Below are 72,089 nucleotides of genomic sequence, written 5' to 3' on the forward strand. Positions count from 1 at the left end.
TAAAACAAAGAATTACGGAAAATATATACCCGAAAGTTATTGAACCACGCCTCTTTTTGTGCATTAGAAGCTTGTGTCCACGATGTAGGAATTGGACCCACGAAATTACTCTTCGTGCGTTTCGTGACACCTCGTACCACGCAATCGTCCATAAACCTGCATTTATTTTGAACATGTAAAATTAGAAACAATTATTATTTTACAAAAAAAAAAAAAAAAAAAAAATAGTAGACTAATAAAGAATAAAACTTACCATAATCCCGTCGGCTCAAGAATCATCTGATGATCCGAAGTGTACCGTATCGGCACCCGTACTGGCTCGTCGGTAGCGTCAGTCTCCTCACCGTTATCGTCACCGTCTGTCTGCATCGGATCCTCCTGCACAAACTCCTCCTCCTCCGCACGCGTACTCTGTCTAGAACCTGAGCCGCCTCCACGCTTTCTACCTCGACCTGCTCCAGCCATCTGCAGTAATACAAATAAAAATTAACACAAATAATGATAAATGAAAATTATACAAACTTCTAAATTTTAATAATTTACTCTTGAGAAATACAAAATTATACCAATTTAATCATCTTCATCTCCAAACCCCTCGTCCTCATCCTCATCCTCATCCTCATCATCGTCATTATCATCATCATAATCATCTTCATCTCCAAACCCCTCGTCCTTCCTCCTTTTCTCCTCCTCCCTTCTCCTCCTCACCTCCTCTTCCCCCCTCCTCTCCTCCTCTTCTTCCCTTCTCTCCTCCTCCTCCGCCTCATCCTCCTCCCTAGTCTCTCTTCCACATCATAATATTTTTCCTCTTCCATGTCTTCACCATCTTTATTCTCATGCTCATAGTTGATTTCATCGGGTGGAGACAAAAGCATTTCATTTGAAACGTTTTCTTCTTGGAAAAAAGTTGTATCAACTTGTGACCGTGCCTTTGTCTTAAAGATTGCACACCACGCATTTTGATTTCTATCATTTGTCGTGCTTGGATAAGTAGCAAAATACACTTCATAAGCCTGATGTGCAAGTATAAATGGATCATACTTAGAGTATGTTCTAGTACGATTCACTTCTACAAGCTTGTATTGTTCATGTACTCTCATTCCAGCCACAGAATTATCCTTCCAGTCAACCTTGAATAAGACAGTTTTATAAGCTCGGTCACGTCCATTATAACTAATTTCAAAGATATCTTCAACTATACCATAGTATTCGTTGTCATCAAGAGAAGAAATAGTAACCCCCCAATTGCACCTAGCCTTACCTTTACCGTGGTTGAATGTTTGAAAATTAAATCCATTAACCGAGTATCGATTCCACGTTCTTACCATTTTTGAAGGACCAAAAGCCAAACTTCTTATCAAATCATCTTGAATATTCAACTCAATTACATGTTTCTGAAACCATGATGGAAATTGGTCCTCATGTTTGTCCCAAACATCATCCTTACTTATATTAGGATTCCTCTGAATGAAATCATTAACAAACTGTGTTTCGTATGACTCCAAGAGGTCACAATTAGATAGCACATAAAGGTGGGCACGATTATACTCCTTATCATCCATGTTTGCCCCTTTGATGAACACCCTTCATCATCTTGAGTTTGAAAAAATTCGGGTAAACTTCCGTCTATTTCATCCGGTTTCTCAACATTCAAGTTTTTTGCTTTGGTTTTTACATGTTTTTCAAAGTAAAGAGAACAAAAGTTTGCAATCTCTTCCGTTAAATAAGCATTGCATATAGAACCTTCCACCCTAGCTTTATTACCAATTTTTTTTCTTCAAATGATTAAGAAACCTATAAAAGTTAATGATGAGTTTTATTAATAATAAAGTTAACATATAATAAATAGATTAGTTATTATTATTAATTTTAATTTAAAAGTAGCTAGATTATCTTAATTACCTTTCAAATGGATACATCCACCTATATTGACGGATCCCCAACTTTGGCTTCATATGGCAAATGAACCGGTAGATGCTCCATGGAGTTAAAAATGCAGGAGGAAAGATCATTTCAAGCTTACACAATATCTGTGGTATTTGCTCTTCCAGATTTAATCATGTCATCAACACATATTGAAGAGGCACATAAATCTCGGAAGAATTGACTAATCTCAACAACTGCATTCCAAACGTTTGTCGGCACGAGGTGTTTCAAAGCAACGGGTAATAATCGCTCCATGAATACATGACAATCATGTCTTTTCAAGCCTTGCAACTTCAGCTTCTTAAGATCAACACATCGACTAAAATCTGATGCATACCCATCAGGAAACTTCAAATTTTGTAACCACTCACACAATACCTTTCTCTTAGCTTTGTCGAGAGTGAAAATGGATGTTTGCTTAGACCTGTCGCCGCGAATGTGTAATTTGGGACGATGACAAAATTTCTGCAAATCTTTTCTAGAAGCAATGCTTTCACATTTTTCACCTTCTACATCCATGATCATGTCAATTAGTTGCTCAAAGAAATTCTTTTCTATGTGCATTACATCCAAATTATGTCTTATCAACATTGTCTTCCAATAAGGAAGGTCCCAAAGAATGCTTCTTTTAAACCAACCGTTTTTCTGCTTTTTCAATTCTTTAAATTCTTCCTCGGTACCATCAATAGGGGATGGTAAATCACATACCGTCTTCCATATCTCATCCCCAGGCACTCGTTTCGGAGGGGCATCAAGCACCTCTTTCCCTTTTGTGAAAGCTTTCTTGTTCCTCCTATGTGGATTTCCCTCTCGTAAGAAGCATCTATGACAATCAAACCAGCTTATTTTCTTGCTATTGGGAAGCCAAAATACTTTACTTTCCTCCATGCAACAAGGACATGCTTTTTGTCCTTGTTTAGACCACCCAGATAGCATACCATAGGCGGGAAAATCATTTATTGTCCACAAAAGGGAAACTTTAAGTTGAAAATTTTGTTTTTTAGACACATCATAAGTTTCTACCCCAACTTCCCACAAATATTTCAACTCCCCCACCAATGGTTGTAAATAAACATCCAAATTACGTTTCGGGCTTTTTGGTCCGGTTACAATAAGTGACAAGAAGATAAATGGTCTTTTCATACATAACCAAGGTGGTAAATTGTATGGTGTGACCATAATGGGCCAACAAGAATACTTCCTCCCAAAATTACTGAAAGGATCAAATCCATCCGTACACAAGCCAAGTCGTACATTGCGGGGTTCCTTGGCAAAATCAGGATACATCTGATCAAATCGTTTCCATTCTTCCCCATCACTAGGATGACTCATCTTCCCCGGAGCACGTGGGTTTTCTTTGTGCCATCTCATTTGTTCGGCGATGTTTTTGGTGGCATAGATTCTTTGAAGTCTTGGTGCGAGAGGAAAGTAAAACAATTGGTTACATGCTATTGCTTTCTTACTCTTTTTGGCCCTCTTACTACCGTTGCCTTTTTTCAACACCAAAACTGTATCTCCTTCACTTGTCTCATATCTATCCGCCCCACAATCTTTACATTTGTCAAGCAAAGCATCATCTTTCCAAAATAGCATACATCCTTCAGGACATGCATCAATCTTTTCATGCGGTAACTGAAGACCTTTAACTACTTTTTTGATAGTATAGAAACTTCGGGTCATGATATTATCATCGGGGAAAGATTCCTCAAGGAACGAGGCAATGCCATCAACAGCAACAAATGGCATATTAAACTCATATTTCAAGGTAATTAGCCTAGAAGCGGCTTGTAACAATGTCATTCTGCTTCCTTCATACAAGGGTTTTTTTGAGGCTTTTAACATGTCAAGAAAGGCTTTTGCTTGTGGGTGTGGCGGTTGTTCTTCAGAAATGGTTATATGGTCATCACTATTAAAAATAGTGGAATCCATAGCATCAACAACCATCTCTCTATATGGGTTCTCATCATTTTGTATTTGTTGGGTGTGAGCTTGTTCATGAATTGGAGAATATGCTTCTCCATGTGAAATCCAATTGTAATAATTTGGCTTAAACCCGTTTATAATGAGATGTTCTTCTACTACAATGTCAAGCTGGTATTTCAGGTTTTTGCATTTGGCACAAGGACACCTAAGTTTTTTTTCTACCAAGTCATATTCATCTTGTTGTTTAGCAAATTCAATAAACTCGCTAACACCCTTTATAAATCTAGCGGTAGGACGTCTTTTCTTATTAGAATGGTCTAATATTCCTTCATACATCCATGAACGTTCCAATCTCTTCATTTTAATCTAAAGAAGACCCCACAATAATTTAAACATTTTTAAAAAATAACAATAATATTACATACAAAATTTAAACATTATACTCCACATTATACAATAAATATATGAAAACAATATATAAATATTGTCAATAAGTAATCCATCTTCGAATGGGGTCCTTATCACTCCAATCTAAACCCGTCAATGTACGTTTCAAGTCACTAGCAAACACACTTGTAATTTATTAATGAGGAAAAAATTCAGCAGCAATTCCCTTCAGTTCTCCAAATACAAATCTATGTAGAATAACTAATTAATCCACATATACATGTATTCGGAGAACATTAAAGGGATCGCCACTAAACTCATTCCTCATTAATAAATCACAAGTACGTGTTTACTACCTAAATGACTTGAAACGTACAAAGACAGTCCCAAAATGGGGACTATTCAAGAATTACTCCTAATGAGTACTTCTTGAACGGGTACTAAGTCAACATCAAATCAAACAACCACACAATCAAGTACTAAATTAATTAAGTCAATCAATAGCACAATTCAACCACATAATAAAGGTTTCTATCCTAAAGTCCGTAGCATAATTTGAACTAAAATTAGTAAATTTAAAAGGTAACTGGTAAGAGCAGGTTACCTAATCAAGTAAAAGCAAAAATGAAAAGAAAACAAGAAGCAACAGCTACCGCGTACGGTGGTGCCTAGCAACGCGGTGACAACCCTGAAAAGAGAAAAGAAAAACAAAAAAACAAGGTTATTCAACCTCAATTCATCAATAACATGAATTATCAAACTAAATTTATCAAAATCAAGTCCTAAAGAAGGTTCCACTTAGCTAATAGCTAATTTCTCTTAATCCAAAAGACGATTCCACTTAGCTAATTCCATTAATGCAAAAGACGGTTTCACTTAGCTTAATATTAATAATAATACGACGATTTCACTTAACTTAGTAATAATAATAATAATATTAATTAAGACGGTTCCACTTAGCTTAATACTAATGATAATGAGACGGTTTCACTTAGCTACCAACACCAAACACCACCCCACGACCCACCCCACCCACGCCCACCACGGCCCACCCACGGCCGAACCGCCACCCACCGGACCACCCCCACCCATAACCCTAAACCAAGACAAAAACCCCCTTAATCATTCCCTTTTAATTCAAACACAAATTAAACTAAATCTAACTACAAATTAAACTAAATCTAACTACAAATTAATCTAACATACTAACTACAAATAAATCTAACCAACTAACCACAAATTAATCAAACTAACTACAAATTAATCTAACATATTAAACTAATTAAACTGAAATTAAAAAAAAACTAACCTAATTAAAGAGGGTGGAAGTGGCGGTGGAAATGGCGGTGGAAGTGGCGGTGGAAGTGTAGTTGCGTCGTTCGTCGCTCGTCGTGGGTGTCGTCGCTGTTTCGCCTTTTTTTTTTTATTTCGAAAGAGTAAAGTAGGAGAGAGGGGGGTCTGATTTGTATAAAAAAATTTGGCGACTGAAATTCAGTCGCCAAATTGGCGACTACCCCTAAATCAGTCGCCAAATTTAAAATGTCGGTCGCCAAGTTTGATTCCCTTTTTAAAAAAGTCAGTCGCCAGATTGGCGACTGATTTCAGTCGCCAATCTGAAAATCAGTCCTCAATTTGGCGACTAATGCTATCAGTCGCCAAATTTCGGTAGCCTATTTTAGTTTTTATTGTAGTGCAAGTTGGAGTAGGGATCGTAGTATAGGGGTGCCAACTCGCTTTCTATGACACTTATGCTTTGAAAGCCCCCAAGTTCATGTACTGGATCCGCAAGGACTTGATTATTTGACTTCTTTTCGATTATTGCCTTAATGGGCGACGAAGTGATCGTCACCACTTTGCCATTTAGTGGGATTTTGATCTTTTGGTGAAGGGTGGATGTTACCGCTTTAGAAGCATGAATCCAAGGTCTTCCCAGAAGTATGTTGAAGGAGGCTTCAATGTCCACTATTTGGAAGTTAACCTTTCGCTCAATTGGCCCTGTGGCAATGGTTAGGTTAACGAGTCCTACTACCTTTCGTCGTGTACCATCATATGCGCGAACACCTTGATTGGTAGGGGTCCAATCCGACTCTTTCATGCCTAGTTTGTATGTCGTTTTCAGGGGTATGACGTTGACCGCGGAGCCATCATCTACTAAGGTCATTGGCACATTCTTCTTTAAGCAAATGACAATGATGTAAAGAGCCAAGTTATGACTAGCGCCAAAGGGCGGCAAATCTTCATCTGAGAAAGTAATAGGATTACTTAGCTTCGGTGATTCTTGGAAGACCAAGTTGACTACATCATCGGGTGTGGAGTTATGTGCTACATTTAGTTTGGCCAAAGCTTGCAGTAAAGCTTGGCGATGTGGGAATGAGCTTGCTACTAGTTGCCAGACTGAAAGATCAGCCTTTGTCTTCTGTAATTGCTTGAGCAAATGATCAGTAGAGTCATCTTTGTTATCATTTGGTGTGATAACGTTGGCTGGACCATTTTGAGTAGTACTTTGATATGAACGTCCCGAACTAGTTAGGTGGTACACATCTTGGTCTTCACCATTTTGGACTATTTCCTTGATTAGGGAGTGTTCAATGAGATACTCGTCCTCATCTTCATCGGCCCATACTCCATTGACTGTAGCTAGTTCCCTCATTCTCATGATCTCGTCCTCTAATTGTGTAATTTGGTCGACTAGTTTATCAACCACGACGACTATTTCTTGCATAGTAGCATTTTGGGAAAAGATTAGTGGCGCATGTTCTTTAGGTGTTGCATTGGGGTCATGTAATGTTGTCACCACATTTTCCAATTCTGAGACTAGCCTATCCACACTCCTTGCCCATGCGATGAAGTCGGCCATAGTAGGGGAAATGGTAGAGTAGAACCCTTCATTCTCGATCGCGTGGATCTCATCATCGACTGGAGAAATGAGGTGTGAATAATCTAAGGTAGATTCTTCACTTGTGATCACTAGAATTTCAAGAGGATTCTGAGTGTTGTTGGGCTTACCTCCCGGCGGTATTGGTAGTCGACCATCCTCAATCATGTCTTGAAGCACATTTTTCAATTTGTAGCATTTTTCTGTGTCATGTCCCTTACCCCTATGATATTAGCAGTATGAGTTCTCGTCCCAGAACTTGGATTTCTTTTCCGGTTCGGGTGTTGGGCCTATGGGTTGGAGTTTGCCTTGTTTCATTAACCTTTTTAGAGCATTGGAGTAAGTGTCCCCAAGATTTGTAAATTTCCTTGGTGGGGTACTCTTCTTAGATGGCTCGAGGAGGTTAACTTCATCGGTCTTGCTAGTGGAGCCGTAAGAATGACTTGTTGAGCCTTGATATCCTCGGCCTACCGTTTTGGACAAGAGCCCTTTACGGATGTCATCTTTGATCCTCCACGAGGGTAGCCTCATCCGGGCGTTCAACTAGTTGGGTACTACTCTTCCTCCACCTACTTAGGAAGTCGTTGAAACCTTCTTTGTCATTTTGGGTAAGAACCTCTAAAGTGCGCATGTTAACTTGGATCTCAGCATTATCTGCATATTACTTAGCAAACTCGATCGCGGCATCTTCCCAAGTAGCGATTTTCTTGTGTTCTAGAGAGTAGAACCATTGCTTTGGGATGGTGTCAAGAGATGAAGGAAAGATCCTTAAAAACATCTCGGGTTTGATGCCTTTGATATACATGTAGTCCTTGAAAGCACAGATGTGGTTCAAAGGGTTTCTGTGCCCCTTGAATTTAGGGATATCCGTCATGTTGAAGTTGGTTGGCAATTTGGAACTCACGGCCTCATACTTGCGATTATTCTCCCTATAAATGTCATCCCCTTTAAGATACATCAATTGCTCCTCTAAGTATTGGAGTCGTTTCTCAGCTGCAGTCATACCCATGGGAGGGTTTTCGTCCCTAAAGTCATTTACGAAGTCATCAACGACTTCGCTTTCCCGAGGAGGCAACCTCGTTTCTACGGTATAGATCCGGCCCTCGATGGTGTCAAGGCGATCATACACTTGGTCTTGAGTAACTTGGAGTTGAGCTAGCGCGGTTAGGATTCAGTCATTACTATCTTGGAGTTGATTGAAGCTCACGTCGCTTGTTTCAGGCATCTTGGAAACTGGATAAGAGATCGACGACGAATCAAAACACGATCGACCATTCTAACACACTTACTAAGAAATAAATGTCTTGACTCGTGAAGTGGGTGTGTGCCACTTGTGTCAGTGATCTTTTGAAGAAATGACAAGATTTGAAAAATGTTGGTCCTAGTCAACTTTAGTGTAGTTGTAGGAGTGGACTCGAAGTGAGGTTTTGAAATGGGCTTGGGCCCGAAATTTGACTCGACAAATGGGCAAGGTTTTGACTCGGTTTTGCGCTAATTATTGGCCCTTTTCGAAATTTACACTTTAAAAGGATTTTGATTTTACAAAAATCGTCATGGTTTCGTTTAGAAATGGTGATCACATAAGGTACAAACATTTATACAAGCATTATAACGGGATGCTGAGTGCATTTAAAAAGGTTTTGGTTTAAAGGGTGGGTTGCCATACCGAACGATCAAACCCGAAGTCTGTGGAGAGGCTCGTGCCAAACAAGAGTAAGGCCGATTCCTAGTCCATTTCCTCAAGTAGTGAAAGTCCTTGATACAAACAAGAGTAAGTACCATGGTATGGATGACGTCAATCGCTATCCATCCTTAGGCCCAACTAAGAATTAGGACCGTATAGACGGGACGATTGGTCGAATGGGTTGGGTTAGGTTGGGCCTAGGAAGGCCGAATGAAACGATCTAGGAAGACCGAGTTATGAAAAACCAACAATTGTCTTGTACAAACTATTCCCTAACCTTGTTCAAGTTTCACCCTTTTGGCTACACGTAAGTGTATTATCCCCAGCGGAGTCGCCAAACTGTGGACGCGGGCTCACGGGGGCGCTTGGGAGGAGAACAAGCGTTTGCATTTGTGGAGTCGCCACCAATTTATTGTGGAAAATTGGAAACCGTTCGAATACCTCGTGTCATGACAAGACACAAAGTAGTGACATGAACACCAAGAACTCGTTACCCTTAGCATTCTATGTCTAGAATGACTCTCAAGGATGCCAAGGAATACGGATGTTCACAGAGATCTAGAGTAAGGAGTGAGGGTACGTATTAGGAAGCTCTTTTGATCGAACACCTAATCCCGCCCGCCTCGATAGCGGCCTCTACTAATGATTAGGGAAATTATCTATACTCGATATATTGTCGATTATATGCATGCAATGCAACATCCAAGTTTTGATCCTAACAAGTGAAGAATTAACTAAGTCGGTGAACAATTAATTTAGCAAACAATTAGGTCGAAGTAGGAATTTAAGTTCAATTACATGTGAAGGAATACAAATGGGACAATAAAAGAAATACAATAAATACAATAATGAAAGTTACAATAATTACATCGGATTCAATGATTTATGTCGAAAATACTTTTAAAACGGACAATTTGAGAAAGAAAAGAATAAAGGAATAAACGAACAGGAATTAGGCGATAATAAGAATAATAGTTAATTACATACGTAAACTAATTAAACTAAGTCAAAGCAGAACGGAAGTTCAGAGACAGAAGTCAACCTGGAACAGGCGCAGCAGAGCTGCGTCCTCTGGAAGAGGCGCAGCAGAGCTGCGTCCTCTGGAAGAGGCGCAGCAATTGCTGCGTCTGTTCCAAGGCTGAGTTCTGGCTGTGAAGCCGGAACTGCAAATCGTTAATATTCTTGGGTGAATTTAATGATTGATTATGATATTCGACTCGGATGAAAGTGATTTAATACATTAATTACATGTGAATGAGTCATAAAAGCGATAAATCATGGATGAAACGAATGTGGATGAATTAATTACATGAATGAAAGATTGATTAGTGACATCGGAGAACTAAATAGGTTAAATATGACAAGTTAATGAAGAATTAATGACGGATACGACAATAGACAGATGGAAATATACCAAAGATCGAATTCCAGGGACGAGAATGGGGAGGTGATGTGGGGATACACGGAACAGGGGCTGGGCGAGATGGAGCCAAGTGAAGCAGAGGCGGAAGCTATCTTATCAGGGGTGAAGGAAGCACTGAAGAGGGGATGCAAGCGAGCCATTGTGGAGAGCGATTGTCAAACAATCATCGAGCTCTTGCGGAATAGAAAAAGAGGACGAAGTACTTTACATAGTATAGCCGCTGAGATTTTATCTTTATGTTGTCAGTTTGATTTCGTTTCATGGTCTTTTGTTCGTAGACAATTTAACAGTGTTGCGCATAGTCTTGGGCATACTAGACCGTGGTTTGTTGGCCGTCGAAATTGGGGAACGGTTTTGCCACCATTTGCTAGGAGCCTTGTATCTTTGGATTTAAGGAAATGAATTTAATCCCCTTGTGGGGATTCAAAAAAAAAAAAGATCGAATTCCAGAGACTCAATATGAATGAATCGAATCTCTACAACCCGGATTGATTTTAATGACGAAAACCCGCAAATATTGGTTATAAGGGATTTAAGTCGGGAATTAATGATGAATTATATACTAACATTGATAAATAATATGTTAAATTGTTATACTTAAAATTATCGTGTTAAAGAAACAATGAATAATTGAAAACGAAGCAAAACGATCGAATTATCAAAAGACGAAGGAAGAAGAAAGGAAGCAGGAACTGCGGTAGCCTCACGAAGAGGCGCAGCAGGTGCTGCGTCCCTTCGAAGAGGCGCAATAGTTGCTGTGTCTTTTCTCGACGTCTGTCTTCTGATAATCCGTAAAAAGGGTTTTAAATAAAGGGTTTTAGAAGTCGGTTTTAAGAAGTACTTTCGACATAAATCTTATATTAATGATACAAAAAGTAAATAACAATAATAAAATAGGGATTTACACCCTCAGACTTACATGTTTGACGAAACGAGATGAACTAAGTTTATGATTAGTGATGCTCGACTCGAATGTAACGAAAGTGCCCTCGTAAGAGGAAAACGATTAAGATTAATTAAGTTGATTGATGTGGAGTTGGTCAAATTGGTCGGTCATGCAAACGAGGCTGGTACTCAGAAGGATCCGAGCTTACGTGGTCGAATGTTCAAGCACGTAGACGCCAAAAAGTAAGAACGTGGTCTAGAATGCAAAGGGAGAAGAGAAGGGAAGACACTCGCGTGAGAAATATGAGGAGCGAAGGCTCCTATTTATACTAATCACGTGGAGGAATTAGGGTTTTCGGAGAGACTTTGGAAGTGAATCTCGAAAAGATATGAAAAGATACAAAAATACGTTAGAAAAGGACTGGGAAGAGGCGCAGCAGTAACTGCGTCTCTTGGAAGAGGCGCAGCACCGCCGCATCTGTTCCCTGTGTGGTTTCCTCCTGCGGAAGAAAGATTTCCGTGTTTAGTTTATGGAATAACGGATTAATCTTATTTTCCTTAATATTTTGTGTGAATATTACGGGAAATTCTTTACCAAAGATTAAAAGATTGTGAAATATGGAATAGAAATATCCGGAACATTCCAGAACATTCTGACTCGGGATTTAGCGGTTATCAGAAAATGGAGACGGTTTTAGGCCCGAACTCCAAATATACTCTAATTACTGTCAAAACGACCGTATCGGCGCGTAGATGACAATTAAGAGGTATACATCAGTGTTTGAGCAATCACTTGACGATAAACTTATAAACTGTCACAAATCGTTCCGCGTACCAAACATGCGGCCCAATCATCACCGGGTGGTTTGCGGGAGGTGCAGAAATGAGGTATCTACACATATCAACGGAGCTTCCAACCAAAGGGGGGCAGGTGTAGGGTTGATCCTGCGGTCACCACAGGGAGATCTGATAGCACAAGCAGTAAGATGTGAATTCAAGACAACCAATAATGAAACAGAATACGAGGCCTTGATATTAGGAATTCAGTTAGCTCTGGAATTAGGAGTCAGGCACCTGCACATATCCAGTGACTCTCTACTAATAGTCAACCACGTGAATGATGAGTTTATAGCCAGAGATTCAAAGATGATTGCATACTTAAAAGTAGCAAAAGAGCTAAAACAGAAATTCAAAACTTGCAAGCTCAAGCAGATTCCCAGGGATCAGAATGTGGAAGCAGATGCCTTAGCAACTCTGGGGGCAACGTTCAAGCCAACAGAACTATCCAGCATTCCTATCGCACATATGCTAGAACCTTCTATCCAGAAGACAGATGAAATAGACAAAGGAGAACTGGAGAATCATCAGGACGAAGTGGGAGTTCAGACAGCTACGGAGGCCGGGGAAGGCTCTCAGGCAGTCGACCAGCCTTCTGATCAACCATCTACACAGGCGGATAACTGGGATTGGCGCACACCCTACCTAGATTGGCTGCGTCATGGCAAGCTGCCAGATGACAAGAAGGAAGTAAGAGCTTTCAGAGTAAAGGCCTCCAGATTTATACTAATTGATGATACACTCTTCAGGAAGTCACTTGCGGGTCCCTACTTACGATGCCTGAATAAGGAGGAAGCACAGATCATGTTGCATGCCCTCCACAGTGGTGAATGTGGAAACCATGCAGGGGGCAGGAGTCTGTCAAATAAATCTCTCAGACAAGGATACTTTTGGACCACAATGAGGGCAGATGCAGCAGAATACGCACGTAAGTGTGACGCCTGCCAGTGTTCAGCACCAATGATCCATCAGCCAGCAGAGCCCTTGCACCCTATCATTTCTCCCTGACCGTTCATGACATGGGGCATGGACATAGTAGGCCCCTTATCAAGAGCCACAGGGGATATAATATGGATGCTGGCAATGACAGATTACTTCTCCAAGTGGATAGAGGCATTAGCATTCACAGAAGTGAAGGACAAACAAGTCATTTCTTTCATAAAACAAAATATCATCTGTAGGTTTGGTATCCCGTCAGAGATCATATGTGACAATGGCTCATAATTCATCTCCAACGATGCTGAGGGATACTGTGCCAGGTGGAACATCACCCTGAAGAAATCAGCACCCAGAACTCCAAAGTCTAACGGGCAAGCTGAATTCAGCAACAAAATTAGCATGGACAATCTGAGAAGGAGGTTACAGAAGTTAGGAGGAAAGTGGGCAGATGAATTGCCACTGGTTTTATGGTCAGATAGAATGACGCCAAAGATAGCAACAAGCCAAACACCCTTCAGCCTGGTGTTTGGTGCGGAAGCAGTCATTCCATCGGAAGTTCTGGTTCCCACTCATAGGTATGGATGTATGACAGGGAAACTGAACAATGCAGAGATGGTCAGGAGCCTGGACACAATAGATGAACTGAGAACAAGTGCAAAAATACGTCTGGCTGCCTACAAACAGTCGGTGGCCAGGAGTTACAACAAGAATGTGAAGGTCGGACTCCTTGAGGTAGGAGACCTGGTTCTCCGTGAAGTGTTTCAGAACACCAAAAACCGAAAGGCAGGTAAATTCGCCTACAAATGGGAAGGACCATACCAGGTAGAAGGAGTTGTTGGCCATGGTGCATACAGACTGATGACTATGGACGGTCAAATCATACAACGCCCATGGAACATACTTCACCTGAAGAGATATTAATTTTTATAATAAGTAGATTTTAGCCTACAAAGTCATGTACCATGAGAAGCCAAATTATTTTAAGTAAAGAAATAAAAATCCGGTAGTAGGCATACTACCAATTCCATATCCTTTTCTGATATCTTTGTTTTCTTTCAACTTTCAAACTAATATTAGATGGTATGGTCTGGCAGCGTCCTGGGACCACAATTGCTCTAGTACCCCATGAGATGGCGTCAGGTACTTCATATCATTCTAATAGACTTTTTCTGTTTTTAGGCTTCTCTAAGTGCATCACTTTGAATCCTAATGTCTATGGTATGTTGAAAGTGTATCTAGCAGGACTGTCAACTACTAACGCGGGGTGACAAGGCACATGGCACTCCAACATGCCTAACCTACTTTCTCCACTAGGAGCACCCTCACCAGGCGGACTAAACACGCTTACCCAGCTACCCCTGATACCACCCCCTGGACGTAGCTCGCACTAATCGCAATTAATCAGGGCCCCAGCATGCATGCACACAAATATGGAACGTAGGGATCTCTGAGCTACCAGAATCCTGCAACGTCCCATCGGTCCTAGAATGACGATAAACTTGCCTAAATTATGCCCCTGTTGGCTTTAAACGTGATGAACACACCTTGCATCATGAACAAGGTTAAGTAGTCCAAAAACTGCGGCATACACCTAAATCAGTCATCAGACTGACACGGCATCTAGCTGAGTCTAGTTCAGCCTCTTCAGGCTGACACGACTGGTCTAAATCAGCCTCTAAGGTTGACACGGCCACCCCTCCTTACAATTCGACACATGCCTAAATCAGTTAACAGACTGACACGGCAGCTAGCTGAGTCTGAGTCAGCCTCCTCAAGATGACATGACTCGCCTAAATCAGCCAACAGGCTGACACGACAACCTCCTAAACTAAGAAAAACAAAATCTAGCACACAAGACGTAATTAAAAACTTGCCTAACTACGGCAAGGGGCATTCCAAAACGTAGCCAAAAGTACGGCCCCAGAGTTTAATCGCCACCATGGCGAGCTACCAAGAAAAGTTTAAAATATTATAAGTCTGCCACCACAGGGCCAGACTACCAAAAGTCCATCGATAAAAAAAAACTTCTTAATTATCGGTCACATTAATGACCTCCACATCTGGCATCTCCTCTGCCTGCTGACCATCTGTTTCAGGTACCGGACCAGCTTGCACACCCTCGACTGCCATAGCTTCCTGAGCTCCGTAAGCAGCATCCTGGGGCAACCCAGCATCTCCAGCAGCAGCCTGCTCAGCCAACGCAGGAGAATTCACCTCACCAACCTCAGGCATCAGCGCACCCAGATCAGGTTGAGCCGGATAGAGCATCTCCAGCTGCCTCTCCTCCTTATCTATGGCTTGCTGGGTTGGAGCCTCCTCAAGGGCAGCATGCATCCCGTTGATCTTTCCCCGCCAGGTGGCATAAGCAACAATATTTGTGGCCAGGATGCTCAACTCACTTATCCTTTCCTCAGAACGCTTCAAGGAGTCAGAGAACGTGGTGCAAACCTCTTGAGTACGAGCCAGCTGATTAGCTCCCTCCTTCAGCTTCCTCTTTGCGCCAGCCAGATCCGCTTTTAGCTCAGCTACCTTCCCCCTCAAATCAGCACGCTGCTTCTCTAAATCAGCATTAGATTAGACGATCGGCTCCTCCCCGTTTTTGGCGCTAGTGGCTCTACCGGGTGGTGCACTATGTTGATCATCTTCCTGTTATAAAGAGAAGACTGGAGGGTCTGGGGCAATAAAAACTAAAAGTTAGCAGGGAATTAAAGGTAAAAATTTAGAACAGGTGGAAGACGAAGATCACTCACCATGAAAGCGTTGTGCACATCATTCTCAGCCATTTCCTCTGGAGAAAATTCTGAGAAGGCCTCTCTTAGAGGAGGAAAAAGCAGTTGGTCGATCTCTGGCCAGTATGGCACCTTATCAACTTTCCCATAGCCCTCTGGGAAGTGAGCAATGGTGCCTCCGCTAGATAAAGTACGAGGGTTGGTAGGAGGAGTAGGGGGATGGCGAGATAGCAGATCGACCTCCAAGGGTTCAGGCCTAGCAGAGCTGGGGTAAGTGGGAGGAGTCTGAAAAGAGGCATCAGGAGCACTCCTCTTAGAGGCAGATGCCACATCAGGGCTGGTAGCGGATCTTTTTATTTTTGCGCTCTGGAGGATAGCTTCCAAAGGGTCAACTTTTGAACCTGCAAGCAAACATCATTTCAGGCGTCAAGAAAATTGAGCTGTCAGAAAGGTTGCATGAAAACTGAAACGGCTATAGAAAGCTTACCGAAAGACATGCTGTGAGATGATTGGAGGGGGTTGGAGGAAGAAGTAGGAGAAAATCCAGGAAGCGGGTCAGAAAACTTCCTCTCTAACTGAGGAATGCATAATAACCTGTTGCGGGCAGGGATCTGGGCACCAATACGGGTCAGGTAGCAGGGACCTGCACGAGGATGATGAAGTAAGCTAGTAAGCAGCAAGATAAACAAATCAGGTGACAGGGGGCTACTTACTCGAAGTTATGACCCATTTCTTGAAGATGTAATCGGCAGGCGGCTGGATAGAAGCCTTCCTCACAAAGAAGAAGTCCTCGAACCATTTCTCATCCCGAGATTTTGACACATGCCTGAAAGGAGCCTCTCCAGAGCCCCGGAGCGAGAATTGGCCCCTACCCAGGGACCTGTTATCATACATATGGGCCAGATCGCCCAGAGAGATGGAGTTGCATGTGTTTTGACAAGCGGCCAAGGAGTAGAGAAGAACCCTCCAGACAGTGGCATAAATTTGTACCATGGCAAAGTTATTTGTAAAGATGAAGTCTTGAACGAGTTTAGGAAAAGGGAAGCGAAGACCATATCTAAATGGGTATAAATAAAATCAAACCCACCCTGGACGGATGGCATCAGCTTTTTGACCGGGCTCAGAAATGGCGACATCCACCCCGTCACCAAGACCAAGTAAATCCTTGATCAAAGGGATGTCAGCATGGGTCAGGGCAGAGTCACAGTGATGAGGGTGAGTGAAGAGTCCCCGGGAAGGAAAGACCGGGTCAGGGTTGCGATCAGAGGGTGTGAAAATCGATGATGAGTGTCGGGTTTTTCCCATGGTGGAGAAAGAAAAAATGGGAATTAAGAAGGAAAAGGGAGAGAAAATACCTGGAGATGACGGGGATGGAACAGTGAAGCCGGCAGGGAAAGAGGGAAGAAAGGTTAGGGATTTGAGAGGGGAGAGAGAGAGAGAGAGAGAGAGAGAGAGAGAGAGAGAGAGAGAGAGGGGGGGGAGAGAGAGAGTTTTTGTGGTTAATGAAGTAAAGAAAGGAGGTTGGGGTTATAAAGGAAGAGAGAGGGAGTAGGGTGCGAGAAATGAGGAGTTGGGCGGCAGTGATGATGAATTTGCATGAAAAGGAGTGTAAATGACGGCTTAGGGTTTTAGCAGTTGGTTACGTAAATTCCTTGTTCGACACCTCGAAGCGTACTTCACAAGAAATTTGGAGCAAACTGTTTGGGCTAAAAATCACATAATAAGAAAAGCCCACTTTATAAATAATGGATCATGAAAGAAGGGGGGCCCATGGTTGGAGAAAGCACAAGAAAGGGAGAATGGGCTGGCACGCACGTGAGAAGAAGGCTGAAGCCCATTAAAGGAAGCATCTGAACTTAGGAAAGAGGAGCCAGGGAGAAGTCAGGGAGATCAGGAAGAATAAAGGGAGATCACGCGTTATGGCAAGAGTTATTATGGAAGTTATACTCCTTTCCATAATCAAGGTAGGATACGTTTAGGGTTCTTACCCTATAAATAGCCAAGGAAGCAATCAAAGAAGGACATTCATTCATACATACATTCATTCAAGACCTCACAATACCTCGTGATTAGCAAGATTTACATTCCGTCTCGATTGTAATCATCCTTCTATTAAAAGCTAGTGCAATATTTGGCAGGGTACCGTCCCTCATGCGGTTGTTCCCACATTGGGTTTTCCGCGTCACCAAATCTCACGTGTCAATTTACATTACAAGCATTATTTCCCTATTTAAGTATCATCATACAAACGATCAATCAAATAACCAACGAATAAGACCGCATTGACCCAAAATAACCAATTTGGTAAAAATCACCTAAACAACATCAAAACATTTTCCAGAAAACTATTTGTGAACATTGAAAGCATTTTAGCAAAGGTTCAAATATTTTCGAAATAATTCTTTGAAGAACGAGTCAGAAGTAACAGTTGACTAAACTGTTGTTTTTGCACCTAAACGTAAATTCGAGTTAAAGATCTCCTTACAACACATGACTTTAACACTAATGACAATCTTCATCTTTGATTTTCATGATTACTTTCTTGATAACTTTGAATTGATAATTGAAGCTTCATGCTACATGGTTAAAACTTAAGAGGCACACAATTAAATAACAATGAGATTAATTTGTCTTAAGGCATCATCAACATTAACTTAATCAAATTGGGTCTCTTCACTTTGGTTCACATATTTTTTTTATTACAAACTTACTTTTCGTTTCTGCGCAGTAGTTGTTTGTTAAGTTGTGCATGGTAAAACTAGAAATTTTTTTCCAATAAAAAAGTAATAGTGGCAATATAAACTTACGTAAGAGCGTTGGTAACTTAAGTTTCTGTATCGTTATAAGAATTGGTTCTCATTTTAAAAATAATAGTGGAGTTTAATGAACACATCACAATCCTTGCATGCTTAAATATCGATATTGAGTTTGTGCTTATTTTGCTTAAAAAAATAAAGAAAACCGATACATATTGACATAATCACACTGAAGTTATTTTATGTGGGAAATATATATTGTTAATTTAATTTGTGCAAACTCATACAAATCCATTTGCAAATACAGTTAGTTCATATCCTTCAGAACAATTGAATTTTTGAAAATCTTCAGTTACTTCAATTGCTATACAAGTATGCGTTTGTAATTTTTTTTTTTTAAAAGATAGATATTAACGAAATCGCATTGACATCATTTTATGTGAATTTATGTACTATTAATTTTGTCACGGCTATCTACAAATCCATTTACCGACAAAATGAATTCATATCTTTCTGAAGAGTTACATTAGTGAGACATGTAATTTAATTTAAAATTTATACAACAACACGTAGCCTACAGATGTCAAATAGAACATCCATAACAGAAGGTCATGACGTACATCTCTCTATAAATACACGAGATAGGGTTGTCATTCACTACAGCTATTCAAGGTAGACGGCTTGCGGTGGGTATTACTTCTCCTCTATACTAACATAATTCTTTAAATTAAAACATTTTTACATACGTATTAAACTGACTTTGTTATCTAATTTGTTTCAGACTCCTTGGAAATACAACGATGTCCACTTGAAGTAAAATTAAAAAATATTTTAAATGATATACTTAAACAACTTGAATTACCGACTGAAGATCAATTTGGCATTCATGTAGTTACTGAAGATGAACTTAAAGGGTACGTTCGAATATGCATTAGTCGCTCGTCTTCCGAGAAATTAAAAATTATCGGAAAATCTTCAAAATTTGTAGGACAATCTCATTAAAATTGTGCAAGAAAAGCTATAAAATTTCTAAGAAACTTATATGGATTCGATGTCCTTGATTTCAACTACTATGAAATGCAACTGATATAGCACAACTACACCAGCCTAAAAGCTGAGTACTACACGGCCACATGACATGAACTGGTTCCTGAAATTGAACATATGTCGCTTTCGGTTGCAGACTGAAGAAGTTAAATAAAGAACTCGGTGTTATCAAAACAATAATGTAAATAATAGTATAAATAGAAAATAAGGGATACAATAATTGTATAATATATCCCCTGTTTATTTTTAAAATGCTTAATTGTATACATAAATAAAGTACAGTTTTTTTTTTTTTACATTTTTTATATCAAATTTTAATAGTTGTCTATATCATTTAGCAAATTAAACGATTTAAACAATGGTTGTATAATAGTTTGCAAACACTACCGCTGAAAATGATAGATATTATACAGTTTTGGTAAAGCAAATAAAAATCATTCAGCTCTTAGTGATTATCATTTAGTAAAGCAAATAAAAATCATTCACCTCTGATACAGTTTTGGTTATACAGTTTTGATTTTCAGTTTTGGATTTTGGTTGAGGTGTATTAGCATTTCATAACAGTTTTTAAATAAATTACTTATAAAATATAAACTTGTTTCACCTTGGTTGGTTTGATGCATATTAACTCGGGCAACTAAGATGGTGACCCTCTCATTTGTTGATTGTATAATCTAATGACAATGCTACAACGTATTTATATTGAAGAAATAAAAATAAAATCTAACTCAAATCCCAAATTTGTAAGATTGATTTCCAGGTAATTTTAATACGAAGTATAAAAGTTATAATCCCTCAATCTCGGTCATTCATTTACTATTTAATGTTAGAGTGTCTTATTCATTTGTATATCTTTCTATATTAGGTGGATTTTATTATGAGTAATTTGATCACACAGTACAATATGGTTCACTTATCAATCCACTAACGAGTAACAATCACCACAAATGATCTCATCCACAGATCCACTTTCCTTAGTTTTTATGCCAAACCAAAAGAAAAAATTAACCGGGAATCGGAAAAGGAGAGAATAAATGCATAACAAACTCGGTATACCTAGAGATGGCAATCCAGGCCGGGCTAAGGCGGGTGACACGGGCACGACACGACACGACACAGATGAACAGTACTGAGTACTGACGCACGGGCACGGCACGAACGGGTTGGAGGCGGGCCACGACCGTGTTTTTTGGGAATTCCCGTGCCCAGGCACGACACGTCCCAAGCACGGAGGGTCCGACACGAACCAAGCACGACACGTCCCAAGCACGGAGGGTCCGACACGAACCAAGCACGACACGACCCGAGATTTGGCCCGTTTCTTAATTATTTAATTAAATTCCCTTTTTAATATCATTTTTTAATTATTTAATTAAATCTAGTTCATTAAAAATACAAGTAATCTACTAATCAACATCAAGCACATTAATATTTAATAAAATATATATTTAAATCATTAATATTTATTATTTATATAAATCAAAAAATATTTAGAAAAAAAAAACACTAAGGCTATTGGGCCAGCCCATGTGCCAGGCACGATTAGCCCATGAACTAGGCACGACCGGAGCACGAAACTGGGCGTGTTAGGAGCGGGCCGCGGCGGGGGGTTTGGGTGAGTGGGTCAGACACGGCACGGCACGGCCAACCCAATATCCGTGCGACCGTGCTTGGGCTGGGTCATTTTTGGGCGTGCCGATCCAACATAACCCAATGCCAACTCTAAGTATACCATGTTATCGTACATTCTTATTAATAAAAAATGATGGAATGAAGGATGACGGAAGCTTGAAATCATGGTTCATGAATGAATAGAAACATCAGAAGTAGTGTATTTGAACATGAACAATCAAAATTGAAAAGGAGATAGAAAAGACTAAAGAGTAGCCGACTAGGAAGGGAATCTAAAGAGGAGATTCTTAGAATAAAGGGAGACGTGCAACCATAGAAGGTAGGTCCTACATAGTAGGCGTGGCAGCCAACAAGAAATCTAAAATCAAAAATCAAATAATCAAATCAAAACAAAATACTCCGAGTTTTCTACCCGTAAATAACGAGACACGTGTCCCATTTCCCTCTTCTCTTGTCTTCCCTTCTCTTGTATACGAAGGAAGACAACATCCAGAAGTCTCCTCCCTCTATTTCCCGCCAACACCGTTCTCCCTCCCATCCTTTCTTCTTCACCTTCCTTCATTTTTAATTATTTATTAATCCTTTTCATTTCTTTTTTTTTTGTTTGTTTCATTTTTATTAATTTTGAGTAAGTAAGCGGTGTTTATGGAGGAGACATTATCGTGTTTTTCGTCATCATTTTGTTGATTAATCCAGCCTTTTTTGTTCTTGCCGCCGGTGAGTTTATTCCTTTTAATTTTTTTTTTTTTTTAGTTTTAGTTTTAGTTTTGCGTATTTTTTATTGGTGGATTACGAGGTTGATTTAGTTTAGAGACATATTAAATATTTAATTATTTAGCAGTATTATATTTGCTTCCCTAATTACGATACTAGGTTGTTATGGTGTTACTTTGACCTTTTAATTTTAATTTTATTGTTTGATGATTACCCGTTTTTTGTTTCAACACTTTCAACGGCTCTATAATAATTTATCACAAATTCTCGTTTAAGACGAGCCCTCATATACCTTATCATAAGGTCAGGTGTGTAGTCACGGTTTTATTTGAGAATTTGTATGTCTTGTGCTAGGATTAATCGCACATCAATGTGAGTATTACTCTTTCATTCTATTTGTATTCTTCTTATTTTATTACATAGATTACTGAAGAGGTCTTAGACTAATAGTTACGTTAAAATGAACCTGGTTCAATTCTCCTCTTGTAGCTCATTTCTGTAGCAACTACGCCTAAGTAGGGATTTCAATGACTCTTTCCGTTGGAGAGTTCACAATTTTATTTTGGTAGTTCTAGAAATCGGATACAACAACATTTCCCCAATGCTTAATTAATGGCTACCACAATTTGCGGGGTAAGGTGGACTGGTGGAGTTAGAAATAGGGCTGGTTGGCTACCACAAATTTTGGTTTGGTTTTCACAAGAAAAAGGAGTGCAACCACTTATGTGAGCCATTTTGATTTATTCCATCGTAATCCAAAACCAAAAAGTAACGAGTCTTTGCATTCATTGGAATTATAGAAACAGATATAGAAATAGGATCCAGGGTAATATATCCGGGATGGAAAAAATGTGATGAGGATAATACAAATGGGATAGGAGTACTACTATTTTACGAGTTGTTGAGGATTAGTGGTTAAATCATAAATGGGTCGAGTGGTGGAGTTATGAGTTAAATGGGATGATTTAACCCAAATATAGCGTGAGACGTTCTTTCAAGTTATAGCAGCTGAGAGGCAGTAAGGCAAAACCTTTCCACATTAGAAAGTAATAAGATTCTAAATTATAATCTGGTTGTTGAAGAATTTGCACTTGAAAAAATGTCATTCACAGAATCACAGACTGCTATAAATCAAAAGGTATGCAGTCATGGTTTTTGTGGTATGATTTAAACTTCATTTCGGGTATTTCGGACCCCCAAGCCCTGCTATTTGCTGGAATTCTTGAAGCGCTGGGGTAGTTGTTGCAACTTATATTGGTCAATTGGAAAGTCACTGGTGATGGTATGCTAGAAGTTAAAAACCTTTATCCTCTTTGGATCGTTTTGGAGCGAAAAGGGAAAAATAATGCTGAATTTTAAGAATGATTACTATCAAGAATAGGCTTAGTTATTCAATTGTGGCCTGTGGGTTGTATAACTTGTACTCCCTCCATCCCGGTCAATTGTTGTCTTTTGGTTTTGGCACAAAGACCAAGGAAAGAGGAGGCCAATAACTAAATGACAAGTGGAACAAATTGAGTGTGAATGATCAAATTGTTCAAGTTCATTCTTAAAATAGAAAGGACAGAAAATGACTGAGACACCCCAAAATGGAAAAGGACAACAAATGACCGGGACAGAGGGAGTATTCATTTCACTTTGTGTATGATGAAATGACCTTTTTAACTGGAAGCACAAATAACTGCGACCTTTTGGAATAATAAGCAACTCTGTAGTTATGCTGAGCTTGGTTTTTGGTTATGTTATGTCTAAAATCTACGGAAAAAAGCCCTATGATCTTGCACTGTTTGGGATAGCTTACTTTCGTACTTGCATAAGGTTGTCCATTCAATTTGGTATTGATAAATTCATTTTAATGGTGTGCAGCCTTGTTTGATGGACAAGAAGTATCATCGGAGTGGTGACGTGATGAGGGGGACACCACCTGGGATTGCTCTTATAAGAAGATTCAGAGGCAAAGATTGGAGTTTTTCCTCATATAGATATGCAGTTTTGTTAATTACCTTTATTGCGTATACTTGTTATCATGCTTCCAGAAAACCAAGTAGCATTGTGAAGAGTGTTCTGCATCCACAACCAGATCATGGAGCAGTGACCAAGCCTTGGCCTCTTGGGAATGTTTTTGTCAGGCAAGAACTAATGGGTAGTGATGAAAACAGTCAGACAAAAAAAGGCTGGGCACCTTTTGATAAAAAAGGCGGGACTTCGAGATTGGGTGAGATTGATGTTGCATTCCTTGCATGCTACTCTATGGGCATGTATGTTGCTGGTCACTTGGGTGATAGTCTTGATCTAAGGCTGTTCTTGACTTCTGGCATGCTTGGTAGTGGTGTATTTGTTGCTCTTTTTGGCATGGGTTACTTCTGGAACATTCATGCGTTTTGGTTCTATCTCTTGATGCAAATGATAGCTGGATTATTTCAAGCTACTGGCTGGCCTTCTGTGGTTGCTGTAATTGGTAATTGGTTTGGGAAAAGAAAAAGGGGATTGATCATGGGTATCTGGAATGCTCACACATCAGTAGGGAATATTACGGGATCTCTTCTCGCTGCAAGCGTTTTGGAATATGGATGGGGCTGGTCTTTCATAGCTCCAGGGGCATTTATCTTTCTAGGGGGAATTCTGGTTTACTTGTTCTTGGCTGCGTATCCCGAGGACTTGGGTTTTCCTTGTCCTGACTATGTAGGCAACAATCAAGGGACAGGACAGAGTGATCTAGAAGCACGGAGCCAAAAACTAGAACCAATTGAATCTCAATCAGACGGTGCTCGTCAAATGTCTTCAACAACTAGGAGGAGTGTCGGACTCTTTGAAGCTTGTTTAATACCTGGAGTAATACCATTTGCCTTGTGTCTCTTCTTTGCGAAGCTTGTGGCCTACACTTTTCTCTATTGGCTACCATTTTACCTTAGTCAGACAGGTTGGTTGTACTATACCAATCCTTCGTAACTTAAATTCAGTGTAGCTTTTGCTTGTTTTATATTATTAATTCACTTAATTTGTTATGGTACTTTCTTAATCGTGTTGTTTCTCTCCCCTTTCTGAAGTTTCTAGCCCTTGCTTAGTCTCTCTATTGATGTTCTATTAACTAATGTCAGGAAAACGTTAACTGTTGTCAGTCAGGCATGAGGAACAGTGCACTGGTAGTCACCTAGGTTTTTCTTCCCTGCTAACCTTAGTTTACTCCTTGTTCTCCTCTTCAACTATAAGTGCGAATCAATGGCAATTTCAGGAGTCTTCAGTGAAACTGTCACATTAGTATACTGCATTAGCCAGCTTTCCAGTATGTGTTGATCTTCAGTTTTAAATTCCGTACTGTCGCTAACAAGTATGTTTCCGTTATGAAAGTGGCAACTAGAAAATTTAGTACGGTGAGCAAGGAAGTGCACAACAAAGTTGAAAGAACTTTCAAAAAATTATTGAAAGGGTCAATTCGGAAAGATTTTCAGGCTGACATGCCGTCGTAATTCTTGCGTTATTTTTTAATTCCATGTATTAAACTGTTGACAGAGTCGTAGGAAAGCTAGGTCTACGAAATGTCCATTTAGTGTGAAGATAAGGCAGAGATTTTGCTTTTAGCTTCTGTAAATGAGATCCTTGCCAGCTAAGTGCTGCCACCATTCTTTCTTACTTCTCCATCTTCCAAAAGATTGTCTTCTTATTTGATATGTGAGATCAAGTTTTATCTTGGTGCTAATGAAGTCTGTATAGTTGCGGTAGCGCCGGTAGGGCAGATTACGCTTGGCTGCATCATCTAAACTTAACTTGAGCATGAAATAAGCGTCTGTACTTTTTATTTTATTTTCATGGTTTAAATGATCAGAGATGTACTTGTTTTACATTCCCTCCCATTCAACTAGTTGTCTACATCTTTATTCTTTTGGGAAGAATATTTAATCAAACGTAAAGAACTAGTTGAATGAGAGGGAGTTATTATTAATCAGCAATTAATCTGAAATGATATTTCCCTTGTGAGGGGAAATTAGATAGATATAATATTAATTACTGTTTGCTGATTTCATTTGCAGCAATTGGTGGAGAGTACGTATCTGTGAAGTCCGCTGGGAATTTGTCGACTCTCTTCGATGTAGGTGGCATTGTGGGTGGCATAGTAGCTGGTCACCTCTCTGATAAGCTCAATGCCAGAGCAATTACTGCAGCTACATTCATGTTTTTTGCGATCCCGTCAATGCTCCTATATCGGTTCTATGGGGGTGTTTCCATGACCATGAACATTGTCCTCATGATGGTTGTTGGTTTGTTTGTCAATGGACCATATGCACTAATAACAACTGCAGTTTCTGCAGATCTCGGGACTCATAGCTCTTTAAAGGGGGATTCCCGAGCACTGGCAACCGTGACTGCTATCATTGATGGTACAGGGTCAGTAGGTGCAGCACTAGGTCCTCTGCTCACTGGGTTTCTTTCAACGAAGGGATGGGATCAGGTCTTTGTGATGCTAATGATTGGTGCTCTAATAGCGGGTCTTCTATTGTCACGACTTGTAGTAACGGAAATTTCAGATATGCTTAAGAGTAAGAGATCCATTAATTCGCAACACCTGGAAGGTAAAAAGTCCTTTGATTTGCTATTATAAGTTCCGCTTATATGATTAGAAGATTAAATAAGATTGCTGGCATTAACGTGAGCAAATGACAAAAGTGACCGAGATTGGTGTGTGCTTGCTTGCTATGGCTGTAGCACGGTTATCTAATGTATTTGGACCGCCCTGTTCTAAATGGTCTAGTGTCTAGTGATGTTACCAAATTATTTTCTCTAAATAGGTAATGTTTTTTTTAGCATGGGCATAAGAAGAGTTTTGGTCCCTTATTTGAGTTAGTTCAATGGGCGTTGATCCACGAACGCAATAAGCTTCTCAACAGTCCATAAGCAGGCTCGCTTGCGGCAGGCATCCGCCTCCTCTTCAGACGAGCCTTGTCTGTAACCATATGGTTTATTGGTTCTGTATTATCAGATTGATCCCCACAGAGGTAGTCTTGCAATAATGCTGTTTGAAATCAGCCTGTTTAAGTAAAAAAAAAAAAAAACACGTTTACCCACCGACTCCCTAAAAACCTTTCTTAATGTTAGACCTAGTTAACTACCCATTATATGAGCTATGTCTCATGATAAATTGCTCCATTTGAGTGGTTAATCCTATACTACTAACTCTCTTTTTTTTTTGTGACTGGTAATTCCTGATCGTCTCTATGCCTCATTTTGCAGGTTCTGAATCTCAACCTCTTCTAAGTAACCAGAGATGAAGCAGGAGTCTGATACTCGGTTTTATGGAAACTGAGTTGGTTTGGGTTGGTCAGGCGATCAAATTATTGAAACTTTTTTCGTGACTGGTATTCTGTGGCCCTTTTTTTGTTGTATGAGTATTTGGTTTGCAGGGTTAGACCAAGTTCTTGGTTCTAATTCAATCACGAGTAGGTGTCACCATATGTCATCGATTGTTGCATGTCGTAAATGGGCAGTTTCATATTTTTGAAGTCCGGGAATGAGAGGCTGCCTTGGAAGTAGGAAGGTCACCGTCACTTGCGTCAAGGACTCAAGGTCTTTAAAAGGAGCCGAGACATAGCCTTGTTAAGTGTCAACTCTGCATTACGACCAGGCGAATTGTATACTACATATTTGCGGTAGATTTGTTGATTAAATAAACATGTATATTGGTCCTTAGTTATTTTTTGCTATAGGCTTTTATTTTCTTTTACTCAAAAAAAGAAATAAAAACTCCCATTTCGTGGAGTTTAAAATTTTCATTGCTTTCTAGCATTCGGAATCATACATGTAATTTTGTTCTTTGTTAGAGAGGCGCTTTTGGTCTTGTGACGCCACCGTATTAGTAATTTGAGTATAAATGGAATTGCCCCATGTAACGCAAGGTAGCCGATGCTTTGTGCTTTAAATTCGTATTTTGTATGTACTTGAGTTTCGAACCAAATGCGTGTGTATATGCAAACTTGTAGATATACACAAGCGCAATTGCATGAAGTGCGATACATGAGCTTGAGCTATCCTGATCACCGAGCTCCTCTTGTAACTGAACGACTTAATCAAAGCTAGGCAAAGTTGAGCTAGAATCAAAATATGTGCGTTATACGCTCACTCGGACTCGCACAGTGCGTATATTAGCTTGAGCTAATCTTGTCGATGATCTAGAATTGTTTTTTAATTAGAGTTCCGCCCAAGCTGGCCTTGTTCTAGGTTAAGCCGAGCTTGAGGGTATTAAAGCTCACTTTGGAAAAGGCTGTATTACTGCTTTTTTATTTTGTTTATGATTGAAACTATTGTTCATCAAATCTTATTTTTGCGAAGTTGAGTTGGAAAATGAATAATATTAGTATACTAAAAACTTATCTGACTCGAGACAAGTTTCATATTTATTCGAGCACAAATTAACGTTTTTTTATTTATATCTGAGCTTAATTTCAACTTTTCAAGCGGATATCCATCTCTTTGAGCTATAATTCGGATTGACTCGATATTTTTACGTGAGCTATCGACGCAGGTGAGCACTTTAGATATTCTTTCGATGCATTCATGAGATACGACTGCAAATCAATTTTGGACGATGATAATGATTCATGCGTAACAATATAACAAGTTTTACCACACGATCTAGCTAAAATCTGCAATATTACTAGCCATTCTAACAAATTCTATGTCACAACTCATACAAAATAGATGAACATTAATCATACTAACAGATTTCATATGTCATTGACTTGTTCATCAATCATATTTGCCCCTTTGACAAAAGAAGTGCTTCCCATGTCAGTTTATAACATATACTCCACTCCTTTATATTCTTTCCCAATTTCACATGACATGCACCCCATACACCATGTCTAATATGACCCCTTCCCCTTGAATAATCCCTATATAAACCAACTTTATTTCTCATTTCTATCAAAAACAAACAAAAAACATACTAATACATTTCCTTCTAATCCTTCATTATTTCCCATCTCTTTTTCTTAGGGTGTGTGATATTCGTTTGAATTCATGGCTTTCTCACGTACCACCTTCGCACTTGCCCTAATCCTCGTCCTTGTGGGTTCCGTCATTGCTCAAGGACCTTCTGCGGCCCCCACACCGGCCTTTGCCCCAGTTGCCACACCAACACCTGGTCCTGTAGCCCCAGTGCCTGTGTTGGCCCCAGTGGCACCTGGCCCTGTGGTGGCCCCAGTGTCACCACCATTGGCTGACACACCCACCACGGCCCCACCAACCCCCAGCCCAACCACCGCTTCGCCTCCAGAGGCTCTTGCTGACGGTCCCACCTCTGGCTCGTCCCCGGTCCCAGCCCCAGCTGAAGAGGCCTCGGGTGCATTTGTTATTGGAAGAAGCTGGGTTGTCTTGGCTCTTCTAGGGGGAGTTGCTGTCCTTTTTGCCTAAGTGCTTGAAGGAGTTACGTCCACTGTACCAGCTTGAGTCCGGGCTCAAAGGGCATTCAAAACCCAACAGTGCTATCTATGAGCCATGCATGCATGCATGTTATTGTAACGTTTTTTTTTTTTTCTTTTTGTTGTTGTGCTAATTCTTGTTCCCATGATTATCAAGTGTTATTTGTGTGTTTAATTTTTTGTTCTTTCTTGCTTTCGGGCGAGAAGACTTCCAAAATCCAATTGGTGATAATATTAATTAAATGTATACGGAGTATCAATTTCCTTTCTTATTCCTTTTTGTTTCAATCAATATCAATATTTCAGTGATTCTTTTGGGGTAAATTGGTTAATAGTTTACATTTCCATTTTAGTATTGTCTTTTTTAAAGAAATTGCAAAAGAAATCAAAGTCAATTAATGCAAAATTGTAAGGATCGAATACAAGGTTTCTAAAACAAAGATCACTATCAGATAAAACCACTTTGTATGTCAAGACCTGGCAAACGGATTTAATTTCGGGTGGGTCAGTTCGGGTTAAGTCAATTTCGGGTAAACTATTATCAGGGTTTTAATGGATTATAATAACCAGTTCAGAAGAATAATATAAACATCCAGCTCTGAGTGATAGGGAAATTTGGCATCACTTAGTGGTACTATCTCATTTTTCTTTCTTTATATCATCGACACATTACTTCGGATCGTCGACAATATTTAATGAACTTTCAATTTCAATTTTACGCGCTTTCATAATTATTCACTTACCTCCTCTCTAACCTTCTACAATGCAATTGACTTTGGAATTTTTGTATTAAAAAATGGTCCTCATCATTAACGTGATTAAACTAGTCGATTCAATCTATTAGTCTCACTAACCGGTTAGCGAATTGGGATCTAGAGGTGAAACACCCTTGTGGGGGCTTGGGGCAACGCCTCCGAAACCTAAATAGTATTTGATCGACTTAAAATGAATCAATTTTGGATCCAAACCTAATTCCGGATGTGGACCATACGCGTCCAAACTTAGGTATCGACGTGGGAACTTCATATCCAAGGGTTTTGTTTTTAATTTTTTATTTATTTAAAATAAATCCGATTCGTTTTACGTCAATTAAGTTAACGTTGTGACCTCATGGTTAAGAGATGAGGTGAGCAACCACCACACCAAACACATTTGGTTGGAGTAATATGTCTATAACGAATAGTTATTGGGATATTATGCGTGTGGCCAAGTTGTTGAACAGAAAACGGTGAGCCCAACATTCAGTTGTGTATCAGCCCATCTAAAGAGAGACTATTACAGTACTAGTCTGTCAATTAAAAACCTTGCTCCACCCTCTTTCTTTCTTTCTTTCTTTCTTTCAGTTGACAATAACACAACAAAATGGAGACAACAACAACAACTTCTGCAACAAGTATCATAAAGAGCAATGGAGGAGGAGGAAGCATAATAATAAAGCAGCAAAGTAGAATGAAATTAGAGAATCCCTTTACTCTTAAAGTACTCCAAGTTTTCACTGGTTTTGGCTTTGGTTGTGGTCTTGGTATCGGTGTTGGCCGTCCTTTAAATTTAGGTACTTATTCTTTATTGGTTTACTTGTGTATATTTTTTCCCATTTTGTATTATCAGCTCTTTTTTCTGGATTTTGTTAGTATGGACCTTGGAAATTTATTCAGGCACAAATTCAAGGGATGCCCACAAAAATTAGACCCGAAAAAACCATGTAAACATTGATTTTTTTATACTCTATTTAAAATTTGTGACTTAGTTTGTTTATTGCTTTGAGAATTTTTGTTTTATATTGTTGTTGGGTGTGATTTTCATATTGGGTCATTGGTAAACAACCTCTTTGTGTTGCTAACACAAGGGTAACCTCTGCAATTTGCGGGAGCCATTGAGACACTAGGGTTATGTTGTTGTTGTTGTTGTGTGTTGTTCGAGTTTTGCTGTTCAGTTTGTATCTAGTTTTGAGAGTGGCTAGGCTAGATTGCAATGTTGGCAATATTGAGGGAGGGAGTATAAAGTGATTGGATTGGCATTTTAGGAGATGTTATCGAGTATGAATTGTGTGTTAATTGGTGATATTTGATTGAGCTAGACTATTGTTACAAATTGTGTGGTTGGGAAGACACCGTCGAGAATTGTTTGTGTGTGTACAACCGTATCTCTCAAAGACTGATTCTTTGTATGACACAGTATGCTGCAAAAGGGCTCATTAAGTGCTTTGCTGCTGCTTATATTCTGAAGTAACAACTGTTTATGTGAGTCTCAATGCATTTTCATTATGAGTCATGGGTAAAGCTGCCTAGCGCCTACATCAAGAATGGATCCTCTCTATTTTCTCAAAGGAAACGGGGGTCCATTTCTCATCTAACACTCCACATGTAATTACAGGAGTAGTATAAGGGTCCTAGAATTACCTGCAAAAAGGAGTGGAATGGAAAAATGGAGAGTGGAGAACAATTACTTTATTTTGTAAGTAATTTGATCATCCTTAGATCACTCCAATAATTACTTATAGAATATGGAATGAGAAATGGGCCTCTGAATCTTTTAAGAGAATGAAAAGGATTCATTCCCGCCTACAATTTGACATCTTACCCATCATCGGTTGAAGGTTTTGGTGAAATAGGTAGTACTGTCGTTAATGTTCATCCCACATGGCACATTACTATAAGATTGAAACATGCTCAATCCAATCAAGGGCTGTAGCTTTTGGTTAACTTCTGAAAAAGATAAATGGCCTAAGCTTAATGATGAAAAACTTTTACAAAGTACCATTTAACCTCCATTTCACTAGAGCTTCAGACATCAAGATTGAATTGCTTTGTTAGTTGTTACAGTTAGTGAAAGTAAAAGTCCCTCTTGAGAATCAATAGTTAACCAATATGGTTGTGTATATTATACTGTTGTTTTACACTGCTGAACAGCGGTGAGTCCGATGACTTTGATAGTCTCAGCGTAAATCCTGCTCGCTTTTGTATTATGTGCTCACGTACAAACTGTTCAGGTAGGCCATTGGCGGGAACATATTGGGCACATTTCTTTAAGCCACTGTCAAGACCTGTGTTTTTACTTTTGACTACTTGGTCTTTTTTTGCTTCCGTACTTAATACGGTGGCCAAAAGCTGGTGGTGGAGGACTGACTTCAGCGTAGGCTTTGTCCTGGACTTGGGTTTGGCGTGACCATTTGCTCATTAGTTACTTCGCTGCAGCTTATTAGTCATCAAATTTATACATAATCTGCTTACTGTTGTAAACATCTTGATTGATTGAACATTGTGAACAATACTTGACAGGTGCAATTCCTGTACTGAGTGAAGTTACGAGGGCCGCAAGTGGTGCAACACATGCTTTCTCGGGTGTCGGGAGACATGTGAATCAATCTGTACGTAAATTATGTTTGTTCTTTGTTTTCCTAGATTTATTTAACTGTCTGAGAATATTTACTTAATTCGGGTATTTTTCTTCTACTCTTATCTGGGATTTACTTTCCCCAGCTGAAAAAAATAGGTGCAAAAAATATTGAAGCGGGCATTGGTTGTGGAGTTGGTTTTGGCCATGGTTTTGGAATTGGTATGTGTTTAGCTTACTTAGCCATGCTTGCGATAAAAAGAATTTTCAGTATCTTCTTGATCCTTAACGGTCTTCAATCTCTGCACAGCAAATACCTGCTAACTATTAGTTGAAAAATTACGATTTGTTGGTGACCTACAATGAATAACACATTGAGGCAAATAGAATGAAAACTTATTATTTCCATGCAGAGTTTTTTTATATTTATGACAGTGTCATACAAATCAATGTCTAAGTTTAGGTTTGTTGATGATGGAGAAAGGTATTCTGATATTCTTAGTAGGGCCACGTGAATCATTTATTAGGTAAATATATAGGATTGTGTTCAGGACACCTGCATACTCTTTTTTCTGTCACAAATTACACTACCATATATATCTTCACTTTTTACTCTCCGTATACAGTTTGAAGCAATTCCATTACATCAACCCATGCACTAAACTCTTAGTTGAAGTGTTGGACCATTGAATCTCTAGTTTACTAATCTTTGAATAACTTCTCCCCTCCCCCACAAGTCTGCTAAAACCAACAAGTCAATAACATATGCTCATCTCTTAGATTGATGCACACTTTGGGAGAAAGCATTGTTGAAAATAGACATTTCATGTTCTACGATGAAAATGATTGTCATAATCTGTTTATAACATACGCCGTGTTACGATGAAAATGATTGTCTTAATATCAACTTGCTCCTTGCAGGTATTGCTCTGAAGCCTGGAGTGATGCAAAAGATTCAGTTGTTTATGATGGTATATTTGATATACTTCTATTAGTTTATTGCCAGTTACTACCCTCTCAGAATTTCAGTGCATTGATACATCATTCACTTGAGCTCACTACATTCACTTTTGGCATAAGATCTTAGGAGATGAAAACATGTGAGAGGGAATTGGGGCCTACACTAGCATGCGAAGTTTCTTTGGGTTATTTGTAACGCAAATTGTAAATGTATCAAATTCGATTGAAACATTCAAAAAGTAAATTCTAGTGAATAGAGGGTTTATTTTTTGTATAAAAGTTTGATTTGTGAAATTATCAGGAAACAATGAGCAAAATGATGACAAAATTTGGGGCTGCACCTGATTTTTCCATTGGCCAAGGTGTACTCCCTGCGTCAGTGCAAAGTGGCATGAACATTGCTCCTGTGTCTGCTCAAGATCCTCTAGGAAGTATTTTACAGCTCGGAAAAAAGGTGCCAAACGTGATGAACCAAGACACGTTAAGAAATAGCAAAATACATGGAGGGGATGGAAACTTGACATCAGAGGATGCTCCTTTGAGTTTTTCGGTTGGTAGTCGGACTGAGAAACTTATCAATGGACTTCTGCAGGATCCAGTTTTAAGAGGAGTAGACACTGAAATACATGCTAGGGTATGCATATCCTGGTCACGTCTTTGTTTCTTGCTTCTTGATTATTTGATCCTTGTTATTGTACTCCGGTGGTAGTTTCTGTGCATTTTTGAGAAGTATATAAAAGTCCGTAGTTCTTTTCTAGTGTCGGAAAAGATTAGGTTCAAGGGGTAGGCCTATCTCAGTCAAGGTTTAGATCTGTTTGAGGGTTTACAGTGGAATTTCCTAATCGCCTACCAACTAGAGATGAATTTATAACTAGTGGGGACTCAAAGCTCCTCTTAGCCATGAGCATCTCTTTGGAGCCATTTGTGTTTTAGTTTGGCATTACTCTTCTATTCTATTTGTGCCCATTTCCTAAGTTTAGTCGGTAGGGGTCTTAGATTTGAACTCCCTTTATTGTCCTTTGGCTGAAGGAGGTGGGAATGTGGGATGACTTGGTTTCTAGCTTGGAAAAATGGTGGTGTTCTGGAAGTCTTTGTCTGCGACTCTGCTAAGGATGACATAATCACAAACAGGAAGTTAAGATCTTGTGGCCATATGCCCATATCCTCATGCCCTAACTAGGGCCGGTACTAGCTTGGAGTTTCTCATGCACCAACTATCTCCGGATTTACCTTGATATCTGGAGATCTATTCTATCCAAGGCTTTGACGGGCTGTGCAATTGCTTCACAAATATGTGTAGGGTGTGAAGTTGAAATCTTGATAAACAATAGGAAAATTCTTCGCTTGTATATTCAGTTGAACTTGCATATGATGTGTGACTTTGAGGTACAACAGCAGTAATCCGAAAGGCTAACATGCATCGTCATTCATTAAAATCGTCAGTTATCGTGTAAATAATGACAGAAAAGAAAAACACGATAAAATATAGTCACTATATATATGTTTATATATCTTATGTCAAATGATAAAGTTTTCTGAAGTACAGTTACTGGGATATTTATGCAGGACGATGAATTGAAGTCAGAAAACAGAGTTCTTCGAATGGTAATTTCTGATAGCCTGTTTCTTTTAAGTATATCGTGATCTGTAGAGAGTTGAGAACTGGTTTATGAGTTGATCATGAAATATGTGAAAAATTCAGTGTCATTAGTGGTTGATTAACAATATAACGAGTTTAACCTACTTTATGTTCAGGTAGTGAAACACCAGCAAATCATCGAGGATCTGATGGAGGAGAATGAGAGACTTCGTCATATATTGGTCGAAGACCTTAAAGTTGCGCCTAGTAAGCTTGTAGCTCGACGTCCTAGTAAAAACATATCTCCATGTACTGATTGTTTTGAGTGCCGTAGAAAGCAAAGAAGAAAGTAAAATTTCAGAACCGTTTTTGCATGCTTCAATTTAGAAGTTCATAGGCACTCTAATCCATTCATCAGGGTTTTAATGTTTTTTAACCCGGTTACTTATTGTAGTGTATAATAGGCATAACACTGTTACTCATGTAGTGCACACAACACAATACAGTCACAGTGCACGCGTAAGCTAACCTAAGTGGTAAAGTCATTTAAGTAGTCAATTCACGACTTGGGTTAGTAATCCGCCGCATTAAATCTGCTATAGTGGCTATCGTGGCTTCCTTCACTCGAAAAAGCAATACTCGTACGGTAGCATGTGATGAAATGGCAACCCTGGCCAAGAGACGAGAGTATGAGACGAGATGGGTCACGTCCGAATAAGATATTGGTTGTGATTGTGATTGTGATTGTGGCAGACGTAGAATTTGTGGTTTTCTTAATTCCGAGTATTTTGCTGAATCACTTTGTAAAGATAGATTGGTGTCTCTATATGTTGTTTTTGTAAAATAGTTGGACGATTAAGGAGCTTTTTTTTTTTTTTTTTTTTGTTTTGTTGCAATTTATCTTTTTTTGAGTTTTACTTTCTTGTAAGTTGGAAAAACCGATGAGATTTATTAGTACAATTTTGCTGAACAATCAAATAAAGAAGAGCATGTGTAATAAAGATTCAATTGAAGTATCAATGCAAATCATCCGTCTCATTTCATGTCTCATTAGATCTTCTTATGACACATAATCACTTTGATATAAAGTGATACTGATGATCTCAACTCTAAAACTTTGTATGATCATTACTTAAATTATGAGCTAGAGGTGGCAATAGGGTCACTCGGGTCGGTTATGGGTCGGGTCAAGGCGGGTCGGGTTGTTTTAGGTTCGGGTTATGTTGGGTCAATGACGGGTTCGGGTCGGTTCGGTTCATGTCGGGTCATCTTCAAGTCGGGTCATCAATGGGTGGCAAGACGGGTTGGGTTATTAGCGGGTCAGTGTCGGGTCAGGTTAGTAGCATATATTTTTTCATATATACTTAGTTTTAGATGGTTATTTTATGTTTAAATAACGGGTAAGTGTATTAATTGTAGTTTTAAGTGAAATAATTAAGATGAATGTTAATTTGGTGTTATTTAAACCATTATTAAGCTAGTTCAATATCGGGTCATTTGTCGGGTTAAGAAAATATCGGGTCAAGGGTCTGGTCGGGTCGGTTCAGGTCGGGTTCAGATTGGGAAAAATAAGGTTGCTATCGGTTATCGGGTCGGGTTAGTTCGGTTTCGGGTCACCCAATTTTCGGGTTGTATCGGGTCGGGTTTCGGGTGGGTCGGGTCGTGTCAGCTCTATTATGAGCATTGGTATATTTAAGAACAACAACTCTCTTATAGGACCGTCCTATGGCATAGGACTGGCCCAAAAAGAGAATAGTCCATAAATAACATGTAAATTTATGTATATTTTGACTTTATCTTGATAACCCGATAACTTATAATGAAAACCAACATATTTAAATGCACAAATTATCAAAATAAATTATTGGGTTATCAAAATAAAATATTTTTGTACAATTATATTCACTAATTTACATAGCCTTTGTGATATTGGGTTGGTCTTATACATAAAATAGTCCTACACAACAATTTGTGATTTAAAAATGCTTCTAATAAGTAATTTGCTTTTCTACATCCATTTTATCCACTTGTAATCCATTCGTATGATCATTACTTCTCCCAAAGTCATGACTATCGTCTTCAATGACTTTACTAATTAAGTTATAGTTGAGATGTGCTCTATTCTTAAGCTTGCTTGGATTGAGAGTAATAGGAGGGGAATGAATATGAGAGTAATATGTGAGGTGTATTTCCCATGTTTGGTATGCGGGTAATTATTCACCTCCTAAAATTATTACCCTTGTGAAGGGGTAATACATTACCCACCCTCCCCCCTGGGTAATGATTAAGGGAGTAAAAGATCTACTCAGTAATCATTACTCTTATGCCAAACATATCATCAAGGAACCCATTACCCCACTAATTAATTTCCCCAGTAATTATCGCCCAATAAAACTTACCCCCTTAATAATTCTATGGATTTCAGGCAAGCCCTTAGTCTTTATGTCAAAATTAATGGTAAACCAATAACCGACTCAAATCCAACGCAACTAAAGAAGCCATTTGAAATAGGGCTGAGCAAAAATTTCCGAAACGGATTTTTAATACGGATACGATACGGTATACGGTTCTCATTATACGGTTTTTCGTATATACGGTTATTTTTTTCGGATACCCGATACGGTTTTTTAGAAACCGTTTCGTATCCGGGTCAGCAAAATTCGAAAAGCGTATACCCGGTTTGACCCGGTTTTAAGTTTTAATTAAAAAAAAAAAAAAAAAAAAAAAAAAAAAAAAAAAAGCAGCATAACTAAACTAAGTACCCACCTAATACATACATATCCCCTCCCTCACCCTAACTCCTTCACTTCTTCATTCATTCAACAACAACGTCAACAAGATCAACAATCAACATTCAACATTCAACATTCAACATTCAACAGTACAACACAACAAGGTTTATATCTCCTCCGCCCTCCTTCACTCCTTTCTTCATTCATTCAAAAGAATCAAAACCCCAAATCAGAAGATCAAACATCCCATTTAACCATTTTCCCCCAATTTAAAACCCTAATTTAAAACCCAGATCCCCAATTAAATCATATTATTTCCCCAAATTCAGATCTGCCTTTCAAATCGTCACTTTATCAAGATTTGTTGTCTTTTATTGCTTAATTTTATTGTAGTTGTTTGATTTTGTGTCTTATAGTAGATTAATAATAAGTTGATACTTGTTAGTTGTTACATTGATAAATCTTATCGAGGGCATGTTACCATATATAAAATCGTCTGCTTCATTTTTTTGCGTATGCATATAATCAGATCTGCCTTTCTTTCTTTCTTTTTCTCATTCTGCTTCATTTTTTTGCTGTCATAATTAAATCATATTATTTCTTTTTTTTGCTGTCAAACTTTGCAGTAGTGTACCTCAGTTTGTGTTCCTTTTTTTTTTTTTGGAATTCAGAAAACCGTATTCGGGTACCCGGATTTCGTACACGGTTTAATCGGGTACCCGAAAACCGTATACACGTTAAAAACCGTATCGTATCCGGAAGCAAAAAATTGGTGTTCAAAAAACCGTATACCCGAAAACCGTATCGAAACCGTATCGGGTACCCGGTTTTGCTCACCCCTAATTTGAAACCGACCCGACCAATCCGCCAATTAAATGTAGAATAGTTGCGCTGTAGGAAGAGTGATGAGATAAAGTTAGCCGTTGGAATCACAAAATTTAAAAACTCCCTTTCTCTCTTTTTCTCTCTACTCTCAACTTGTTCAAATCTACTACGGAGTATTTGACAGTTGACACACCTCTCAATCCACTTCCAAAATCCCTAATTTCATCTCTCAATTCATCAAAATCAACTGCTTAATTAACCCTAATTCCTTTCCAAATGGACGGTAACTCCACTCATTCAACTCTATTTTTTCTTCCTTTTTTTTCTCTTTTTGGTAGTGTTTTCGTTAATTTTGATTTTGAACAGATCGAAGAGTGGAAATTGTTCTTGGAAATGGCGATGTCGAACCTTGTTCTCAATCTAAAGATTTAGCCACGCCGTCCCAAGAATCCGGTAAATTCATCAATTTTCTTAGCCTCCATTTCTTTTCCTTGGTTTAATTAGTGCGTCCTGCTTATCTCGCAATTTGCGCCAGTCCTTGATGCATTGGGTTAATGATGTCGTTTAATTAGCATATGGTTCTTGAATCTTTCTTCTTAATTTAGGGTTTATGATTCAATCATGTTCATTTCTTGAACTGCGATTAGGGTTTATGATTACATATTTGGGAATTTCATTTCATGCACGGCTTCAGACAATCGTAATTCGATTTTTATCTACTTTTGTTCCATAGGAATAATAAAAATCGTGGTTTTGTGTAGTTTGACTTGTTTCTTTCATGAATCGTTGTTGCTGTAATTGTGGTTATTTGGTTTTAGAAGCTGAAAACAACAAATCAAATGGAGAGTTGTCATATTTTTCGTCATCATTTCGTCCTTGTTCTTAAGTGTATTGATTTTAAAAATCGTGGCTGTAATCGTGTTTGTTGGCAAAAAAAATTGACTGAGTAATGAGTTATTGTACCTCAACGAGGGGGACTAATGCGTGCAAAATCTTACCTCTGTAAAGAGACTGTTTCTAGACAAATGGAGCAATGAAATTTGTGTTAGGAATCATATTGACCGACTGATTCTTCACTGTATACGAAGTACATATAGAATTGAAATGTATTTCTCTATTGTTGATTGTTTCTTTAAAAGGGATTGAAGAAAGTGTGAGCGTTGCTGATGCAAGTCCGTTTTCAAACAATTCCGAAGCAGTTTCTACTGATGAGGAGCCAAAGCTTCCAATTTTAAAGAAAATTGGTAAACTTAGTGACAAAATTCAGGTGAACTTAAATGTGATTATTTTCTGTTTGATTTGGATTGCTTACATAAGCATCTAATTGAGCTTTTTTTTTGGTGTGATAGGTTTTAAGGAAGGAGCATTCAGCTTTATCTACTGAGGTAAAGGAGATGACGAGTAAACCATTTCCTGGCTCTGAAGTTCTGAATACGCTACAGGAACTCAGTAAGTTCATATCTACCTACGCGTGTTTCTAAATGTCTGATGTTTACTTCTGAGCTCATATCTTTGTTTTACTTGGGGTTTTAGGTAAAAATCATGAGTTTTTGAAGAAAAGATATCTAGAAGAGTACGGAGAGAAGAAGAGGCTCTACAACGAAGTGATCGAACTCAAAGGCAATATTCGGGTCTTCTGTAGATGCAGACCTTTGAACAAAAATGAAGTAACGAACGGGTCCACTTCCGTTGTTGAGATTCCCCCATCACAAGATCATGAACTGAATGTAGCTTGTGCCGATTCTTCAAAGAAACAATTTAAGTTTGACCATGTTTTTGGGCCAGAAACCAAGCAAGGTAAATGTGTGTGTATTAATTTGTCAGTACTTGACAACTACAAATGTGGATACAGACTATTTAAGTACACCATAGGCGTCTTTTCTGATCTTTGTTGAATTTACAGAGGATGTCTTTGCTGAAACATTGCCAATCGTCACCTCTGTGCTGGATGGCTACAATGTCTGTATATTTGCATACGGACAGACTGGAACAGGGAAAACTTTTACGATGGAAGGGACACCTGAGAATAGGGGAGTTAACTACAGAACCTTGAAGGAGTTATTCAGAATTGCTGATCACAGAAGCTGTACAATGAGATATGAGCTGTGTGTCAGCATGTTGGAGGTGTACAATGAAAGAATAAGAGACCTCTTAGTGGAAAATACCTGCGAGCCACCAAAGAAGTAAGTGACGATGTTTGTCATAATTACAGCAAATTAGCCTGTTAACTTGCTAAATAGGTTACAAAATCTTTATTCCCATCATGAAGATACATGTGAAATGGAATGAATTTTAATTTTTTTTTTTCCAAGTCTAAGGACACTATTTTCACTGGCTGAATAAATGTGTTGCCTTGTGTTGTGCATTCAGATTGGAGATAAAGCAATCCGCAGAAGGTACACAAGAAGTCCCTGGACTTGTTGAGGCCCGTGTATATGGTACAGAGGAAGTATGGGAATTACTTAAGACAGGGAGCCGAGTTAGATCTGTTGGATCAACCAACGCTAATGAACTCAGCAGCCGATCTCATTGGTAAGCAACAGTGTTTAAGTCTCTTTTAATGGTCAAATGGTGGGCAAGCATCACTCTCTTATTTGGGTCAATAGATGGAAACTTGCATTTCCGACAGGGTTGATTAGTCTTAAATCTTAATTTGCTTGTGTGTAGTTTGTTGCGCGTAATTGTGAAAGGGGAGAATTTAGTAAATGGGCAAAAGACAAAGAGCAACCTCTGGTTAGTGGACCTGGCTGGAAGTGAGCGTGTGGGAAGAATAGAAGTTGAAGGTGAAAGGCTTAAAGAATCACAGTTCATAAATAAATCTCTCTCCGCTCTAGGAGATGTCATCTCTGCTCTAGCATCAAAGACATCCCATGTGCCATACAGGTCTGTACAATTTACGACGTGGAGATCAGTTTAGGATTTAGACACTCAGTTTGCAGGATTTTAGACCATAGCTCACCTAATTTTTTGCTTATTGCAGGAACTCAAAACTAACTCACATGCTACAGAGTTCCTTAGGTATGATGTTTCCTAAACTAACATTGACATTGGTGAAAGTCAACAAGAACTGTGATGTTGCTCGATGAAAGTTGCATTCTACTGAATACCTTGATTAATTGTTTATATTTCCTGCAAAACAGGTGGTGATTGCAAAACCTTAATGTTTGTCCAAATAAGCCCAGCTGATACTGACTTGGGGGAGACTCTTTGCTCCTTGAACTTTGCCAGTCGTGTAAAGGGAATTGATCATGGTCCAGCACGCAAACAGGCTGATGTCTCTGAGCTACTTAAGTATAAGCATATGGTGTGTTTCTATTTTCTGGAGTGTGATAATGCTTCTTGTACATACTATTTTTTTCTGCAGCTTTCACACTTCAGTTCTACTTAACAGGCAGAAAAATTAAAGAATGATGAAAAGGAAACGAAGAGATTGCAGGATAATGTACAGTCATTGCAGCTAAGACTTGCTACCAGGGAACAAATTTGTAGAAGTCTTCAGGAAAAGGTACTATCAAAAAGCAGATGTGAATTACTACATGCTTTGCATCTTACGTCATTACGTTGACATGCATCACAAAACTAAACGTTACAATTCCACTGTACAGACGTGTATAATGTGAACTTAGATTTTAACTATCTTCATTATGCTTAAACCGCTAGTAATATTACTTGATAAGATGTATACTATTTTAACTATGTTCTAGCTTAGGTCTTGAATGTGACAGACTTTCCAAACCGTTCATAAGTCAGGTCACCAAAGTGAAACTAGTGAAAACTGGAAAATCTAAAGACGAATTAGCTCAAACCATAGGCCATCAAAATTTAAATATTCCTAAGGTTTATGTTGTTATTAAAACAGGTACGAGAGCTTGAGAATCAACTGGGTGAAGAAAGGAAGCTTAGACTGAAGCAGGAAAGCCGATCTGTTGCATCAGGTTCTACCAGACCTCCAAAACAGGCTCAAAGGACCACATCACTTGCTCCTACCAAACCTCCGTTGGGTCGTCCTCCAAATACAAGAATGCCACTTCGAAGAATATCCAATTTTATGCCTCCACAATCATCTCTCCAACCTAAGAAAGCTTTGAACTTGCCCTCTTTTCGTCCAGGTTCATCAGATGGCAAAGAAAACAATCTTTGTCCCACAAATACAAGAGGAGCTCTTAGAGGACCACGACGTGTCTCAATTGCTGCGAGACCATCTGCACAAATGGTTGAACCAACGTTACAACCCAGGAGGAGGATTTCTATTGCAACTCTCCGACCTGAACCAAACTCACACTTGAGCACGCAATTGAATACTCAATCCAAACGCGAGAGTACATTACCAAGGCCGTCATTTGTTAGCGGGATAGGGAGGGTCAGGCGTTTTTCCAAGGTGTTTACTCCAATGCCAGAGGCGAGGACCATGGCTAGTTCATCGGTTGAAGCAACACCTATGAGCAGTAGGAGGTTCATGCCAAGCCCTCCTTCACAACAGGTGGGGTCATGGAAGCCAAAACACCCAACTGTTGTTGCTTTGCAGAAAAAGCCATTGGTTTGGAGCCCTTTGAAGATGCGAGGACTGCAAAATTCCAAGGTGTTTACTCCGATGCCAGAGTCGAGGACCATGGCTAGTTCATCTGTTGAAGCAACACCTATGAGCAGTAGGAGGTTCGTGCCAAGCCCTCCTTCAGAACAGGTGGGGTCATGGAAACCAAAACACCCAACTGTTGTTGCTTTGCAGAAAAAGCAATTGGTTTGGAGCCCTTTGAAGTTGCGAGGCCTTCAAAATTTCAGGAGATCGTTAGCATTGCCATGAAGAACAGGATATGGCAACTTATAAAAGTGTCTGAATATATAACAAGTCTATATGCTATCTTCATGTCTTTCGTTTTCCGAGATTAGTAATCATCATATTATATCTTTCATACCTTGCTAACAGAATCAAAGCATTCAGTATTTGTTGGTCGAAGCAGGTTGCATTTCAGATTAGTGAAATGCTTTACCCTGTAAATCACAATATTAACAATCTTCTTCTTGTACATTTAATGCTTCATTATTTCTTTCTCCCCCAATTGACATCTCTCTTTTTCTCAGATTATTACACGTTTGGACCTCCTCGGAGATACACCGCGAGGTTGTTACGAGTTGCTAATTAGAAGTTCGTTAGGTTGTCGGTCCATACCTTGTCTCATAATGTTACTACCATCTCATAATTGTTCGTTGAAAATTGTAAATAAATAAATAATAAAAAAAAAAAATCAGTTGTTTGCACTCTCTTTTTCTCAGTAGTCCCATGTTTGTTTTTGTTGAGTTAGTCTTACTTAAGACCAAGTATATCGTCTTATTAATAAGACGAGTTATTTTGATACCAAATTATAAATATGGGCGGGTAAAAAGCAAATGGGTTGACAGTTTCATTTATTGTTCCTGACACACTCCTCCATCGTGTCTCCCTCTTTCATTTCTCTCTTCTCTCTTCACTCTTTCATTTCACTCTCTCAAAATTCATCAAAAATAAAACTCCATCAAAATTCATCAACTAATTCAATGGCAAAAAAAAAATGGCAAACAAAACCCTCCAAAAAAAGCTTCACATACAACTGCCATAGAAGGTTTTTTTTTTTTTTTTTTCATTTACTTTTGAATGAAACCTGAAAATATGGGTTTCTATGTTTTAATAAATTTGTTAATTGATTGAGTATTAACTAGTGTAGACCCTGTGCAAAGCACGGTATTTATAGAGTTTTAGTTTTTAGTATATTATTTATAGATTATAAATTGACAATTTATTACTTTTGTAATGTTTCTCATTATTTTATTGGGTTATTTGATGAGAATAATCCAAACTATCGTCCGTCTTCTTAAATTAATCCCAACTATACTTTAACCCATATTAATCTAATCCTTGCACTCATTTTTTCTTATACTACACCAGCCTCATATTTGACCGGCTATAAGCCTATAACAGGTAAAGGGGAATCTTTGTGGGGTTTTTTCTAGGTCTTCCTCCTCGTTCAGTCTTCTCCTTCTGGTAAGAACAAAACTAGGTCGCTAATATACTAGAATTAGCCTACCAAATTAACAATTTATAAGCCAAACTATACTCTAGACTACTCTAAATGATAAAGTAATATAGTGCAAGCAAGGGTCGAACCCAAGAGAAGGTCTTTTAAGCTAAATACTTGAATTGCAAACTATTGACTACTAAGGACAAGATTATAAACACACAATGGTTATTCACAATGACAAACAATAGGGAGACATAAAAAGGGGGGTTTTTGAATTGAATGGTGACATGAAACAAAATGAAATTTGCAACCTTAGTCTAACAAGCAATATAACAAACACTTGGTGGGTAAGATAATTCAATAATTAATGAGAACTTGGTGCAATCCTACAAGTTCCAACTTTTCTCAAAGCAAGACTCTTTTCTCTCTAGTTTTCATTTACCCAACAACAATCCTCAAGCAAGTGATTACCACTATCTAAGCCAACAATGATAATCCTACATCAACTACAAATTCTAACATTAAACCATGTAAGAATTGTAACCAAGAGCATGAAGAACAAAACCAAGAGGAAAGTAAATGGGATATCACAAAGATATGTTTAAACCAACAAATCCTATGATACAATCAATTTCTACTCACAAAGGTTGATACTTTAAACCAAGATAACAACAATCATGAGATGCTTCAACAAGTTATTACAAAAGCAAGCAACTTTGCAACAACAAGCAATAGATGAATGAAAAAGAGGCAAGGGTAATTACTTCTCACAACAAAACATTCATCATGTCATTAGAACTTAGAAATTGAAACAAATGAAAGAGTAGAGATTAAGGAGTCAATACAATGATAAAGATGGAAACTTGCAATGGATTACACCAAGTAGGGAAGAATTAGCCTTCCATAGTCTTCATAAAACCCAAAAACAAAGAAAGATTACAACTTGAATGCCAAATAAATTGTTCTTGCTACTACAAATTTCTAGAGATTATTCAATGCTTAGATGATAACTAGGTCTTCAAACATGAGGGGTATTTATAGGGCTGCACGAAATTCTAGGGTAATACGGGATTTGGGCTTAAATTTAAGCCAACGGGCTTAATAAAAGTCACGAGCACAGCACAATCGGCAGACTGCCGGCTGAATGGCAGACTGCCGGATGGTTGGCAGACTGCTGTGGATGGTGGCAGTCTGCCAAATTGCCTGAAACGGATTATTTCTTCACTTCCTCAACACGAGTTCTTCACTACTTAGCCTTCATGCTTCCTAGCAAGGAATGTCGGCTCCGTAACTGGTTCATGTAAGGTCGTCTCCGCGTGATTGCTTGTCTACTAGTGTGGCTAGAGGCTCGCCCTTGGGATTCCGGGTTCTATCCTCATACGAAGCTCCACACATGAATCAAAACGCATTAGTTATGACAACCATCGGGACGGGAAGATTAACTCTTGATTCCGACAAAAAGACCCTTAATTAAAAGCATACTTGGCCTAAGAAGGCCCTAGTGACTCGACACTTCTTGACTCTATCAAACTCCCCCACACTTGGACTTTTGCTCGTCCCGGGTAAAACTCAAAGAAAGCATTCGGCAAGTCCATAAGCGGGTGTGGGTTTTGAATGATCACTCTTCCCTCACCTCTTCCTTCTTATATCTCCCTCTTGAACTACCACCAATTAAAGAGAAAATCTAGACTCAAAGGTGACACACTCTCTTCTCTCACTCGCCCTCCTTATATCATCCCTCTCACAAGACACGACACACTCCAACTCCGACTCATCACTTCACAACCACCCTACTTATCACTCCAAAACAAAGATGGTCACTCTTGCCTTATCCCAAGGCAATAGCAAAGTGGCCTCTCATCCTCCTATCAACCACAACTCATCACTACTTATAACACCCTCTTATCACTCCATAAAAATGCAAGATTATGCTACTTGGTTGGCCAAACACCCTTAAGAATCAACAACTCAAGTAGCCAATCGGGAAAACCACCAATTTGAAGCAAATTGTTGTGACACAAAAAGAAATTAAATCCTAAAGTTAGCCTCCTTCCAAGACCCTCCTTATCACTCCCTTCTTGTCCCTCCATCTTTTTGGTGGTGCATTTTTCAATTTTTCAATTTTTTTTTTTTTTTTTTTTTTTTTTTTTTTTTTGAAATTCCCTCATTTTGCCTAAGGTGCCCTTTCGGGTTTTCACCTTAGCTTTTCCTTTCCTCTCATGGTGGCTCGCAACTCAATTTTTCATTTTGCCCGGAACGCCCTTTCGGGTTTTCATTCCGTCCTCGGCCACCTTCCCAATCTTGCCTAGGTGCCCACCCTTGTGGGTTTTCACCTAGCCGGAATTTTCAATTTTTTTTTTTTTTTTTTTCTTTTTTTTTTAACACATTAAACAATCAAGAAGTTTACATAAATTACAATTCATATTCCTCCCCCACACTTACATTCCACATTGTCCTCAATGTGGAGGAGGTCACAAACTTTGCTTCAAAAGTGAGAACCGGAGGCACCCCCTTGATCATCGGTGCCTTGGTTCTTCCATCTTCTTTCTCTTCTTTCTCTTACTCTTGTGGCCCGGGCATATCTTTGGTCCACATCTTCTTGGGTGATAGAGGGTGGGATTGTGGGGTTAAGAGACATGCCAAATAGACCACTTACTATCCCAAGTGTGTCCTCTTGGGTCCTAGCATCATAGTATGAATCTTGGACATACTCTTGATATCTTTCATTTTGGACCCCAAATTGGTGGTCCATTTGGCCTCTCCACTCATTTTGCTCTTTCCACATGTTTGCATTTGTCGTCATTGTTTGATCAAGTTGTTGTTGCCAACGACGGTTAGCCTCTTGGTTAGCAATCATTTCCCTCATCATAGCCGTTTGGTTTGTTGCGGCCTCCTCTATCAACTTCCCTCTATCATCAACCACACTTCTCCATTGATCTAGATTCTCCAATCTCGGCGTTTGTTGTTGTTGCCAAGAATGAAGATTCTCCACACGCCCACTTATGGTAGTGAAAACCTCTCTTGTCTCTTTGAAATAATCGTACATGTTTTGTTGCCAAGGAGCAACCGGGTCATGAGAGCCCTCCCCCGCTTCATACATGGGGGTGTCCATGTCCACGGGAGGGGCATTGGGTGCCTCCTCTTCATCCTCATCGGAGGCAAAGTCCGATATATCCATCCGACAAAAGAAATGCCTACCATGGGTGCCACTTGGCAAAGGAGCGTTTTTAGGCCTTGGAAGCCTCAAATACTTTTGCTTGTCGGGGCCCAACCAATAACCTTTAAGGGGGTTTTGCCTTACTTTCTTGAACATCTTACACTCCTCAAGAACAATATCATTGTACAAGGGAAGACCCTTAGTCTTGAAAATGTCTTGGGATTCATCAATGTCCCCCTCAAAGTGTGCAACAAAGAATGTGATTGCTCCCCCACAATTGATACTCCCTCCCGAACTTTTGGTCTTGTGAACCATGCATGCATCAATAAAAAGTTGTACCCAATCGGGCACTCCTACCCCCTCCGGGAGCATGGTCCACATGGTGGCTCGGATCTTTGCATTGACCTTAGTGGGCTCTCCTATGGCATAGAAGATGGTGGTTATGAAGCGGGTGAGTAGTTGCACAACGGGGTTGGTGCAATAAGAGATCATGTTGTCATATTTGGCATTTTCGGATCCTACAATCTCGGTCCAGGCCGCATCACTCCTTTTCCCAAGCATGAGAATGGGAGATGGGGCTTTTGAAATTCCCAAGACCTCCCTCACTTGAGTATGGGTAAGGGTGTGCCACTTTCCACTCACTCTAAACCGGATTTTTTTCTCTCTTCCCTCCGCTACATTACACTCCGTCAAGGTGGAAAGGAACTCTCGGGTAAAGGAGGTGTAGGTGTAATCCCATAACTCATCATCAAAGAATGCCTCTAGGCCCACCTTAGCAAGCATAGCCCGGGCTAGGGTGCCCATGCCTAGGTAGTTTAGGGTGGGGGGGTCAAGGAACCGGGTGGTTTTGATTGGTTGTTTTTGGTGTAGGCCGAGTTTTTGAAAGATTTTTAATTGGTTTGCATCTAACCCTTCCTCCCCGGTAAAAATTGGTTCCACCACATCTTCAATCTCCTCTACAACCCTTTTCTTAGATGGCCTTCGGAATGGGTTTAACCTTGACATTCTTGTACCTACAAAGAAAGTTGATACAACACAAACAATACAAAATATGGCACTCAAAAATTTTTCACTCTTTGGGACAATTCACCAAACACTTGGTGTGCACTAGCTCAAGAAGATGTTCAAAATCTTGTGTTTGGTGTTTTTCTTGCCTCACCCAGAAAATTTTACCACCAACAACAACTATAACATCAAGAGACAACAATTAATCCAACTAATTCACTAAAACAAGGCTAAATTCGGATTATAAGAGAGCAAGAAAATGAAAGTTGAGTTTGGTTGTTATACCTCCCCGAATTCCACAAAATAATGCTCCTTGTTGCTCCTAGTTGCTCAAAAACCCGTCCTAAACCCTTGAATTCCAATCTTGAAGCTTGAAATTTGAGGTCTTGAAAGCTAGGGTTCTTCAAAATTTTGGGGAAAAATTCTGATTTTTGGTGGAATCAGAGGTATTTGGTGTTTGTGAGGGAAGGATTGAGGCCAAAAGATTGAAGGATTGAAGATTTGATGAATGTTGGGAGGGATTTTGAGTGATTTTGGGTTGAAAAGGGATGAGAGTTAGGGATGGGGGGTGAAAAGGGATGCTCGAAAAATCTGAAATGAATAGCAAAGGGGGAGTCTCGTGGGTAAGTTTGCAACATCCCCGCACTGTAGCATAAACGGCAGACTGCCTAGGTTTTGGCAGACTGCCGTGGCAGACTGCCGAGGAGTTTGGCAGTCTGCCAAAATCCCTGATTTCGCAATTTTTTTCGTTGGCTAAATTTTGGTATAAAACCAAAATTTAGCAAATTAAGCTTCACTTCTTCCTTGCTCTTTCTCTTAACATGCTCCCATTCAATTTCCATCCAAATTTCCGTCACTTGACCAATGACACGCCTTCCGAGGTGATGTAAAAATCAACTTCACACCTCATAGAATGATTAGTAACTTCATGAATGTTAATGCAATTTATTAACAAGAATGTAAATAACGGAATGAGAAATGACGTGAAAGTAAATTCTATCTATGAAAAACGGGAAATCCTACACTAAAAGAGAATATTTACAAATTTGTGCCGTATTTTTAACGTCGATGGCTCGACTTAGTCAATGTTGGAGAATCAATCTTTGTAAATTGGATCTTCTAAAAGAAGATCCTCTTCGCCTTGTAGCTCTATTCCTTTGTAGTAATGTTTCAACCTTTGCCCATTTACCTTTATAACTTTTCCCGAGGTCGGGTCTTCTACCTCCACCGCTCCGTGGGGAAAAACTTTCTTCACTTTGTAAGGCCCATACCACTTCGACCTTAGCTTGCCCGGAAAATTTTTGAGACGACTTTGAAAAACCAACACATCTTCTCCCTCTTTGAAAACTCTTCTTGTGACTATCTTGTCATGCCAAGACCGAGCCTTTTCCTTGTAGATGCTAGCATTGTCATAGGCATTGTGCCTAAGCTCTTCCAATTCTTGGATTTGAAGCTTCCGGTGCAATCCCGCCTCATCGACATTTGATTAAAAGCTTTGATTGCCCAATAGGCTTTGTGCTCCACTTCTACGGGAAGGTGGCATCCCTTCCCATAAATTAGCCTATATGGGGACATGTCGATTGGGGTCTTATAAGCCGTTCTATAAGCCCAAAGAGCATCTTCAAGCCTCTTGCTCCAATCCTTTCGGTCGGGATTGACCGTTCTTTCCAAGATGTGTTTAACCTCCCGGTTAGAGACTTCCGCTTGGCCATTTGTTTGGGGGTGATATGCCGTAGAAACTTTGTGAAGCACACCATATTTTTGAAGCAAGGTTGAGATCACCTTGTTACAAAAATGAGTTCCCCTATCACTCACAATGGCTTTTGGGAAGCCGAATCTTGAAAATATATTGCTTTTGACAAATGCTTGCACCGTCTTTGCATCATCACATTTCGTGGGGATGGCTTCCACCCACTTAGACACGTAATCGACCGCCAAGAGGATGTAGATGTATCCATAGGAATTAGGGAATGACCCCATGAAGTCTATTCCCCAAACATCAAAAATCTCCAAGTAGAGCATCGGTTGTTGGGGCATTTCATTCCTACGTGATATGTTGCCAAAACGTTGGCATCTATCACAAGTAGTAACGAAAATATGAGCATCTTTAAACAACTTGGGCCAATAGAAACCGCACTCAAGGATTTTATGTGCCGTTCTATGAGGCCCAAAGTGACCCCCACAAGCGTACTCATGGCAATGCTTTAGGATGGATGAAATTTCTACATCCGGCACACAACGTCGGATGACTTGGTCTTGACACATTTTCCATAAATATGGCTCATCCCATATATAGAATCTAGAATCGGACTTGATCTTGTTCCTTTGACTAGATGAAAGTGAGGTGGGAAACTTCTTGGTGACCATGTAATTGACAAGGTTGGCATACCAAGGCTCAACGGCCTTCATGGAGTAAAGGGATTCATGTGGTAAGCTACCGTCAACTACCCCCATAGTCTTCACGAGATCTTCATTGATGTGAAGCCTACTCAAATGGTCGGCCACCACATTAGCACTCCCTTGTTTGTCCTTGATCTCTATGTCAAACTCGCTCAACAAAAGCACCCATCTCATGAGTCTTGCCTTGGTGTCTTTCTTGTCTACAAGTTGCCTTATAGACTTATGATCGGTATAGATGATGACCTTTGCACCCAAGAGATAAGCCCGGAATTTTTCAATGGCGTACACCACCGCTAAAAATTCCTTTTCCGTGACGGTGTAGTTCCGTTGAGCGTCATTCAAGAGTGAAGAAGCATATTGGATCACATATGAAGCTTTGTCATCTTTTTGTCCCAACACGGCTCCAATGGCAAAATCGCTTGCATCGGTCATGATCTCAAAAGGCCGATCCCACTTGGGTGCTTGAATGATTGGGGCCGATACAAGTCTTTCCTTCAACAAGTCAAATGCTTCCCTACAATGATCATCAAACACGAACTCTACATCCTTATGCAAAAGTTTGCACAAGGGGTTAGCTATTTTGGAGAAATCCTTAATAAACCTTCGATAAAAACCCGCGTGTCCCAAGAACGATCTCACGTCTCGAGTATTAGATGGATACGGTAAGGTTTTAATCACATCCACCTTTGCCATATCCACCTCAATCCCTCTTTTCGACACTATGTGTCCTAACACGATTCCACTACTCACCATTAAGTGACACTTTTCAGAATTTAAAACGAGGTGAGAGTCTATGCATCGTGATAGGACCATAGCGAGATGGTCTAGACACGAGTCAAATGAGTCTCCATGAATGGTGAAGTCATCCATGAAGACTTCCAAAATACGCTCCACATAGTCCGAGAAAATGCTCATCATGCACCGTTGGAAAGTGCCGGGGGCATTGCACAATCCAAAGTGTAATACTCCGTATTTATAAGTCTTGGGGTACTCTATCGAGTAGCCCTTACTCTGTCGAGTAAGGGCAAGTTGCGAAATAAAATAGTTTCTGACCTGTTGGGTACTCGATCGAGTAGCTGGGGTACTCGATCGAGTAGGGGGGTACTCGATCGAGTACCTTGGGTACTCGATCGAGTGTCCGGTTTTACGGGGGAGTTTTCTCGGGTTTTGTTAATTACGCGATTAAGGTATTTAAACCAATTCGTCTTTGTTCTAAATCACTTTTTACAAAACCTAAAACCTGTTTAAGAGAGAAAGCAACTTGTCTTCTTCCTAATCGCGTTCTTGACAATTCCCGGAGTTCAGACGGTCGGTTTGCATCGTAGTTTGTGTCGTTGGATTCCTTGCGTCGAGGGTAAGCTTTTAATGTAATTTATATAATGTTTTGTTAAGATTAGTGAAACCCCAATTTAGGAATTGGGGGTTTTTATGAATAGTAATTGAATAGTAGTATCTATGTGTTGTATGGTAGGAGGAGAGTTCATAGAAGAGGCGTTTTGAGACAGCTGTAGATACCGTCTGCGTGTTGTGCTATCCGGTAGGATTTCTACTCGTATTAGTCCCATAATGGGATATTGGTGATGTCTTTGTAGTTAGTTGATTGATATGATGATTGTAATTGTAATTGTGATTGTGATTGTGGTTGTGTTTGTGATGGTTCTCGAGATGCGTTCTCGGCTGAGTGGGGTCACTTGCGGGAGTGATCTCACGCCCTAGTTTCGCCCTTAGTGGAACCCGCCACGAAAGGGGATGTGCACATTAATGGGACAGGGTTATCGCTCGTACGATGAGCGGGGCTTAGGTGGGAACGGCTGCGGTCCCCCATGGTGGTGGTCCGGTGGACGGTCGGATTGAGACGATGGGAGTTGGTGGTGTGTGTGTGTGTGTGTGTGTGTGTGATTCGGTTGTCTGTTTATCTTATTGTTGATATATGTATTGAATTGTGTGATTAGTATGCGACCCCGTTTAAATGTTTTAAAACTGTGGTGATCCATTCGGGGTGATGAGCGATTATTGAGCAGGTGTGATATGACGCGTATGGGATAGCCGGGATGAGTCATCACGTGGCGATTAGAAGTCTTCCCCATTTGTGTCCGACGAAGTCTAGTAGCTTTGATAGTTTTAGCTGTAGACCGTATGAGAACCTTGTAATTCCTTTTGTTAGCTTTGGTTTTATAATGTAATCACTTAAACTTATTTAATAAAGTATGTTTCTTCATTGTCTTATGATTATCATGCCTCGGGTAACCGAGATGGTGGCATCCTTATACCTGAGTGGTCCTGGTAAGGCACTTGGAGTATGGGGGTGTTACAAATGGTATCGAGCGACGATCTTGGAACTGTAACAAATGAACATAATGAACATAGGGAGTCTAATAAAATGAACCTGGTGTATGTGTAATGGGAGCCCCGGCTGATGCTAGGTTTTGGGTGAGTAGGCGCCCTCACTTCAAAATCTTGGCCCCATGATACTTAAGCCAGTCACATGGTATGGGAACGTGGAGTCCGTGGGTATATGTGTGACGTGTATGTTAATTGTGTTGTATATGGTTTGTTGAAAGTATGTTGCATGATAGTTGGTTGACATGTTGGTTGGAATCGTTGAAAAAGTATATGAGAATGATGAATGATATGGTAGAAAAAGAATGTAGTTCGTATATGATGATGTGTGATGAAGTGGATTTGTAATGTTGTTGTATTAGCAACATGGAAATAGGATTTGTAGTGTATGGGTGTGGTTTGTGTTATGAAAAGTTATGAAAATTTAAAACATGCGAGTAATACATGATTGAAAGTTGAATGTTATATGAGCATGATAGGTGGTAATGTTTGACTTTTGGTAAGTAGTAACATGAAGAATAGAGGTTCAATGATATGTGTTTTGTATAACGAATTGGATGAAAAGCATGATGGTTGTTTATAACGTGGCACTTAATAACACGAAGTAGATTATTTTGTTGATTGTATGAGGAGTCGCGCAGATTTGAATGCGTAGTTGTAATCATAATGTTGAAATAATAATGAATGCATAGTACGTTAGGGTATGTGAGATAACATGCGGGTAGTATTCACGAGTCAGCATGACTCGATCGAGTGGGTTTGATTCGATCGAGTGGGTACTTGTCGTTATTTTGACCAGAATCGTGTTTTGGGCACTCGATCGAGTACCTCGGGCACTCGATCGAGTATGGGGTCACTCGATCGAGTAGCCGGGCTACTCGATCGAGTAAGTCGAGAGATCGAAGGTCTATTTGGGTTCGAGTCGGGGGCACTCGATCGAGCATGTTGGGCACTCGATCGAGTAGCCTCAACTCGATCGAGTAGGTTCGGGTACTCGATCGAGTGGGGTCTGTACTGGTCATATGCGTATTTGGTCGTATGTTTGTCTTTTGACATTCGTTGCATATTACGTTTAATTCAAAGGTGTTGTATTACTTCTTTATGCATTGTTTTACGTATGTGTTGGTCCGAAGCGTAAGTTACCCAATCTTATGTTGTAAAGAGTGGCACTATGATGAGTATGAGTTCGGTGGGGAGGACATGAATTATGAGTGATTATGATAGATGGTGGAAAAAGAAAAGGAAGATTGGTATAGTTTATTGAGGCAAGGCGCACGTTTTGCGAGACGGGATGAGTGATATGATTGTGTGTTGAGTAATGTAGAAATAAGTGAATATAGACAAGGGATGATGTGAGTATAATGAACGTGAGAATGAAAAGATTGAAAGTAAGAATGTGGATAGTGGCGACTTGAGATGTGTAAAGAGTTAAGGAGGGAAATGGTTAGGAGTCGTGTGGGTTATGGATTTAGGTAGTGAAAGTTCGTTTAAAGGGGTTGAGAAGAGTAATATATAGTGAACTTTGTGGAGACATGTCGCGAGGTGTATTTATAGACAATGAGTGAGTTTGGGAGGTTTGGTTTATTAAAAGATGAAACTACTGTGTGAGTTCCTTGGGTAATTGGCGGTATGAAAGGAATTTTGATTTCTAGAGATGTAAGAAGGAGATGCAATTGTTGAACAAAGAACGTTGATTCTATGGATGTATTAGTGGCAAGGGTGATTGATGACATAATAAGAGAATATTTGTGGTAAGAAAGAGGGAGATGATATCGATATAAAATAATGGGATTTGAGTTTTGGAGCGATGAGAAGGTAATTGGTGCACAAAAGGGTTAGATAGAAGTAATAAGGAGTTGAGCTATTAAATTGGTATTATTGAGTGTAAAGAGAAAAGAAGGATAAAAGTAAGCTGAGGAAAATGTTCACCGGAGTTATGTGATGTAAAGGTAAGGAATCATCGAAATGTGTGATAGTATCACGAAGATGTTAGCTGAAGGTTATATAGGAGTTTCAGGACAACATGATTGATAATGAGTTTCGAGGAATTAAGGAAAGTAAGAAGTTAGAAGAATATCTGCATGATATGAGATTTTGGTGGAGAAATGGATGATGATTCAATTAAGGAAAATATTGGGAAGAATGTTGAGATAATTTTGTTCATGGATTCGATGTTCGTTGTTTGGGATGTTAACCAAAGATAGAAAAGAAATCATGATATTTAGAGATGAGTGAAGAGGTTTGATGTCCGGACAGTGGTAGTGTTATGGTCTTTGACTAGTGGTTAAGGAAATGTGTATATTAGAAAAGTGGCAATTCTAAAGAGGCTGATTTTGTAAAGACTGAATTGATAAAAGTATGGTTGTCAGGAAGTATAAGACATAGTCTTAGGAGGTGGTTTCTCATAATGAGTGTTAGCTGTATGGTTATGTATGGCAGAAGGTGCTGGTGATGCGAATGGAAGAATGTGATGAGGGGCATGCGAGTTAAGCTCGGACGGCAGGTAACCTTTGTTGAGTGGTAACTTACGTGGTCAGGATTGACTAGTTGGTTGTGATTACGGGTCTATGATATGTGTAAATGTTTGTGTGAGGTTCGGACCTCACAAGAAGTGGTATGGTGTGATAATTATAAAGCTATTTTATGAATGTTCTGTAATATATATATGTTGGACACGGTAGTTTAATTGAATGATATCCAAAAAAGGTAATAATTTGATTAATTTGACATGGCTAGTTATAATTTTATGTGTATTAATAACACACGTGTATTCCGTGAAATGGTAGAGATGATGTTCATGAGATGCTTATCTGTTATTTCATATAATATGTTGCGTTGTGATAGAGTAAAGTGGATTGGAGTAAGTTTCCTTGTCCGAAAGGTTATTTCCGAGGCAGTATTTATGGAATCGTATGTAGTTGTGATGTCTATCGATGTGGTTGTGGTGCCTCGGGTGGTGATCCGGGCTCGATATTTAGTGTTGTGATGCGGGTATTTTCGCACTACGGTGTGGCTGTTGGTGGCGGCGTTGTGATGCCGTCACCGGTTGTGGTGGAGTAGGCGGGGTGATTATGATTCGAGTTTCGAAAGTACATACCGATTATACATGGATTGTTGTTTTGTTTGATGTAGCTCTCTACGAGTTTCGATTTGTCTTTGATAGACAGTTGTCTTGCTTATTTATGTTTTCGTTACTAGGTTAAGTTGGGAATGAGGTAGAGTATGATGTGAAATAGAGTTGTATATGTTTCGTTGTTGTCGTGGGATAGTGATAATCTGTTGATGGGACGCGGTTGTGAGAGGTTGTTACGGTAATGTTGATCTTGTTTTCAGATGAGACATCGGTAGACATGGTAATGGGAAATGATTCGTGGATGATGTGTTGTAATGAGCTGAAAGCGGCAGGTAGTTCATAATCTTTTGTTGAGACAGGTGAGTGTGGGGTGTTGGGGAAATTAGTGTCATGTTAAGTTGTGTATGAATTTTGCGGTAATGAAAGAAAGAACTTGAGGATCTAGTGTGCGTGTACGTAACGAGTGCGGATCGTGAGTTATGCTTCGGAAGATAAGTGCTTTACATAGCGAGGTATCTTTGGTTTGAAGTGATAATGGAGAGTTAGTATGGTGATTTTGCTACGAGCCTTATGGTATAGGTTAGGGGTGTGCAGATTGATTTGAAGTATGAGAACTGTTGAAGTAAGAGAGCCTTGAGAAATAGGAGTGATTATGGAAATGAGGTTATAGGCGATTATCTTTGACATAGGGTGGTGATGAGGATAATGAGATAATATAGCTAAGGGTTTAGTATTAGCGAGTTACGAGGACGTAACATTTGTCTTAAGAGGAGTAGGATGCAATAAAAGAGAGTTTCATGGTGGTGCATGCGGTAATATAATTGGAAGTAGAGTGTTAGCGTAGCGTAAAGGAGGGATTTGTTTTGTGGACAATACTTATAAAAGGGCCATGGCCGTGCTCGTAGTAGTGTGATGCTTCAGAGTGGGGGAATATTTTATATAATGTTAACAGTTGGAGGATGATGTTATGAGTGTGAGTAAACTTCGAGGACGAAGTTCCTTTTAAGGGTGGTGGAATGTAACATTCCGTTTGATGTCTATGAGTGTCTTGGTATTGGATTTGATAGTTGATGATATTATGGAGCTAGCAGCATTAGAGGATGGTAGTTGGTTATGTATGGAGTTGGTGTCGTGAAAGATATATATGTGGTAGATACGATATAGTGAGTCATGTTGTGGAAGTAAACATAGCTGGTAGAATGGGGGTTAAGAGTTCATGTTCTATGTTCGGTCGAGTTCTCAAGTCCTTAGCTAAGTTGTTGTGTCTTGGTCGAGTCAGTATGGTTGTTTTTATGTATGGGTTGAACTTCGGGGACGAAGTTCCTTTTAAGGAGGGAAGACTGTAATACTCCGTATTTATAAGTCTTGGGGTACTCTATCGAGTAGCCCTTACTCTGTCGATTAAGGGCAAGTTGCGAAATAAAATAGTTTCTGACCTGTTGGGTACTCGATCGAGTAGCTGGGGTACTCGATCGAGTAGGGGGGGTACCCGATCGAGTACCTTGGGTACTCGATCGAGTGTCCGGTTTTACGGGGAGTTTTCTCGGGTTTTGTTAATTATGCGATTAAGGTATTTAAACCAATTCGTCTTTGTTCTAAATCACTTTTTACAAAACCTAAAACCTGTTTAAGAGAGAAAGCAACTTGTCTTCTTCCTAATCGCGTTCTTGACAATTCCCGGAGTTCAGACGGTCGGTTTGCATCGTAGTTTGTGTCGTTGGATTCCTTGCGTCGAGGGTAAGCTTTTAATGTAATTTATATAATGTTTTGTTAAGATTAGTGAAACCCCAATTTAGGAATTGGGGGTTTTTATGAATAGTAATTGAATAGTAGTATCCATGTGCTGTATGGTAGGAGGAGAGTTCATAGAAGAGGCGTTTTGAGACAAATTTGTAGATACCGTCTGCGTGTTGTGCTATCCGGTAGGATTTCTACTCGGTATTAGTCCCATAATGGGATATTGGTGATGTCTTTGTAGTTAGTTGATTGATATGATGATTGTAATTGTAATTGTGATTGTGATTGTGGTTGTGTTTGTGATGGTTCTCGAGATGCGTTCTCGGCTGAGTGGGGTCACTTGCGGGAGTGATCTCACGCCCTAGTTTCGCCCTTAGTGGAACCCGCCACGAAAGGGGATGTGCACATTAATGGGACAGGGTTATCGCTCGTACGATGAGCGGGGCTTAGGTGGGAACGGCTGCGGTCCCCCACCGGGCGGGGGGTCCAGTGGACCGTCCAGTATTGAGACGATGGGAGTTGGTGGTGTGTGTGTGTGTGTGTGACGATTGGCTGTCTGTTTATCTTATTGTTGATATATGTATTAAATTGTGTGATTAGTACTGACCCCGTTTAAATGTTTTAAAAACTGTGGTGATCCATTCGGGGGTGGTGAGCAGTTATTGAGCAGGTGTGATATGACGCGTATGGGATAGCTGGGATAAGTCATCACGTGGCAGTTAGAAGTCTTCCGCTGTGTCCGACGAAGTCTAGTAGCTTTGATAGTTTTAGCTGTAGACCGTATGAGAACCTTGTAATTCCTTTTGTTAGCTTTGGTTTTATAATGTAATCACTTAAACTTATTTAATAAAGTATGTTTCTTCATTGTCTTATGATTATCATGCCTCGGGTAACCGAGATGGTGGCATCCTTATACCTGAGTGGTCCTGGTAAGGCACTTGGAGTATGGGGGTGTTACACAAAGGGCATGCGGCGGTAAGCATAAGTACCAAATGGGAAAGTGAAGGTTGTTTTGGATTGATCCTCCGGGTGAATGGGGATTTGAAAATACCCGGAATATCCATCCAAAAAACAATAGTACTCTTTCCCACCTAACCTCTCTAGCGTTTGATCTAGAAAGGGTAGGGGGAAATGGTCCTTCCAAGTGACTTGGTTGAGGCGGCGATAATCAATACACACCCTCCATCCCGTTTGTAAACGGGTGGGGATCAATGCCCCTTGAGTGTTTTTGACTACCGTCACCCCTCCTTTCTTTGGCACAACTTGAGTAGGACTTACCCATTGGGAGTCACTAATTGGAAAGATAATACCCATTTGAAGAAGTTTGATAACTTCTTCCTTGACAACTTCCATCATAGGTGGATTGAGCCTCCGTTGTGGTTGCCGGACGGGTTTTGCATCCTTTTCCAATCGAATTTTGTGCATGCAAGTGCTTGGGCTTATCCCCTTGATATCCGCGATGCTCCATCCAAATGCTTCTTTGTACTTATGCAAAACATCCACCAATCTCCTCTCTTGATCACCCTCAAGTTGGTTTGAAATTATGAGGGGTAGAGTGTCATTTGCCCCAAGAAAAACGTATTTCAAGTGGTCGGGAAGTGGTTTTAGATTGGGGGTGGGTGGCTTAATGATGGATGGAAGTGGTCTTTCAAGAGAGGCCTCTAGGGGAAGGAATTTGGGGTAGCTAGGATTTGTCTTCAAGCAAAACAAGTATTCATGAATGGGGATTTGTCGATCGCCATGGGTATGGCAGATCGCCATGGCAGATCGCGCGGTTTGTCCAGACGCCGTGGCGATCTGCGATGTGGGGTTCGGCAGACCGCGCGAATCCCTGATTCCGCCCTCTATCTTCTCCATTTGATCGTCTTCAAGGGTTATTTCTTCCTCTAACTTGTTGACATAATCCTGCACATCATTAGACAACAAAAACCGCAACCCTTCTTTCTCGACATTGTTAGTGAGGGCCACTTCAAGTGGATCCCTATGACTCAATTGGTAAACACGATTTGCCAAAGGCTCAATTTTGTCAAGAAAGTAGCAAAAACTCAAGTCATCATTCTTCTTCATTGTTTCATACACATTATACTTCAACGTTTTTCCTTCAAATTCCATGGTCAAATTTCCATCATACATGTCAAGCTTGGTTTTGGAGGTTCTCATAAAAGGCCTCCCTAGCAAGAGGGGTGTAGCCTTAGAGTCCGGCTCCATGTCCAAAACATAAAAGTCGGCCGGGAAAATGAATTTATCAACCTCTACCAACACATCTTCTACAAGACCTTTGGGGTGAATTGTAGAGCGATCCGCCAATTGGATCACAACATTGGTCTTAGACAAGGGAGGCAATTTTAAGGTCTCATAAATGGAATAAGGCATGACATTAATAGAAGACCCCGAGTCTAGCATAGCTCTAGCAAAAGCTTTTCCTCCAATTGAGCACGGTATAGTTAGCATGCCCGAGTCATCACACTTTTTGGGAAGATTTTGTTTGAAAATGGCCGAGACATGCCTACTAACCGTGACCCTTTCTACTCCTTTCCTTGGCTTCCGTTTAGGGGTGCAAAGTTCTTTGAGAAACTTTGCATACCTAGGAACGGTTTTGATGATAGTAAAAAGAGGGATGTTGACCTCACATTTCCTAAAAGTTTCATAAAGATCGGTGTCTTTATCAAACTTCTTGGGATTTGTGAGGGCACTAGGAAATGGTACCTCCGGTTCATATTCCTTTTCAATCTCTTGGAGTGAATCCTTTGTGTTGGTGCTTCCTTCCTTTCCTTTGTCAATGCTCAAAGGACTCCTCTCTTTTTCCTCATTAGCTTTTGAAGATGATCCTTTCCCTTGTTCAACCACAAGTTCCTCTTCAATTTGATCTTCAACCTCAATAACCCTTTCTTGTGACTTGCCCCTTCTCTTCTTCTTGAGAGGGGATTCTAAAGTTCTCCCCTTTCTCAATGTCATGGCACTAGCATTCTCTCTAGGAGGAAATGTAGTGGAGGGAATAGAAGTTGAGGTCCTTTGATTTTTCTTGGCAAGTTCTTGGGCAATTTGGCCAAGTTGGACTTCTAGGTTGGCAACCTTGGCATCACTAACATTCTTATCGGCATCAATCTTGTCAAGCCTCTTGTTTGTTTTGACTTGCTCTTGCAAAATGTTTTTAAGCAAGTCTTGAACACTTGGTTCCTTTTGAGAATTGTTGTTACCTTGATTGCCAAATTGGGATGATTGACCTTGGTTTTGGTTTCTACCTTGGTTGTTGAAAGTCCCATTCCTATTCCCTTGAGAGTTTGAACCTTGACCTTGTCGGGAATTTTGGTCCCTCAAGTGGTTGAATTGACCATTCACAAAACTCTTTGAGGTGTCACCACCCCAACCAAGTCTAGGATTGTCTCTACTCCCAACATTGTAAGTATTGCCACTAGGGTCATAATTGTAGTATCCTCCCCCTTGAGGATTTCTAGCATTGTAATTCCCATACCCCATTGCACTTACATTCTCCTTGCTTATTCCTTGCTCTTCCATGATGGGACAAGTTTCCATTGGGTGTGGCCCTTGATAAAAATTACACTCCACATTAGATCCTTGTGCTCCTCCTTGATTGTTCCCCACTAGTTGAGCAACCATTTTTGTGAGATCATCCACGGTTTTCTCAAGCTTGTGGGTAGAAGGAGAAGGTGTCTCAATGGAGTTAAGAGTCTTTGACCCTCGGCTTCTTCCATAGTTCCTTGTGCTAGCGGCCAACCTTTCTATGATCTCATTTGCCTCCGCCACGGAATAGTTGTCAACTCCACCACCCGTAGCGGAATTAACCATGATTTGGTATTGTTGTGTAAGACCATCACAAAAGTTGACCAAAAGGTCATCACCACTAAGGCCATGGTAAGGACATTGAGCAAATAACTTCTTGAATCTCTCCCAATACTCATATAAGCTCTCACTTGCATCTTGCTCCGGGGAAGTGATGGCTTTCTTTGCATAGTTATGTCTTGAGTCGGGGTAGTATTTCTCAAGAAAAGCCGCTTTCATGTCCTTCCAAGTACGGATTGTACCCGGTTGAAGGTAAAACAACCAATCTTTTGCCCCATCTTGAAGTGAAAATGGGAAAGCTCTCAACTTAAATTGATCTTCCGTAACACCATTTGGAATGGCACCTTCACACATCATATGGAATTCGGAAAGATGGCGATTTGGGTCATCTCCCGCATGTCCATGAAACTTTGGGAGGTTGTGAATGAAATAGCCCTTCAATTCAAAGTTGGCATTAGCCCCCATGGGTGGGTAGGCTATGCAAAGAGGTTGGGTGTCATAATTCCTTGCCCGGAGTTCCCTAATAGTTCTAGTATCATTCGCCATTGAAGGGTATTCCACTTCAATTGGCTCTACGTCAATAGGATCTTCTTCAATAGGGGCTTCTAAAGGTGGTTCTTCTACTCTATGTTCTCGTTGTGCTCTTTGGTACCAAGGGTTAGTAAATAACCATGAATAGGCTCCAAAAGCGTCTTCTTCCACGGGAGTTGATTCACCGTGTTGTGGGGAACCAAACATAAACCTTCGCACTAAGCAAATAAGTTAGAACTTCCTATTACTTCTAACAACAAGAGGAGTAATAAAACAACTAAACATAAATTCACAAACTCAAGTTCTAGCTATGTTGCCCTTCCCCGGCAACGGCGCCAAAATTTGGTAAGAACAAAACTAGGTCGCTAATATACTAGAATTAGCCTACCAAATTAACAATTTATAAGCCAAACTATACTCTAGACTACTCTAAATGATAAAGTAATATAGTGCAAGCAAGGGTCGAACCCAAGAGAAGGTCTTTTAAGCTAAATACTTGAATTGCAAACTATTGACTACTAAGGACAAGATTATAAACACACAATGGTTATTCACAATGACAAACAATAGGGAGACATAAAAAGGGGGGTTTTTGAATTGAATGGTGACATGAAACAAAATGAAATTTGCAACCTTAGTCTAACAAGCAATATAACAAACACTTGGTGGGTAAGATAATTCAATAATTAATGAGAACTTGGTGCAATCCTACAAGTTCCAACTTTTCTCAAAGCAAGACTCTTTTCTCTTTAGTTTTCATTTACCCAACAACAATCCTCAAGCAAGTGATTACCGCTATCTAAGCCAACAATGATAATCCTACATCAACTACAAATTCTAACATTAAACCATATAAGAATTGTAACCAAGTGCATGAAGAACAAAACCAAGAGGAAAGTAAATGGGATATCACAAAGATATGTTTAAACCAACAAATCCTATGATACAATCAATTTCTACTCACAAAGGTTGATACTTTAAACCAAGATAACAACAATCATGAGATGCTTCAACAAGTTATTACAAAAGCAAGCAACTTTGCAACAACAAGCAATAGTTGAATGAAAAAGAGGCAAGGGTAATTACTTCTCACAACAAAACATTCATCATGTCATTAGAACTTAGAAATTGAAACAAATGAAAGAGTAGAGATTAAGGAGTCAATACAATGATAAAGATGGAAACTTGCAATGGATTACACCAAGTAGGGAAGAATTAGCCTTCCATAGTCTTCATAAAACCCAAAAACAAAGAAAGATTACAACTTGAATGCCAAATAAATTGTTCTTGCTACTACAAATTTCTAGAGATTATTCAATGCTTAGATGATAACTAGGTCTTCAAACATGAGGGGTATTTATAGGGCTGCACGAAATTCTAGGGTAATACGGGATTTGGGCTTAAATTTAAGCCAACGGGCTTAATAAAAGTCACGAGCACAGCACAATCGGCAGACTGCCGGCTGAATGGCAGACTGCCGGATGGTTGGCAGACTGCTGTGGATGGTGGCAGTCTGCCAAATTGCCTGAAACGGATTATTTCTTCACTTCCTCAACACGAGTTCTTCACTACTTAGCCTTCATGCTTCCTAGCAAGGAATGTCGGCTCCGTAACTGGTTCATGTAAGGTCGTCTCCGCGTGATTGCTTGTCTACTAGTGTGGCTAGAGGCTCGCCCTTGGGATTCCGGGTTCTATCCTCATACGAAGCTCCACACATGAATCAAAACGCATTAGTTATGATAACCATCGGGACGGGAAGATTAACTCTTGATTCCGACAAAAAGACCCTTAATTAAAAGCATACTTGGCCTAAGAAGGCCCTAGTGACTCGACACTTCTTGACTCTATCACCTTCCGTCTATCACCTCCTTCTTTAACAGTAAAAACATAATTGATACCTTAATCCCAGTTTTTTGTTAACTAGTTTTTGAACCCGTGCACTGCCGGGTGGCAATATAGAGTGTTAATCAAAGTATATTTTAAATATTTACCCTTTCCGTTTCGATTATTTATTTACCTTTTATATTAAGAATATAAATATTTAAATCAAAGTTAAACAAATGATTGGGACGGAGAGAGTATCTTTTATATCTTCTAATTTTATTATTGTAGTTTGTGGATTTTTTTCTTTTCATTTTGTTAAATTATGCGAGTTTTAAGGAGATTTACTGTTCTAAGGGAGATCAGAGTTAGTGTTATTATATTTGTCTTCTCAAATGAATATCTTATTTTATAAATGAGTTTGGCTAAATGTTACACTGATTGCCTCACACCTATATGAACCAATTGTAATTAATGTTTTAGACGATCTCATGTTGTAAGACAATCACATTATATGTTATGTTTTCGACGATCCTTGTGATGTGCATAACCCATCTTTTTCGGCCTTGGTGGTTTATGTAGTGTTGTTCTTTGACTCAATATGGTGTTCCCCTTCCCCCACCTATCAGATCCTTGGGATGGGCATATTCCATCTTATTCGAGGAGTTGTGTTTTATATAGGGTTATTTAATAATAATAATCCAACCTAAGCCTCTCCTTCCCCATTTAATCCATCCTATTGATTATCTCATATTAATCCTATCTTTACTATCATTTAACTTAGTTTGCACCAGGCATCATGGTAACTTGTTACAACAGGTGAATGTCACTAATTAGCAGGTTTCCTTCTTAATTAACCCTTCTTAACTATTTTAAGACTTTTAATTGCATCCTTTATCTCTCATTCTTTTCTCATTTTTTTCTGGGTTCTTCCTCTCTTCTCTCTCATCCCCACAGTAAATTTTTCGCCCCTTTCATTTTATCTTCATAAATTCTAGATTTACCCTGACAATGAATAAGGCATTCTGGTCTTCTTCTTCTACTTCAACAAATTCCAATAGCAGAAATCACAAAAAACTGTTGTAAAAAGTCAAAAGTGAAACCGCCAACAGCCCAGGAGTCCTAGCCACCGTGGTCTACTTCCCCCCACACAATTCGAACCACCATTAGCCTGTGCTCCGCAAACAGCTACTCCGACCACCATAGGCGAGTTCAGTTCGACCCTCAATCAAGCTCTTCACCTCGGAATCGAAACCCAATTCAAAGCATCACTTTGCATCAATCAAACACCATCATTCACGCCACCAACAGTAGTGAAAATTTTCGAAACCCTAGATCCCTAATTCAATTTGGGGGTAAATTTTAATTTAAGTTTTGGGTGGTTGTGTAGCAGTGGTCTTAATTGGAGAATAAAAATTAAGAAAGAAGGAGAAATGGAGAAATGATACTGAATGAAGAAAGAAGAAGAAGAAGAAATGGAAGATGGTAATAAAGAAGAATTAAGATGATAGTGATAATGATGAATGGAGAACAATAGATCTGGGAAAATGAAGAAAAAATTGGAGAATCGAAATGAAGAAAGAAGAAGTGACGAAAGATAAAGAAGGTGTTAAATAAAGGGGTGACCTGTTTAACAGGTTGCCCTTCCCAAAGATCAAAATAAGATAAATGATAGCAAAGATAAGATTAATATGGGATAATCAATAGGATGGATTAAATGGGGAAGGGGAGGCTTAGGTTGGATTATTGTCATTAAATAACCCTTTTATATATTGGTTTTGCTATTTGGATCGATATGGTGTTCCGCTCCCCCTCGCCCCTCCCTCCACTTATCAAAGTTAATGGAATTATTGAAGTTTAATGCTTGAGTTCAATATTATGTGGATACGATGTAATACTCATTCTTGAGCTACCATTCATTACGGAGGTACAGTGTTTAAAAGTTTAAAACCCTTCTCCCATTACTCTCGAAAAAACTTTCTTAACTGTATTTAATAAACTATATATTGTTTTCCAATACATCAAAATTCATCTGGCTGCTTGACTAATTAACTTTTATTGTTCTCAAATCATAAAGACCCGTTTATCTCGGCATGTCAAACTCATGTTACAGATTTGATATTTTTTTATTAACAATATACATGCTTAATTTTATTCATCGACCAATTTCATGTTATCGCATTAGTTGTATTCCCAATATTTTTTTTATAGTGTGTTAAAATAATAATAACAAATTTGATTAAATGTGAAGAGTTAGACAACTTAAAAAGAGGATTTCTTAAATAGTTAAACGAATTAGACACTTGTATTAATAGTATTGTTTATGCTAGGCCAACTAAATTGTTAGTCTACCATATATGTTGCATTCAACGTCTCTTTTGATATAAAAACAATAATCAGGAAGTTCATCAATAGTGAAAATGGGTTAATTTATGGGTTAAAAATCTTCGAGCAGGTTACTCGGGAAAATGGGTTAATTTGGAGTCGTACGTTTTAGATTTGGTTGGGATACGTAATTTGCAATCTATAGTTAGGTCGTGTCATGCAATATTTAACATTCATAATTACCCCATGTATGTCATAACCCATTACAACAGTATTAAAAATACCTCCATCTGTTCATTGAATAAATAAGATGCGAAGATTAGGTATGAATATTGAATAAATAAGACGCGAAGATTAGGTATTAAAATACTTATTCTATTTCAGTTTTGTTAAGCTTATTTCAATCCTTGTAAAAGAAATAAAATAATAATTATCAAGACCTTACAAAAATAATTCATAATGTTGAGAAGTATTAAAATAAGATTTTCTTTTACTGTTCTCATCATCTGAAAAGATGATATAAGTTAATTTTCGATTAATCTAATTTTTTTACCTTATCAGAAAAAAATAATAATAATCTTCAGAAGTAAATGTACATTGTATACTGTGTGTCACCAAGATCACATTACCCCGTATTTATCCAAATTAACTAAAAGTTATGGTTTTCTCAAGTTTGCTTGACACTTGACAGACAACATTATGAATAGTTAATGTTAATTTGATTTCTCTTGGCTTTAACTGCGTGATAAAAGGATGGTACTACGATGGTATTCCTACAGAATAGATCTCATGGTTTCACAAAAATTTTATTTAAGACGTACAATTTTACATATTCTTATTTAATACGGGTGTATCCATCTTAAATTTAAGACTGGTCAAATAGTTAAGAATAAAATAAAAGTAGCTAGGTGTCTTAATCCGTTTTAAAGAAGACTAAATATTCCCATATTTTCTAAAAACTACAAAGATTTATAGTACGAAAGTATGTATGATACTACTCCTTTCCAACTACCATTATATATCATACCATGAATGTTGAAAATTAATTGCACCATACCTTCTAGAATCTTACTCTATGCATTCTCCCTCCAATTGCAATCTCTATATACGATCTGCAGAAGAAAAGGTTAAAAAAAACAGTATAAGTAATCAAACATATAGTCTTTGTCATTGAAGATTTATGAAATGCTTGATATTATTAATGATGGAGGTACAAGTATTTATAGGTGATTACAAGACTAATAGAAGCTAACCTTAGAATAACAAGAAAGATACATTCAATAATATCTAACTACAAAATAGGAACAAACTAACTAAGTTAGGAAAATAATAATATGAAGAATATTTACTAGATAATTACAAGAAACAAAATCTATCAAGTAATATTCTTAACAGGCTCCCTCAAGATGGACGGTCGAAGAGATAGGTCAATCTTGGAAGCAAGTAGACGAAACCGAGCCTTAGGAAGGGGGCTTCGTAAGTACGTCAGCGAGCTGATCATCACCGGATATATGATGAACGCGAATGGTACCTAGCTGGATCTGTTCACTGACAAAGTGAAAAGACAGTGCAAGGTGCTTCATACGGGAATGAAAGATAGGGTTAGCGGAGTAGGACGTGGCACCGAGATTATCCGAATAAATAGCAGGTGCAGTGGAGACTTTAATGTCGAGTTCTAAGAGTAGGTTGCGAAGCCACAGCACTTCGGCTGTCGTGTCGGCCACGACCCTAAATTCAGCTTCGGTGGAGGACCGGGAGAGGGCTCGTTGTTTCTTTGACGACCATGAAACCGGATTACGACCCAGATAAACGATGAACCCGTATGTAGAAACATAATCGACATTATCACCGCCAAGATCCGCATCACAATAAGCATGAAGACACAACGGAGTGGCGCGGTGAAGTTGGATACCGTGATGCAGTGTACCGTTTAGATACCGGATTAGACGTTTAAGAGCCGTCCAATGGTCGGATGTGGGATGAGTGATGAACTGAGCTAAGCGGTTGGTAGGGTACGCAATGTCAGGCCGAGTTAAAGACAAGTATTGTAAACTACCAACAATAGCTCTATAGTTGGACTCGTCCTCTATCGGTTTGTCGGGTTGTTTGCAAAGCAAATATTCAGTAGACATCGGGGTAGACACGGGGCGAGAATCGGCCATATTGTTTCGTGTCAAAAGGTCGGATAAATATTTGGACTGATTTAGGTGAAGACCGGATAAAGTAGGTGTCATTTCGATACCTAAAAAATAAGAGAATGGGCCGAGGTCCTTTAGCGAGAACCGAGAGGATATAGTAGTGACAAATCGTTCTATCTCAGTTGGACTCGACCCGGTAATAATGATGTCATCGACATAGACTAAAACATAAATATGAACTGACCCATTAGTGTAGATAAACAGTGACGAGTCCGAGATAGAATTTCGAAAACCATATGTTAACAAGTAAGTTTTTAACTCAACGTACCAGGCACGGGGTGCTTGTTTTAAACCATAGATAGCTTTAACTAACTTACAAACGTGATCGGGTTTGGCTGGGTCCACAAACCCAGGAGGTTGGGCCATAAAGACCGTATCCGATAGAGAGCCTTGCAAAAATGCGTTATTTATATCAATTTGTCGGAGGGGCCAACCTTGATTGACCGCGATAGATAGAATTAACCGAATCGTTGTGGGCTTGACCACGGGACTAAACGTCTCGGAGTAGTCAATCCCCGGTCTTTGATGAAACCCTTTAGCCACAAAGCGGGCCTTGTGTTGCTTGAGGGTACCATCCAGATTATATTTTACTCGGAATACCCACTTACAACCAACAACGTTTTGATTATCGACTTTGGGAACTAAGGACCACGTACCATTCTTAAGTAGTGCATCGTGTTCAGCAATCATGGCAGCTCGCCATTGAGGGTCGACGAGCGCTTGTTTTATGGTATTGGGATTAATGTGGGGGATAGGGGAGGCTTGTGCGATAGCTGTTTTGGCAGTTTTAACATACTTGGGGTTTGGCTTGCGGATGTTGTGAGATAAACGAGTGGCATGAGGGTGAGGTGGTGGTGGTTGTGGGGGTGGTAGAGGAGGGGGCGAGGGAGAGGTAGAGGTAGGGGAGATAGCAGCTGGTGTTGTCGGGGGGGGGGGGTCGGTCGTGGAAGGAGGCTGGGGAGGGGGGTGAGGGAGGAGGGTCAGCGGGTGGGTTCGAGGGAGAGGGAGAAGTAGGGGATGGACCAAGGAGATGGAGGGTCATCGTGCACCAGGTTTCAGGGGTCATCGGGGTTGTGGGTGACAGCTTGGAGAAGGGGAACTCGGATTCCACAAATCGGACATGGCGAGAGACATAGATGCGACTTGTGGTAGGGTCGAGGCAAAGATAGGCGGACTGGGTGGTGGAGGAGCCTAGAAAAACGCAAGGAAGGGAACGGGGATTGAGCTTGTGTTGGGTGTAATGACGGAGCCAAGGGAAGCAAAGACAGTCGAAGCAACGAAGTTTATTATAGTTAGGATATTGTGAGAAGAGGCGATGATAAGGAGTATCATTTTGAAGAGTAACGGTGGGGAGTCGATTGATTAAATAGGCAGCCGTGGTAAATGCATGAGACCAATAGGCGATGGGCATATGTGCGTGGCTGAGAAGTGAAAGACCGGTTTCAACTATGTGGCGATGGTGACGCTCCGCAAAGCCATTATGTTCGGGCGTATGCGGAGGTGAGGTGAGGTGCATCACACCGTTATCGAGGAGGGAGGGAGTGAGTTTCTTGAACTCACCCCCATTGTCGGAGTAAAAGGTTTTAATAGGTAAATTGAAGTATTTTTCGACAATAGCTTGAAATTGAGTAAAGACGGTAATTGTGTCGGATTTTCGTTTAATTGGGTATAACCAAATGTATTGAGTAAATTGGTCAATAAAAATAACATAATAATTGTAGGAATCATGAGACGGAATAGGAGCACACCAAACATCAGAGTAAATTAATTCAAGGGGAGCAGTAGATTTTAATGTTGAAACATGAAAGGGGAGCTTGTGGCTCTTATTAATTAAGCACGCATGACATGAAGAAAAATGGGAAATACGGAATTGAAATTGCGAGTTTAAAATCTTGAGAGCAGCATCATTCGGATGGCCGAGCTTGTGGTGCAGTGTTGAGTGTCGGAGGAGATGGCGGGGTGAGCTGCGGGTTGGGCTGGACACCACTCGTAGGTGCCGTTAGTACGACGACCTTGAAGGAGAACCGACCCTGTGGAGATTTCCTTAATAACAAAGGAATCGTGTGAGAAAGAAGCAACAGCATTATTATCATAACAAAATTGCGAAACGGAAAATAAATTACGGGAAATGGATGGAACATATAAAACATTAGTGAAGGATAAAGAGGAGGAATTAGAAAGGAGGGAGAAGGAACCTATATGAGAGATCGGAAGAGAAGACCCATCCCCAATGACAAGGTCATCGGGTCCTTCATAGGGGGAGTGGAGAGCAAGTGTGTTTAGGTCGTTGGTAATGTGGTGTGAAGCACCAATGTCGACTAGCCAGGGTTTCGATAAAGGGGCAGGTTGGTAAGTGGCGGAGTTGGCTTGTGGTATTTGGGAACGCGGTGAGCGGTTGCGGGTAGGGAAGACAATAGTGGGATGATCGCGTTTAAGGTCAGGTCAATCTGAGGCGACATGCCCCACGATGTCACAGTAGTGACAGCGACCCTTATAGTTTTTCTTTTGGGAGGTGTTGGTATTGTCGGAGTTGGAGGAGCGGGGAGTATATGATTGAAGTTGGTAGTTAGTGTTGTTGTTGTTGTTTTGGTTGTAGTTGTTGGTATTGTGGCGGTAGTTGTTGTTGGTGTTGTTGTGGCGAGGGTAGGCATGGTTGGCAGAGGGGGGGAATGCAGTGGTGGTGGATGATTTTTTGTGGGTGAGAGAGAGTTCATGTTGAATGAGCTTCTCATGGAGGTCGTCAAGAGTGATGGGTGAGTCACGGGCGCGTACAACATCAATAACGGATTTGTAAAGGTCGGGGTCGAGGCCGCGGAGGACTTTATCAGTGATGTCCTCGGGATCAACGGGTTTACCGAGTTGGCGAAGGGAGTCAGAATAGGTCTTAATGGCATGGATGTAGTCGGTGATGGTGTCGGTATAGGTAATAGAGTCTAGGCGAGCCTTAAGTTGAAGGATATGTCCCCTAGACGGATTGGCGTAGGTGCGGGCTAGAATTTGCCATGCTTCGCGAGAAGTTTTGGCATCGGTGATAAGGGAGGCAACACTCGAGGACAACGTACCGGTTAGGGCACCGATAAGAAGTTGATCTTGTCGGTACCAAGTGGAGT

General features: G+C 39.8%; 3 protein-coding genes across 6 annotated transcripts; all 3 read left to right on the forward strand.

Annotated features, from left to right (window-relative positions):
• Positions 1-21,424: 21,424 nt before the first annotated feature.
• Positions 21,425-27,680, forward strand: LOC141638436 (putative glycerol-3-phosphate transporter 4). 2 transcript variants are annotated; one of them, XM_074447847.1, is made up of 4 exons: positions 21,425-21,760; positions 23,624-24,677; positions 25,786-26,325; positions 26,984-27,680. In XM_074447847.1, the coding sequence occupies exons 2-4, from the start codon at positions 23,633-23,635 to the stop codon at positions 27,019-27,021; spliced, it is 1,623 nt and encodes a 540-aa protein (XP_074303948.1). In that variant the 5' UTR covers positions 21,425-21,760; positions 23,624-23,632; the 3' UTR covers positions 27,022-27,680. The 2 variants fall into 2 exon arrangements, with proteins under 2 accessions (XP_074303948.1, XP_074303949.1); XM_074447848.1 differs by lacking the exon at positions 21,425-21,760 and adding an exon at positions 22,081-22,129.
• Positions 27,681-30,427: 2,747 nt separating this feature from the next.
• Positions 30,428-35,545, forward strand: LOC141638229 (uncharacterized). Of its 2 annotated transcripts, none has more exons than XM_074447644.1 (7): positions 30,428-30,721; positions 32,448-32,536; positions 32,649-32,724; positions 33,424-33,473; positions 33,764-34,096; positions 35,029-35,067; positions 35,218-35,545. In XM_074447644.1, the coding sequence occupies exons 1-7, from the start codon at positions 30,532-30,534 to the stop codon at positions 35,392-35,394; spliced, it is 954 nt and encodes a 317-aa protein (XP_074303745.1). In that variant the 5' UTR covers positions 30,428-30,531; the 3' UTR covers positions 35,395-35,545. The 2 variants fall into 2 exon arrangements, with proteins under 2 accessions (XP_074303745.1, XP_074303746.1); XM_074447645.1 differs by lacking the exon at positions 30,428-30,721 and adding an exon at positions 30,764-30,871.
• Positions 35,546-38,673: 3,128 nt separating this feature from the next.
• On the forward strand, positions 38,674-43,647 carry LOC141638410 (kinesin-like protein KIN-14S). Of its 2 annotated transcripts, none has more exons than XM_074447818.1 (12): positions 38,674-38,881; positions 38,965-39,051; positions 39,738-39,865; positions 39,948-40,047; positions 40,132-40,395; positions 40,502-40,781; positions 40,969-41,130; positions 41,266-41,481; positions 41,579-41,616; positions 41,739-41,902; positions 41,990-42,103; positions 42,458-43,647. In XM_074447818.1, exons 1-12 carry the CDS (start codon positions 38,875-38,877, stop codon positions 43,397-43,399), a joined length of 2,502 nt encoding a protein of 833 aa, XP_074303919.1. In that variant the 5' UTR covers positions 38,674-38,874; the 3' UTR covers positions 43,400-43,647. The 2 variants fall into 2 exon arrangements, with proteins under 2 accessions (XP_074303919.1, XP_074303920.1); XM_074447819.1 differs by having other exon boundaries at positions 38,767-38,881; positions 39,747-39,865.
• Positions 43,648-72,089: the final 28,442 nt, after the last annotated feature.

Source organism: Silene latifolia, unplaced genomic scaffold (genome assembly GCF_048544455.1).
Source record: "Silene latifolia isolate original U9 population unplaced genomic scaffold, ASM4854445v1 scaffold_20.1, whole genome shotgun sequence".
Taxonomy (NCBI): domain Eukaryota; kingdom Viridiplantae; phylum Streptophyta; class Magnoliopsida; order Caryophyllales; family Caryophyllaceae; genus Silene; species Silene latifolia.

What these genes read in the sequence shown, in the direction of transcription:
- LOC141638410 (XM_074447818.1), top strand. An exon ending in ACCTGCGAGCCACCAAAGAA is followed by an intron (nt 40,782 to 40,968) that starts GTAAGTGACGAT and finishes TTGTGCATTCAG; the next exon opens with ATTGGAGATAAAGCAATCCG. An exon ending in TACTTAAGTATAAGCATATG is followed by an intron (nt 41,903 to 41,989) that starts GTGTGTTTCTAT and finishes TCTACTTAACAG; the next exon opens with GCAGAAAAATTAAAGAATGA.
- LOC141638229 (XM_074447644.1), top strand. Translation starts at nt 30,532, where the DNA reads ATGGAGACAACAACAACAACTTCTGCAACAAGTATCATAAAGAGCAAT. An exon ending in TGGCCGTCCTTTAAATTTAG is followed by an intron (nt 30,722 to 32,447) that starts GTACTTATTCTT and finishes AATACTTGACAG; the next exon opens with GTGCAATTCCTGTACTGAGT. An exon ending in TGGCCATGGTTTTGGAATTG is followed by an intron (nt 32,725 to 33,423) that starts GTATGTGTTTAG and finishes TGCTCCTTGCAG; the next exon opens with GTATTGCTCTGAAGCCTGGA.
- LOC141638436 (XM_074447847.1), top strand. Translation starts at nt 23,633, where the DNA reads ATGGACAAGAAGTATCATCGGAGTGGTGACGTGATGAGGGGGACACCA. An exon ending in ATTTTACCTTAGTCAGACAG is followed by an intron (nt 24,678 to 25,785) that starts GTTGGTTGTACT and finishes TTTCATTTGCAG; the next exon opens with CAATTGGTGGAGAGTACGTA. An exon ending in TAATTCGCAACACCTGGAAG is followed by an intron (nt 26,326 to 26,983) that starts GTAAAAAGTCCT and finishes CTCATTTTGCAG; the next exon opens with GTTCTGAATCTCAACCTCTT.